This window comes from Mobula hypostoma, chromosome 27 (assembly GCF_963921235.1).
Source record: "Mobula hypostoma chromosome 27, sMobHyp1.1, whole genome shotgun sequence".
In the NCBI taxonomy this organism is placed as follows: domain Eukaryota; kingdom Metazoa; phylum Chordata; class Chondrichthyes; order Myliobatiformes; family Myliobatidae; genus Mobula; species Mobula hypostoma.
The window spans coordinates 22,160,158-22,232,246 of NC_086123.1; the positions used below are offsets into that span (position 1 = coordinate 22,160,158).

General features: G+C 42.7%; 1 protein-coding gene across 1 annotated transcript; it reads right to left on the minus strand.

The window, feature by feature from the left end:
- Window positions 1–9,600: 9,600 nt before the first annotated feature.
- pes (pescadillo) lies at window positions 9,601–52,599 on the minus strand. The gene is made up of 15 exons (XM_063034526.1): window positions 52,524–52,599; window positions 52,023–52,102; window positions 49,196–49,349; window positions 43,882–43,991; window positions 35,739–35,910; window positions 30,025–30,114; window positions 24,895–25,011; window positions 22,884–22,961; window positions 22,713–22,799; window positions 20,379–20,509; window positions 19,405–19,530; window positions 18,324–18,508; window positions 13,637–13,806; window positions 12,507–12,674; window positions 9,601–11,629 (listed from the first exon to the last, which is right to left on the minus strand). Exons 1-15 carry the CDS (start codon window positions 52,545–52,547, stop codon window positions 11,543–11,545), a joined length of 1,779 nt encoding a protein of 592 aa, XP_062890596.1. The 5' UTR covers window positions 52,548–52,599; the 3' UTR covers window positions 9,601–11,542.
- Window positions 52,600–72,089: the final 19,490 nt, after the last annotated feature.

The following is a 72,089-nucleotide window of genomic DNA, read 5'->3' on the forward strand; positions in this document are numbered from 1 at the left end:
TTAAAAAGATGGGCCCATGGAGATATACTTATACTTCGTACTTTATTGTCGCCAAACAATTGATACTAGAACGTACAATCATCACAGTGATATTTGATTCTGTGCTTCCCACTCCGTGAATGTTGAGATTGAGACTGAAGAACTGCTTTGAGCTTGGACTACAACTAAGGACAGGTGTGCCTGCACAGGAGACAATGCAGAGAAATTGCACTATAGTGATTCCTGTAAGGGGCTGAGACATGAAGAAAGGTTGAGCTGAATAGAAGGGATGAAAGACGATCTTGGTGAAACAACCCGATGCCTTTGAGGTGTGGGAGGGAACCGGACCCGGGTGAAAGTAAGTTCACTTCTTCACAGGATCGTGTAATCTTCACACAGGCAGCTGTGGAGCTCAGGACTGCGCAAAGCTGCTGGAGCCATGAGAGAGCGTCTGTTCATGCTGCACCACTGTCTGCCTAGTCGCTCCCCAAAGGGAAAACAATCCCTCCCTGGGAGGTAATCTGATAGTCACAGGTTCATGTCCCAACATGCACAAAATCCTGCCGGCCTAGTCCCTGCGATTGCTAATCACACCTGCCCCAGGTCCAATGGCATCTTGATTTTAAACTCTCTACACCTTGAATGACCCACAGCTCCCTAACACAGTGACCATGTGCAATCCATAACACTGTAGAGCACCATCTTCTAGTCTGTGCATCCCCTAGCTCCTCTGGCTTCATTACAATTGGGCCCCTGATCCTCTGTTCCATTGCTCTCTGAAAATGCCTGACCTAAGAGTGAAACTGGGCCTTAAGAGTTCAAGAAGCCGTTAGATGCAGAGGGAAAAGAAACTTCCTAACATCCACCACAGGCGGGAGTTCCCGGTGGCCAAACGTTTTAATTCTAATTCTCATGTGTTCGTCCATGGCCTCGTCTTGTGCCAAGATGAGGGCACCTTCAGGATGGAGGAGCAACACCTTGTATTCTGTCTGGGCATCCTCCGACTTCATGGCATGAATATTGATTTACCCTTCCGGTGAACAATTTTCCTCCTCCTCCCCCCTTCCTCTATTCTCCACTCTGACCTTTTACTTCTTCTGACCTGCCCATTACTCCCCCGGTCTTCCTTCTCTTTCTCCTATTGTTCCCTCTCCACTCCTACCAGATTCTTTCTTCTCCAGGCCTTGACTTTTCCCAGCCTGCCAGCTTCACCCTATCATCTTCCAGCCAGCCTCATTCAACTCCCCCTCATCTTTTTATTTTGGCATCTTCCCCCTTCCTTCTCAGCCCTGAAGAAGGGTCTTTGCCCGAAGTGTTGACTGTTCATTCATTTCCATAGATGCTGCCTGACCTGCTGAGTTCCTCTGGCATTTTGTGCGTGTTGCTTTGGATTTCCAGCATCTGCAGACTTCCTTATGTTTGGAAAAAAAACTTCTGTTTGTTGATTCTTGTTTTGTTTCTCATGATGCCACTAAACCCGTGCTGCTAGGACAATGAAATCATCTGGATATTTTTGTCCTCACAAATGTTAAAGGATTTGCAGTGAAATCATGTACTTCCTGCCTGACTCTCCTTGCTTCATTGGAGGAATGTATGTGCAGAAAGGGTGAGGCATTGGCTGGGAATAGTGGATGCAAGAGCTTACTTCCCCCTCCTTTTGCACGAGGAGTTTAAGGATCACACAAGCCAAGGTAGTGTAGTGGTTAGTGCGACACTATTACAGCTTGGGGTGTCAGAGTTCAGAGTTCAATTCTGGCATCCTCAGTAAGCAAGTTTGTATGTTCTTTGGAGTGTAGAAGGTTGAGGGGGGACTTGATAGAGGTGTTTAAAATTACGAAGGGGATTGATAGAGTTGACGTGGATAGGCTTTTTCCATTGAGAATGGGGAGATTCAAACAAGAGGACATGAGTGGAGAGTTAAAGGGCAAAAGTTTAGGGGTAACACGAGGGGGAACTTCTTTACTCAGAGAGTGGTGGCTGTGTGGAACGAGCTTCCAGCAGAAGTGGTTGAGGCAGGTTCGATGTTGTCGTTTGAAGTTAAATTGGATAGATATATGGACAGGAAAGGAATGGAGGGTTATGGGCTGAGTGCAGGTCGGTGGGAATAGGATAGGGTAAGAGTTCAGCATGGACTAGAAGGGCCGAGATGGCTGGTTTCTGTGCTGTAATTGTTATATGGTTATATGGTTCCTTCTCGAGAGACAGAGAGAGAGAGAGAGAGTGTGTGTGTGTGTGTGTGTGTGTGTGTGTGTGTGTGTGTGTGTTTGTGTGTGTGTGCGGTGGGGGGGGGGTTGTCCTGGTTTCTCCCACATTCCAAAGATGTACCGGTTAGTAGGTTGATTGGTCATTGTAAATTGTCCTGTGATTAGGCGAGGGTTAGCTCAGTTGGGTGCTGGGTGCCACAGCTCAGTGGGCTGGAAGAGACTGTTCTGTGCTGTATGCCTAAGTAAAATAAAAATTAAGCCCTGTGGAGCGGTCAGCGTGGGTCGGCTGGTTACTGAATATAATCTAACTGGTGGTTTATTGAAGGTTCGCTGAATTTCAACTGAGAATTAATAACAGACGAGTGTGCAAGTGCACTGAATAAGTGAAGGGATCAAGAAACTATGGAAACTTAGAAAAGAGGAGGCCACACAACTTCTTGAGCCTGCTGTACCATTTAATGACGCCATGGTTGATCCAACTGCAACCATAACTTTGCATTCGCCTTTACTCAGGGAAACGTTTCACTACCTCGCTAGCATCTGTTTCTGCCTGACCATATTTGAAGTTTACTTCTGCCGCTCTTTGAGGAAGAGCCCTCCTAAGGGAGAAAAGTTTTGCCCTCTAGAACGGTGAGCCTGTATTTTTTTAAACACTGGCCCTAAGTTTGCAATTCTCCCACAAGAGGAATCATTCTGTGTGCTAGTGTAAAGATCCATAAGGATCTGATACGTTTTGAGCTGGTCTAAATTCTATTGACGTGGTGATGCTGTCTGGAAATGATTTCTCTTCTTCTTATCCCATCACCCCTGCTAGGGAATAGGCCACTGATAATAGCTTGCCAGAGTTCTCTATCTTTTAAATTGTCCCCAGGTGCAGCCCATCTTCAAAAATCCCTCCTCTCCCAGCGATGAGGTCTCTGGAGTTTCTGTTGGCATTTCTATAGGTCTGGGTTTTTAGGGAATGGGGTTGCTAGCCCCATGTTCAACCTTCCTCCTTTTGCAGCCGAGCTTGGGACCGTCCGTGACAGAGTTCTGAAACTATTCGATGACCATGATGTTAGAAGAGACAGTGCATTGTTGAAGAGACATAACCAAAGACCTTGACAGACTAAAGCCATGTTGGTTTAAGGTTAGGATGAAGCCACTGAGATTAAATAAAAGTTGAAACTAACAACAACCTTGTAGACCTAGATAACAGAGTTGCCACTTTGGAAGTAAATTGTGGAATGAACAGATAGGAATGATATACCATAGTCATTAACTGAATGTTATTTGCATTTCCCACATTTACAGTATGTCCTCAAGCAAATACTTACATAAGTTGGCATGACATGGATGAGTCATATTTAACAAACAATCTCATTGAAAACAGATTGTTTTCATTCGCAAGCTTCATGTAATTTTATATAAATACAAAGCTAACAGAACTAGCACTGAGAGATATGTATAAACAGCTTTCTTCCACTTACATTTAATGATACACGAATCTCATTTTTGACAACCTTTTAGAAATAAATGAGTATGCAAACAAAGTGCAGATTGTTAGTACAAACCACTGATCATTTTAACTTCAGTAGCAAAATGTGGGTACTTCTCCTGCCCTTATTTCTTCTGCCGATCAACTTCCCAGCTCTGTACTTCATCCCTCACTCTTTCCCGGTTTCCCCTATCACTGGCACCTCCACCACCTTCTTATTCTGACTTCTTTCCCCTTCCTTTCCAGTCCTGGCGAAGGGTCTTGGCCTGAAACGTTGACTATTTGCTCTTTTCCATAGATGCTGCCTGGTCTGCTGAGTTCCTCCAGCATTTTGCGTGTGTTGCTTTGAAATGTGAGTACATCTAGGATAATGCTTTTTTTTAACCTCTCCTGATTGTCTTCAAGGTCTTGCTGGTGATTCTGTTTTCTGAGCTGCTGCTGCCCCGTGTTTTAAGTTTCATCTGCAGAACTGCAAATTGGTGAGGTCCAACGTTTTGATGCAACACTGTTGACTCAATGATGGTAAATGAGTAAAATGTGCAAGTTGGGGGGAGATTTGAAAGGAGCAATGGTGCTAACCACTTAATATAGAAACACTGAAAGTAGGAACAGTTCACTTGGCCAGTTGGACTTATTCCACGATCAGGCAGAAGGTACAAGAGCCCCAGGACTCACACCACCAGGTTCGGGAACAGTTACTACCCCCTCAACCATCAGGCTGTTGAACGAAAAGGGATAACTACATTCACTTGCCCATCCATTGAGATGATCCCGGAACCAATGATCTCACTTTAAGGACTCTTTATCTCATTATCTTATGTTCTCATTATTTATTGCTATTTATTTATATTTGCATTTGCCCAGTTTGTTGTCTTCTGCACTCTGGTTGATCTTTCATTCATCCTGTTATAATTACTATTCTACAGATTTGTTGAGTATGCCCACAGGAAAATGAATCTCAGGGATGTATATGGTGATATATCTGTACTTTGATAATAAATCTTACTTGGATTTTGAACATGGTCATAGCTTGTGTTAATAAACTTTGACGTACAGTTAGTTGGAACACTTGTGACTTGACTCCGTTTACTGAGGCATGTTATGAATTTGCTTTTCCCAACAGGCGATTGCCTGCAGCAGATGGAAGGTGGAAATTTGAACAAGATATGTAAGCACCTTTCATTTATTAACTCAGAGGTCCCGATCAATAATCCGGAGTTCACAACCCCTATCCTTTGGCAGCTAAAAATGCTTGGGGGTTGGGGTGAGTTAAACTAAACTTAGTAGCAGTGACCACGGTTGCCTTAAAAATCATCTCATGCCCTTCAAGTCAGGCAATATGTTGTCCTAATCGTTCTGGTCTAGAAGGGTCTCCAGATCCGTGTAATGTGGGTGGCATCAAGCTTTTTTTTCAAATGGCATGTAAAGCCAGTTAGGTAGGTTATAATTACTATCTTAAAACTTAAAATTAAAGCTAGAAAGACCATGCAACATTGATGTAGGCACCAAATTTGGCCCCAGCCCAGTGGACATTTCAAAGTCCTTCTGATGAGCATCTGGGAACCCAAGTATACTCAGGAGATCTCTCCCAAGAATGGTCAAGCAACCTACGATACAGCTGCACTTAACCAGTGCAGATAACAATTTAATTTCCAATTCAAGTATGTTACACATCTAATAATTTGTAACATTTTTCTTCAGCTCTACAGTATTCTACCGTAAAATGTTTAAATGAGTTATCAAAATGTTAAAAGATGAGTTTTGAAGCCTATGTTATACAGAACTTGAAGTAAAATATTTTTAAATCAATGGAATCCATCTAGTCATAGTCATAGTCATACTTTATTAATCCCAGGGGAAATTGGTTTTCGTTACAGTTGCTCCATAAATAATAAATAGTAATAGAACCATAAATAGTTAAATAGTAATATGTAAATTATGCCAGTAAATTATGAAGTAAGTCCAGGACCAGCCTATTGGCTCAGGATGTTTGACCCTCCAAGGGAGGAGTTGTAAAGTTTGATGGCCACAGGCAGGAATGACTTCCTATGACGCTCTGTGTTGCATCTCGGTGGAATGAGTCTCTGGCTGAATGTACTCCTGTGCCCACCCAGTACATTATGTAGTGGATGGGAGACATTGTGCAAGATGGCATGCAACTTGGACAGCATCCTCTTTTCCGACACCACCGTGAGAGAGTCCAGTTCCATCCCCACAACATCACTGGCCTTACGAATGAGTTTGTTGATTCTGTTGGTGTCTGTTACCCTCAGCCTGCTGCCCCAGCACACAACAGCAAACATGATAGCACTGGTCACCACAGACTTGTAGAACATCCTCAGCATCGTCTGGCAGATGTTAAAGGACCTCAGTCTCCTCAGGAAATAGAGACGGCTCTGACCCTTCTTGTAGACAGCCTCAGTGTTCTTTGACCAGTCCAGTTTATTGTCAATTCGTATTCCCAGGTATTTGTAATCCTCCACCATGTCCACACTGACCCCCTGAATGGAAACAGGGGTCACCAGTACCTTAGCTCTCCTCAGGTCTACCACCAACTCCTTAGTCTTTTTCACATTAAGCTACAGATAATTCTACTCACACCATGTGACAAAGTTTCCCACCATAGCCCTGTACTCAGCCTCATCTCCCTTGCTGGTGCATCCAACCATGGCAGAGTCATCCGAAAACTTCTGAAGCAGGTAGCTGAGGCAGGTATTACATTACATACAATAAACAATAAAAAATCAGGAGGTTGCTCCTTGTTTTTTGGATGTGAGAATCCATTAATCTGAGTGCCAGGTGCTTAATTATCCCAGCGATTTTTGCACTTTAACTATAATGATGATGGCCTATAAATAGATTCAATCTTTTAGGCAGGGTAAAGATGATTGACCAATCACATGTGCAGGAAATTTATATATCGTTTTCATAATAGCAAAGAAGGGACATTTAAAAAACTAATGACAGGATGGAAGCTAACACTGAGATTTTGTGTCTCAAAGGCAAACGGAGGTAGGATATTTTAGGAATATGAATTTTAGCATAACCAAAAAAAAGTTAGATCGGGCAATATTTTTTGTCTAAAATGTATAAAATTAACAATGACATGGTCAAGGACAGAACTACATTCATAAAGTTTAAGTATATTGCACACAGTTTTGGTTGTCCCACTATAGGAAGGCTGTTGAGGTTTTGGAGAGGGTACAGAAGAGGTTTACCAGGATGCTGCCTGCTTTAGAGGGCATGAGCTATCACGATAGGCTGGGTAACTTGGGCTATCTTCTCTGGAGTGCTGGAGGCTGAAGGGAGATCTGAGAGAGGTTTATAAGATTATGAGAGGTGTAGATAGAGCAGACAGGAAGTATCCTTATCCCAGGGTAGAATTGTCTCACACCAGAGGGCATGCATTGAATTGAAATGGGGAGGGTTCAAAGGGGATGTGAGGAGCAAGTGTTATAGTCAGAGTCATGGATGCCTGGAATGGTGGAGGAGGCAAATACATCATTGGAGGCTTTTAAGAGACATTTGGATAGGCTCATGGATGTAAGGGAGGAGGGATATGGACATTGTGTAGGTAGGAGGGTTTAGTGTCTGGGTGTTGTTGATTTACTACTTAAGCTGTCTGACACAACATTGTAGGCCAAGTGGCCTATTCCTGTGGTGAGCTTTTCTAAGTTCTAAAGCGGGGGTCGGCAACCTTTTTGCCTCTGTGGGTCAGATCGCAAATTAATGAGCGGACGGTGGGCCAGATAAATGCCATAAAAAATTGAAATATGGGAATTATCCATTTGAATACATTTAGTTATGTTTTGCCTCAAATTAATGCTGGAAAATCACTTGTGCTTAACCAAGGATGCCAATTAGTAATCAAAGAACTCAGTTTAGTTGCAATTTATTTCAATCAAGGCATCTTTTGAATCTATTAAAAGGACACAAAGAATCTTTAAACATTAAAAGTATGAACATGATGCATTGAATGGTTGTAAATTAAGTATAATAAGAAAAGAAAATTTTAATGCAAACAGTCGATAAATCAGTGTGAAACTTGATGCTGTTTGTTGCTTGAAAGCTTCTCAATATTGGGCGTCAGACTTGTTGATGCCAAGAGGAAGACATTATCCAGATGGGCGTCAGTCAATCTTGTTCTCAAATGGTTCTTGGCGTGCTTCGTTTTTTGAAAATAATTGCTCACACAGATCAGTGCTGCCAAACAATGATGCTATCTTTTTTGCATGGTCCACTAAGGATACTTCCCACTTGGATGAACATATTTTCTATAGAAGTCAAGCACTGACACATCTTCAGAATGAAATTTCGATCTCAATATGTCGTCACACTGCATCTCAATCAATTCCATTTGAAAAATTTCTGATGCAGTGTCCACTTCCACATCAAATGGAGTAGCAAACAGCCTGAACTCATTTGCATGCAAGCGAAAATCAGCAAAATCTAGGCAAATGAGACAAACTAGTTTCTCAGCTTGCTCGAAGTGTCCAAGTGTCTTGGAAATTTCGGCACTCAGTGTCTACCTTCCTGCCTTTTGCATTCATTGCCATCGGGATTTTTTTCTTCGCTTTTATTTCGAAACGCGAGTTATTCAACAAGTATTGTAGCACATGTAAATATCTGGATATTTAGCGTGGATTTCTTGTTAAAACATAGTGACGCTGTTTCTGTTTACAAATTTGAACGATCCCATGTGAAAACCTGCGCGTGCACGGAGAGATCTAATACATATTACTAAAGTAGTCTGCCTTCCCGTCATTTCTATATACCAGTGTTTGGTTTGGAACAAAACGGAACCTGGGGCCAGTGTAACATGACGCCATGCTTGTCCATCAGTGTGGTCCGTGAAACACTCAGATTAAGGAAAAATCGCTTGCGGGCCGGATAAGCATAGTATCCCAATATTTGCTCGCAGGCAGTCAAAATACCTTCGCGGGCCGTAGGTTGCCTACCCCTATCTAAATCAAGGTACAGTTCTTTGTCTTTTTACAATAATTTCACAATTTAACATTACAACCTTAAAAGTACTGATTAAACCATAAAAGGTTGCAAACTTTTCAACAGATAGCCAGTTACAATTTAAAACAGGCCACCTATTCATGGTCACTTTTACTCTGCTTGTGGCTTTTGCTGTACGTCAATGAGTGCCGAAGGTAATTTTGATTATCTGTCCAAACTTGCATGAATTTATTAGAAATCTTTAGGCCAGTTAATCTATTGCACCAGATAAGACAACTCAACTTTACATCACCAGCAATTTTTTTTGCCATTCATGTTAATCCTCCTCATTACTCATTCATGGATTAGAATTGAGAAAGGTACATTTGCCAATATAAATTAGCTCCCATGGTAATGGATAGAAACTGCAACGGGAGAAAGACATTTATTCATGCAGTTTACTGCAGTGCATTGAAAAAATGTCAACAGAAGATAGCTGGCCAACTGAGTACTGTACATCTTACCCAACCCTCATTATTCTTGTTGCAGACCGAGAAGATTTGTTAGTAGAGGAAGTTGTTAACACACCTTTCCGGTAGTTTTATTACCCGGGACAGGAAATTGAAAGAGCCTTTTACAGCGTGTACAGAAGTTGTGAAAGACATTAGTATAACGAAAGGAAACTTCTTCACGCAGAGGGTCGAGAGTGTGGAACGAGCTGCTAGAACACGTGGTGCATGCGAAAGCGATTTCAACATTGAAGAGAAGTTTGGGTAGGTACATGGATGGTAGGGGTATGGAGGGCTACTGTCCCAGTGCAGGTCGATGCAAGTAGGCAGTTTAAATGGCTCAGCACAGACTAGATGGGCCAAAGGGCCTGTCTCTGTGCTGTATTTTAATATGACTCCAATTAGCAAGACACTTCAATTTGAACCATTTATTATTTATGATGTCGTGTAGTTGAAACTTCAATAAATAATGCAAGGCTTCACGTAATGCCAGGAATCATTGAATAGCTTTATATCTTGCAGCTTAGCACACAAATAGTTTTAACTAGAAATTCAATCGCATATTTATGCAACATCAATTCATCCCTCATTCACACCCACTCCTAAACAAAGTAACATTTGAAAACCTGATATTCAGCTGAGCCCCAGAAGAGACCTGCAACAGAGATGTATCGGACAATGTGTAATGCCCTTTTTGGACCATGTTGCCCTGTGACCATCGTAACCAATCTAGCCAACATTTGACGCAGATACTCAAACCTTCCCCATACCCACTTGTTTTGCTGCTGATCGCTGTGTCACCACTGGTGAGCTCCCGCCCCCCCCCCCCAACTCTCTGGCCACAACTTAGGTCCAATTAAGCCCATGGTCACCATCCCTCAAGGAAATGGAACTGACTGGATTGATACACAGTCTCATGCTTCTCAGCTTGGAGAATTCAGCTAGGGCTTTCTGCTCAACAGTGAATGTGTGTTGCTCCAGCAGTTGTTTAAATGATACTTCAACAACAGTTTAGTGCTGCATTTATTAAATGCATTAGAATTCCAACACCCCCATCTGTATACTTTGTCTGCTGAACACTGATCTTTGTTTTCCCCCCAAAGTAATCAAATTTTACTAAGTCAACAATAGTTTAACCACCTAGATTAACCTGTGCTCCATCCACTGGTAGAAATAACGTGGCCACTCTTTAGTTTGTAAAGTGATGCTCAAATACCACCGAAGCAGCAACACCAAAACTCCTGGAAGTTTATTTCCCGTCAACCTTTAAAGCCATTGAAAGCACCCCTGGCAATTACCACACTTCCAAAAATACCTTAAAACATAATTATTTTTAAAATACGCAGTTTATCAATTGCTTTCTGTCAGTACTGGATGTTTTCCAAAGCTTTGATTTTCACTTTCTGCTCCCAAGAGAAGCAAGTATTTTGAAGCTTTCCCCTGTGTGCTTACGCAACCCAACAAAAACATTTAAAAATCAGGCAAACAAGAGAATGAAAGGAACAGCGGATCTAGGATTCCAATCCTCATCTCTTCTTGCTGTATTAAATGACAATATCTAGATGAAGGTACATTCCTATGCAGCACATGGTATCTGAGGATTCCACTATCCACCTCCCCACCCCAGACTTTACTCAAGCCGATTTACAACACAAACATCAATGCATGAAATTGAAAAGCTTGAATAATAAAAACATTGTCAAGCAATATTGGCACAAAACTGTGTAAACAAAATTACACTCTGACTCGTATCATAAATGCAGTGTTATCTAGATTAAGGTAGGGGAATTTCTTCCTCCGACATACATGATTTGGTAGCCCAGCTCCCAGCAATTCATTGGCAAAGACTGATCATCTTCGATCATAGCTACAAAAGTAATTCACACAAGAAATTGATATGTTCTGTCCTATCCCTGAAGAATTGAGCAAGGTGGATCTGAAGGTGTTTCATGCTGAGACTGGCATGTAAAGGGGGGGGGAGGGGAGAAAAACATTGTTTTCTTTTGCAAATACTAATGGTGCTCATTAAGGCAAAGACAACATTTAGAAAAGAATGGAATGAAAATCCATTTCTGTATGTTTCACCATTTTTCCATGAAAGTACAAGTACATTTTCTTGCGGACTGGCAGTGTTCAGCCTGTGATGGATTTACAATGCCACAGTGGCAGATTCAGCTTAAGATTCCTAAAAATCGTAATACAAAGTCAACATAATTGTACAAGTATTCCACAAGCTGAAGACAGTCTCTGTAAGAAAAACATTTCAATATGGAATTGTATTTCTGTATAGAAGCCTTAAATAACTTTTTACAGAATTATGGCGACACATGAAATCTAACCCATCTCAGAAGAGCAGATAAAGTCTTTACTATACAAATTTACTTCCTTTCTGTCCAATATAAACAGAACTACCTATGATTTTCAGTATTTTATTGGGATTTAATTTTTTTACTCTTCTTCTTCTCAGCTTTCTGCTCGTCATCGTAAGCCTTCCTCTTGGCCGCCAACTTGTTGGTCTGTTGAGATTGAAAACAGATGCATCTTAATATCCAAACAGCACATCACCGAAACCAAACTCTTGCATAGATGGTTAATTGGAAAACTTTCTAAAATCTGCTAACATCTATCTATTTAGGTTAAAAAGGGGTCAACAGAAAGGAGGAAATTGTCAGCATCTTACACCTCAGTCTATCAGCTGAATGATACTGATATTAAATGATACTGATTTAAAAACTGCAGCAACATCCTCAATACAAAAGCTGCTGGATCATATTTTGGAGCGGAGGAAAAGGAAGAAATGGAATGCGAGTTGAACACTGTGAAATTGAAAGGCTGTTTTATTCCCACCAGCTGGGTCCTTTCTTGCTCAAAAATTCGAACAATTTCAATTATTTTCTATGGATATGTGGAGTTATATATTATTTTGTAAGGAATAAATGACCAAAACACCTTCTGTAGCAGGTACAAAGACTTTAAACAAAAGAGCTGCAGTTTAGGTTTATTGTCAGGAGGAACTTTTAAACAAAAATAATTTGTTGCTTTTGACTGGCCTGCTCAACATGACGTTTTTAAGCTTCTTTCCAGATGAAGTACAGAAAGCAGGAATCAAGCCACTGGCTGTGCAACGTAGGAAATTTAATCAGTCAGCTTCAAAATGAGCGGGCATCGTCTGCATTTCATGGTACAATACAGATTTAATTACCCATTCTAATTTTGTTTTTGGTGGCATCATCCCCAGTTGCCCACAATTCAACCTTAAAACTGAACAGGCAACTTCTATTTTTCAGACAATTCTGAAAACTTGTAAAGTTACTATGAAACTCACTTAAAATAATCCATCGTCTATACCTGCAAAAGATTTTACAGGAGAGACAAAGTAAGATGTACACAAACCTCGCGAACTTTTCTCTTCTTTCCAAACATTATTTTCTTATATAAATATTTCTCCCTTTTCTTCATCATCATAATGGCCAGGCGCTTCTCCTCAGCTTTCTCTCGCTCAGATTCCTGTGCTTTGTTCTCCAGCTTCATAATCCCTGAGGTTACTTTCACATTCAGTTTCTACAGAAACAGCATCCGCCAGTTAACCAATTGACAGAAATTGCAAATCACTGTTAAGCTTTTGCATTTGCACAAATCACTTTAAGAGCATTGTGAAGGAAGCAGGTACGACTGCACCAACTTCTGAACTCCATTTGCCGACAGTTTTATATTCAGAAGTGGTGGGAGTGAGCAATTTCAAGTTCCTGAGTGTTAATATCATTATATTTCATCAGGAGTTTGAGGGGATTTGGTTTGTCACCTAAAACACTTGAAAACTTCCATAGACCTACTGAGGGGAGCATTCTGACTGGCTGCATCACCATCTGGTATAGAGGGGCTAGATCAAAGTTACAGAAACTTGTAAAATTAGTCAGCTCCATCATGGGTACTAGCCTCTGTAGTATCCAAGACATCTTCAAGAAACGGTGCCTTAGGAAGGCGGCATCCATCATTAAGGACTCCCATCACTCAGGCCATGTCCCTTCTCAATTTTACTATGGGGTAGGAGACACACACTCAACGATTCAGGAACAGCTTCTTCCCCTCCGCCATCCAAGTTCTAAATGAATACTGAAACCCATGCACACTACCTCAAATCTGTTTTGTATTTCTGTTTTTTTCTACTATTATGTATTGCATTGTACTGCTGCAATAGAAGTTAACGAATTTCATGACATATGCCAGTGATATTAAACCTGATTCTGTTCAAAAACTGCAATCAACACTTTGTAATATTTGACATCCAGTTCAGCCTTAAAAGTACCAAGGATATACGGATCATGAGCTTATATCTTTCTGAGAAAATTCTTTTTCCAGACGACATTGCATAAGATAATGTTAAATTGGTTAAAATTATCAGTAAAATTTGAGAGGTTTAGAACATTCACTTCCTAGATGACAAAGAATTGCTTTCGCTGTGTGAAACTACTTATTGGATGCAAGCTTAATAATTAGGGTACATTTTTTCTCCTGGAACTCACATTGCCTTTCACCTTCTGAGCCTCCATACGTTTCAGTCTTTCCTCATCTTGTTTTTCTGTTTCATCCATATCCCCATCTCCTTCATCGTCCGTTTCTCCTTCATCCTTTTCATCTGATTCTTCCTCATCTTCTTCAGCCTCCTCCCCCTCAGACTCAGTTTCATTTTCATCTGCAGTAAGTGTAACACAAGGAACGCCGACATGACATCAGCATTCATTCGGAATAGCCTGCAATGCTGAGCTGAACATTGTTGCTGTAATTTTATCCCCTCTCCCATGCATGCTCACAAATGGGTCATTGCTTAAGCCTGCTTAACAGGAATGAGACTTGAGGTTTCCAGTGGTATAGGTTTAATTCTGATAATCACTTTGTGTAAAACTAGACATCTTAAAAGAGCTCTCATCCTGTTAATCCCAAATCACAGAAGTTTGAAAAGTATCATGAATGGAATTCTATCTATCACTTCTCCCCTTACCAGGGGTCCCCAACCTTTTTTGCACTGCGGACCGGTTTATTATTGACAATATTCTTGCGGACCAGCCGACCGGGGGCGGGGGGGGGGCGGTTGCCAACAGACAAGAGGAGCAGTCAAATACGTTGTGTTTACCCCAAGAAAGACTACAATGACCATGAAGCCTGGTGCAGCCACCTGTGTGCGCATGCGTGTACGTGCTGATTTTTTCCTACAAATCGTTTTTGGCGCTTCTGTTCGGGGGGGGGGGGAGGAGTGTTAATCACGACCAGAATATAGGTGATAAGTGGCTAATACACTCAATTTCGTTTCTAAAAGGGATTATCTAAAGACTTTAATATTAAACACACAGTGCATTATTTTCCTCGCATGAATATAGTGATAAGTCAATTATCAGGGGAGGACAGGGAAGCTTGAAGTAAGTGTTGAACGAACTTCCAGTAGAAGTGGTAGAGGCAGGTTTGGTATTATACTTTAAAAGAAAAATTGGATAGATATATGGACAGGAAAGGAATGGAGGGTTGTGGGCTGAGTGCAGGTCGGCGGTACTAGGTGAGAGTAGCGTTCGGCACGGTCTAGGAGGGCTGAGATGGCCTGTTTCTGTGCTGTAATTGTTATATGGTTATATAAGTCACTTATAAGTCAACAGCATCATAACATTTTAAGTAACGTTTGGATATTAAACACACAGCACATAGTTTCCCCGTATGAACATATAAAATCGTTGCAACACACCAATATCGCTGAATCAGTGGGAGCCCTGGGCTTGTTTCCCTGCAACAAGACGGTGCCATCGAGGGGTGATGGGAGACAGCGATACTCAAAGGGGGTTCCTTGTGTCCAGTCTATTCCGCAATTTAGTTTTCGTTGCATTCATTGCAGAGATATGTTGGAAATGGAAGCAACGTTTTCAGTGATTTTGTGGCTATCTCAGGATATTCAGCCTGGACTTTGATCCGGAATGCCGGCCAAGATGTTATGTCAAACATACTTTTCAGCCCGCCGTCATTTGCAAGCTCGAGGAGTTGATCTCCTTCTCGTGCTGACATAGATGACGCGTGCGTAATGACCTCACGTGCGTTCAAGCTCAACAGTGGGTGTGACAGGGAATGAGGAAAGGTGCAGCTGACTCATATCGCCAAATTATATCGTTTCCTCGTGGTGGTTGGGGACCGCTGCCCTTAACAACCCGTTTAGTTAGTTAGTTCCTCTCCGCGCCTGGTGGTGCATCAGGTGGCAATTTTATCACTTCTTCAGCATTTGTCTGTTTTTTTAAAAAATGAGGCTCAACCCAGCATAGATGGGAAGCGTGCAAGACGCTGGCCGGATTCGAACCCGGGACCGCTTGCCTCGAAGTCCAGTGCGGATATCACTACACCATTTGCCGGCATTAACAGCCTTTTTGCTTCCCACTAAATTATAATATTTTTAATTAGAGAAAATGGGCAGAAGGAATAGAAAGAAGAAAATAGGAAATGCAAGTGGTTCAGAGGACATTCACAAAGGGTCAGCATGGTAGTGTAGTGGTTAGCACAACACTTCACAGTGCCAGTGACCCAGGTTCAATTCCCGTCGCTGTCTGTTCTCCGTGACTGTGGGGGTTTCCTCCGCGTGCTCCGGTTTCCTCCCGCAGCCCAAAGACGTACTGGTTAGTAGGTTAATTGGTCACTTCAATTTGTCTTGTGATTAAGCTAGGGTTAAATAGGGGGTTGCTGGACAACACAGCTCGAAGGGTCGGAAAAGGCAAATCTGTGCTGTACCTTGATAAATAATCAAAACTAGAATAGTTAGAGTCAGAAATGAAGATATTAAGCAGCCTGATCAACAGGTCAAAATAACAAGTGATAAAGGAAAAGAGGGAGGTAGTGGTTTAAGAAGTATATCATGTACAGTGATGTCAACAGAGATTTAGAGGAGGCAATAAAGGATTTAAGTGCAAGGCTAAGCACTTTAAATCGCAGTCACCTTGATTAGGAATCCCAATAGTTCATTTGGTGTGTAGTTAGATAATTTTATCTGAAGTATGGATTAGCTGAAGCTTGGCTGAGAGGTTGGGAATAAGGAAGCTAATGCAGTGAGCTTTGGAACAATTAACCTGAAGTTGGCTGAGGCACTGATGAGAGTTTCAGCAGATAATATGCTGAGGCAGGAAACAATGTGAAATGGAAGCAAACAAGAGGAATTCTGCAGATGCTGGAAATTCAAGCAACACACATCAAAGTTGCTGGTGAATGCAGCAGGCCAGACAGCATCTCTAGGAAGAGGTACAGTCGATGTTTCAGGCTGAGACCCTTTGTCAGAACTAACTGAAGGAAGTGTTAGTAAGAGATTTGAAAGTGGGAGGGGGAGGGGGAGAGTCAAAATGATAGGAGAAGACAGGAGGGGGAGGGATGGAGCCAAGAGCCAAGAGGTGGTTAGCAAAGGGGATACGAGAGGATCATGGGACAGGAGGCCCAGGGTGAAGGAAGGGGGGGGGGACCCAGAGGATGGACAAGGGGTATAGTCAGAGGGACAGAGGGAGAAAAAGGAGAGTGAGAGAAAGAATGTGTGTATAAAAATAAATAACGGATGGGGTACGAGGGGGAGGTGGGGCATTAGCGGAAGTTAGAGAAGTCAATGTTCATGCCATCAGGTTGGAGGCTACCCAGACGGAATATAAGGTATTGTTCCTCCAACCTGAGTGTGGCTTCATCTTTACAGTAGAGGAGGCCGTGGTTCTCTCTCCTTTTTCTCCCTCTGTCCCTCTCACTATACCCCTTGCCCATCCTCTGGGTTTCCCCCCACCCCCTTTTCCTTCTCCCAGGGCCTCCTGTCCCATGATCCTCTCATATCCCCTTTGCCAATCGCCTGTCCAGCTCTTGGCTCCATCCCTCCCCATCCTGTCTTCTCCTATCATTTTGGATCTCCCCCTCCCCCCTCTCAAATCTCTTACTAACTCTTCCCTCAGTTAGTCCTGACGAAGGGTCTCGGCCTGAAACATCGACTGTACCTCTTCCTAGAGATGCTGCCTGGCCTGCTGTGTTCACCAGCAACTTTGATGTGTGTTGCTTGAAATGGAAGCAAAAAGACTTTGTGATAAGCTGAAGGTGCTGCATGGAAGATGGTGCATGTTCTCATTCGGATGGAGACAATGATGTGAACAAGGGAAGGCTGGAACTGGTGATATGAATACAGCGCTTACGCCAGGGAGCAGAAGACAATTCCTTGGATATTGCAAATATGCCAGAGGACAAGAAGAAAATGGAATGAAAAATAAATGTATGAAAGCATACAAACATTTAATGACTGCAGTGGTGGCAGCTGAGGGAAGGAGGAAGAAAGCATACACAAGGTGGTCAGTGTGTACACTGTATGAAAGTTATTCCCTCATCTATGAGTAAATAAAGAAGGTGTCCATGGCTCCAGGACTAGAGGAGAAGCTATTATCAGAGAAGATTCGCTAAAAGATACAAGAGAGGAAGTTCACTGTCAATAAAGCAACAGAAGCGGGTGGCAGGGCAGACAAGACCATATCAACAGCTTCAGAGCTGCAGAGGAGTGACAGTGAACTACTTTCCAATTTCAGGGTGTTGTCTGAGACTTCAACAAGGATCAGTGAAGTGGGAAGCTCACAGAAGAATGTAAAGAGCCATAGATATATATGCAAGAAGCCACAGAATTTTTAAGGAATGGCTGTGAGAGGAAAGAAAACTTCTGCATGGTAAGATTAAAGACAAAGGACCTGGAGATCACCACTGGTGGTTTTGAAAGACAGTCTGATTGCACGGGGAGAGAAGAGTATTATCTCAATAGGACAGTTCTAATGATATGCTTTCAAAGGCATTGCAAACCTTTCCTATGTGAGTATCCATCAATGTCATAGTGATTGTGAACCATAACACAGAAACAAGTCCTTTGGCCCATACAACCTATGCTGGCCTGGTCTTCTTCCTGGTCCCACCCACCTGTACCTGGACTACGGACCTGCACAATTCTCTCGTTTGTCAGATAAAGTCATGTTGTATGATAAAACTTTTTTTTTCGGTTTGCTGCTCAACAGTTTATGCCAGATTTTTGAACTCTTAAGAAATCCATTACCTAAACTATGATATTTGCATTAAATTGTGGATACTAAAAATCAGTTTTCATCTTAAGCAGGCATATCTGGGCATCTTTGATGGGGTGTTTATATTTGGAAATGAACCAAGCATAAATGAATGAAAGCACTAGCTTACATGTGTTCTCTCCTCTCTGAATGGCCAAGAGTTTGAGCTTCTCTGGTGGAATATAGTCTCCGTCTTTCTCTTCCACAAACGGAGAAAGGTGAGGCGGCAAAGTCACTCCGAGGAAATAATCTTCTACGGGAAGAAGTGTTTTGCTGTTAACACAATCGTACACCCACTGGGGCTGGATATAGTACCTGCAATTTCAACACAGAGGAGAGGTGAGCGATTTGTCAAATGGCCCTGACACTGCAACGTACTGATGGCCTAAATAAGTCTGCTCTGAAAGTAGGGACCAGTGGTGCAGCTCTGTCTTACTGGTGGGAATAACCATTTATGCTAACATGGAACAATAAAGAATGACACAGTGCAGGAACAGGCTTTTCAGCCTTCAATGTTGTAATTTAACTAGTAATCCAAGACCCAACTAATGTAATCCCTTCTACCTATACAATCTCCATATCCTTCCATTTCATGTGCCTAACAGCCTCTTTAACACCTCTATTGTCTCAGACTTCACCACCAACCCTACCAGCATATTTTAGGCACATGCAGAAAAACTTGCCCTGCACACCTCCTTTGAACGTACCGCTTCTCATCTTAAATATGTGTCCTCTGGTAGTAGACATTTCAATCCTGGGAAAAAGATGCTGGCAGTATCCTCTACCTGTGCCTCTTATAAACTTACAATCCTCACACATGTCAGATCTTCCCACAGCCTCTACCGCTCCGCGGAAGACAACCCAGGTTTGTCCACCTTTTTGTTATAGAATACGCCCTTTCATCCAGGCAGCATCTGGGCAAACCTCTTCTGCACCCTTTCCAAAGATTCCACATTCATCCTTTTAAGGGGCAACCAGAACTAAGTGCAATACTCCAGATGTGGCCTAGGCAGAGTTTTATAAAGTTGCAACGCAACCTCCCGACTCTTGAATTCTCTGATGGTAAGCAAGCCAAATGCCTTCTTTACCACCTTGTCAACCTGTGCAGACACCATCAGGGACCCTAACATGCGTCTGCAGATGAACACCACCAAAGGTATTGCTTTAGTGTACAAATAGATAGTATATATTAAATTCAGATCAAAACATACCTGTTGACAAACTGTTTATCAAGGTTTGGCCTGTCCATTATATGGTGGGTAATGGTTTCATCTGTAACAGGATAACTAGCACCTATACAAAGTGACTTCTCCCATGATACCATGCCTCCAAAACACCTAAAAGTAAATTAATAATAAAAACAAATTAGTGGTAAACCTAAGTAGTTAAGTCTCAAGGACCCTGTGGTTTGGTGTTTTATGTTCTGCATGTTTTTTGCTTCTTTTTGTTTTGCCGTTTGCTCGGTTTGTTCTTTTTTGTGCGATAGATGTTGATGCTTTCTTTGAACGGTGTTTCTTTGTCTCGTGGCTGTCTGTGGGAAGAAGAATTTCAGGGTACGGCATACGTACTTTGATAATAAATGTACTATGAATCTTCGAACTTTGAATCTTCAGTATTTCTCCTGCCTCTCCACCCTAGCAGGCAGGTAGAGCAAGAGAACAGGAACAAGTGCATGCACGGCAGTGCATTAGGGATTCACCCATCACATTCACTGCCAGCTGTGGAATGCACTTGGGAATACTGTGCGAGGGCAGGTTAAATTTTCAGTGAATAAATTGAGAAGGTACAGTTAAACTTGTAAATATCATCTTTAAAGGTTGAGTGTTTACTACGTTACTAGGAGAATCCTGCAAACCAGGATTGCTGGCTGGGGCAGAACGATTTAATATAAAATCATCACACTTCATTTGATCTCTACCCAACAATTATGGGGAAGTGTTTCTAAAAAGTAAAACCAAAGTTGAGCTTGAGCCAAAAGTTCATCAGTTTGTCAGAATGAATCCTAGGTGACAGCAATTCATTTGCAAGCTCCAATGTGAATTATCAGCATGACACTTTAAAAAAAACTGTACTACAGTAAGTTGCAAACACTATTAGTACCCACAGAGGGCTGGCAGTGGTGGCAGGATAGAAAAAGGTGCTGGTGAGGGTTTCCTCACTAAACAAGTTAGCATACAGTATGTACCTTATGACAAATGCCAGTGATTCACGTGGGACTTCTCGGTTTAGGAAAAACTTCAATCCCTCAAACAGCTTCTTCTGTTTTTCTAATAATTGTTGCTCCTTTTGCCTCTCTCCAATCAGTTCTGCATTTTCCTGCACGAGTTATTAAAGTTACTTCAGGATATCTTATTTACTTTGCTACTGCTAGTCACTTAATGCACAAAATCTTTAACTGTCTATATATGCTTATACCAGATACACATACACAATTAGAATGTTTAGTAGCCAGTTAGCCTTTGGGAACTGAAAGGCCGTTCAATACCTATGTATCCTTCAGCCAAATAACACATTGCTTTTCACTTAAATTCCTGGTATGCATCATTAACCCTTTTCCCTGCTGAATATGAACACGATCAAAAACCAAACAGAATCTGAAGCACAACAGAAAATACATAAATATCCAGCGAGCCATTCTGCATCCATGGAGAAAGGGACAGTCATGGTTTCATCAGTAAAGTTATTCACCTGAAACATTTTATCCCTTGCTCTCCAAAGTGGCAAGTATCTTACATTTTTAATTCTGAACACATCAATTTATCTCCCTTTGTTAGCACATGAACTAGGCAGCAAAGGGGAACGTCGACTCAGACGATGAGAGGCCTGTGTCGGGCATTTTCATGCTTTACAAGGCGCAGATTGGAAGACTGTGTGGGGTGCCACTCCTCACACAGACCAGAGCAATGTGAGATTAAGTACCTTGCTCAAGAGCACAAACATGCTGCCACAGCTGAGGCTCGAAATAGCAACCTTGAGGTAACTAGACAAACGCCTTAACCACTTGGCCACGTGCCCAACAACATCTTATTTATTTCGCTGTCAGATCATTTGGAAAGTCAAATTAAAGAAATAGTGCATACGTTTAAATTAATTTTCCTTTTGTAAATTAACAACACGATTCAATACAATCTTAAAAGTGTACGCTCTTTGTACTGAAATAAAGATTTCTGTAGTTGTGCAAATAATCCATAATGTTACATAATCACAAATATAAATTGCGCATGGCAGTAACAACAGTCCTATTTTTGGAGGAGGTTCACTCGTTTGTGGGCTGCTCTTCTGTGTTTTTGTCCTTGGGGAAATTAAAACCATTTCTTAAAAAAAATTGTCTTTCACCTCCTCTCTGTTTACTGGTCCCCAGTCAAATGTCACCTGCAGCTCTCAACACCAAACACCGACCGTCATTCAGGGGGCAAGTCCAGCCGTTTCAAACATCGTTTTTTCACACTCCGGATGAAACTGACACAACACAAGGTTTTGTATTTTGCATCCAAGTTCAGTGCTATCTTTAATTCTACACTGAATAGAACCCAGTTTCATTGATCCCTTCATTCACTGCAACTAAATGCACCTTCCTGGCGGGAACTACCCTGCTCTTTCAGTACACAAAGGACATACTCTATTGATGACATATTCTGATAATTTAGTTAGGAATACAAGTAAGTGATAATCTATCTGCTCCAGCCTCAAACAGCAGGATTTCCCGGTGGCCAACCATCTTTACTTAAATACCCCATTCCCATTCCGACATGTCAGTCCACGGCCTCCACAATGAGGCTACTCTCAGGTTGGAGGTAAAACACCTCATATTCTGTCTGACTAGCCTCCAACATGACAACCTCCAATAATTTCCCTCCTTCCCACTTTCCTCTTCTTCAATTCTCCACTCCGGCTCCCCTCTTACCACTTCCCTTCTCCTCACTTGCCCATCGTCTCCCCCGGTTCCCTTTCTCTCATGGTCCACTCTCCTCTACTACGGATTCTGTCTTCTTCAGCCCTTCACCATTTCCACCTATCACCTCCCAGCTTCTTTCTTCATCCCCTCTCCCCCACTGTCTGGCTTCACCTCTCACCTTCTGGCTTGTATCCCTTCCCTTCCCCAACTTCCTTATTCTGTCGTCTACTCCCCTCCTTTTCAGACCGGATGAAGGGTCTCAGCCCAAAACGTCGACTGTTTATTCATTTGATCAAACCTGCTGAGTTTCTCCAGCGTTTTGTGTGTGTTGTTCTAGATTTCAAGCATCAGGAGAATCGTCTGTGCAAGTGATAGTCTATACTTACAAGTGTGAAAATTAGCCTCACTGAAGCAAAGTATTGACTGTTTTTACACAAAGGAGTCCGTGACTATCGAACTGGTGAAATGTTTACCTGGTCATCCACAGAGTAGTTCTCCTCGAAACAAGCTACCTACTTTTGTTCATATGAAAAGGCAGCAAAGTGTCAAAACAAAAGAAAATTGAAGCAACAAAAACTAGAAAAGCACAGACTTATAATAGGGAGCAAGAAAATGAAATCTTACCACTTCCACTGGGAATTCATCTGGCACATCATCCTCTTCGTTTGAAGACACCATGCGAGCTAAACTGGCACCCAATGCAGCCAGTTTCTATAAAGACCATAAATTCAAGTCAGGAGTAAATAAAATCATGAAAATTTTAAAGATCAAGTATCATTTACAGTGTCCTCTGACCTCCATGTAGCTTTCTGAGTCCATTGCATACGCTTCATCATCTTCCTCTAGCTCCTTTTCCTCTGCCTTGTGTTCCAGCTGAAAACAAACTTTCAATTTAATTACTTATGCACATAAAATCATACAAGTATACCAGAAATTTTGACAATAAAATGACCATGTGAAATATCAGTGGAATGAATACTACATGCAAGGACACATACAGAGATCTAATAAATAAATTAAACCCTACTAGCACAACATGAATCAATATTTTACAGACCAATTTATATTAATAGAAATTTCACTTGTAAATATACACTTCTAAGAGGACCACAACCTTGTCGTAGGTTTTGAGGCTGGCGTGCCTCAATGACCCAGAGACCGATGCTGGTTACAGTCAGTGCTTTATGCGTTGGTTCTTGGTAGAGTCACCCATGCCAAACAGGCCAGAAGGTTGAGGCCAGAATAAGAGTGGTCCACGGGTCCTCTAGGTTCGAGGGTTCAGCTCCGGACTAACAACACTGATTGGTCAAAAAGAAAATTTTTTTAAGGAAAACAGCAATGAAGAATCTTCCTATATCTGTGTGCGACCAAGGACCCCAACCTACACCTGGGGCACAATAGAGAAGATGGCCAAGGACAAACAGAGATAAGAGCTGCTCTAAATGCCTGTGGCGTAATGGGCCTACTAGGAAATAGGTACTACAAGGATATTTGGTTACACGGTTTTACATTTCAGCCTCGTAGATATTTTTCAGCTTAGTTAGTGGAACCATTCGTGGAAAGTTTCATTTTAATTCTTTGAATATTTTTTGCACAGTTTTTGATTCAGAAATTGCTTCACAAACCCCATCAGGATTTTCTATATTTTGATTACCCAATTTGGATTTATTCTCCCTTGTTTGTTTCTACACACTTACCTTGATCTGTAATGTGACTGGAGCTTTGAATGAACCGAACATTCTTTGTTGAAACTCTCAAGAGTTTTTAAAACATTAGATTTCAGGTTGCCCATTAACTAGTAATAAATAATCTTGGAAAGGTGGAGTAAGTATTAAAATTAGTATTTTGGATCATATTTTTCCCCACTAGTGTCCAATCTCAATATTTAATTTTCCCAAATCTGCCAATCTTTAAGATAGAAACCTTATTAGTTAAAAGGTTCCGCTCATTAGCATTTATTCAAATCACTATAAATAACTTCAAGAACATGGGCACGTTCAACTCGAAGGTTAACTGTGAAAGTGAAACAATTACCCTGCCTAAGAAAGGGAATATGCATCTATCCAAATACCAAAAAACAAGGGGCTAGAAGCAATGTGTCACATTTTAACAGAACAGCCATCGTCATAATTCAACATGCTTTCAAAATACCATAGACTGTACTCTAATCAGTAGACTGTTCAGAGTCCTGCTTAAAGATTTGACATGTGGCAGATTATAAAATCTTGCTCAGCATTGGGGAACTTTGGCAGAGTAGCAAGCAATTTTCTATTGGGAGAGTCCCTTTCCTTAGAAACGATTTCTCTACCAGCAGCCAATTTAAGAACTGTGGGGGAAAATTATGAAGTTGGAAGATTATGCAAGTTTTCTCTAAACTTGGAACATGTGATGAATATAATATTCAGAAATGTATAATGTTTTTAAAAAAATGCTTTTTGATTCGTTCAAGCCAATCTGTTCTATCTCTAAAATCTGACTGTATATTTAGCTTTCTCAGATGTGAAAATTTTCAAATAGCACTTGGATCTTTGTCAAATGCTATTTCTATTGTCTTATTCATGTCACTAACATCACAGATTCCAAATTATTTAAACAGACTAAAAGTACATTCTTACTGATGTATAATAATGTAACAATTTAAGTTGGAATAGAGCTTTCAATGGTATTGCTGTACCGTTACATCATTCAAGGCCTACAAAAGAAACAGTTCGTTTCCCTTACATATACAATTATGACAAAACTCAAGTTTCAAATCATCTCTGTAACACAAAGAGTTTGGTAACATTTAAGGAAAATCTTAATTTACCTTTGGAGGATAAAGGAGATTGAGGGTCTGGTAGAGTCTGAAGTTGACAAAACCTAGCAGTGTTGTAAAAAACTCAGTGAAGGTGGCCATTACTCTGTAGTCCACATCTGTTGGATGCTGGAAACAAAGTTCAAGAGCTTGAATTAAGAAGCTTAATAAAAGCACAAGAAGCAATCATTTCCAGGGTGAAATAATAGTTTAATATGTATATGGTGTAAAACTGGACAAGGCCAGGCATACTTTTAAAATAAATGCTTGGGACAAAATGACCTCTTTGACTTCACCTGCAAGAGCTCAATTCCATGTGAAAAGGGACTTGCTCTACAAGCCAAGGTGTATGCAATACACACGTACTGTATTTAATAAAACAAGTATTACTAACTTTAAATGGATACAAACTAAATAGTGTATGATTAATGTAAATCAAGCCAGATCACATATTCAGTGACCTAAAGTAGCCGCTTGAGATATCAGTATTAGTCAAAACTTGTCCAACAGCAGGAAGCCCTTTCTGCAAGGGCACAGGCAGTTTTTACAGGAGACTGTAATTAACAGAGAGTTAAGCATTAACCTAAATGGTAACCACATGGCACAATTAAATTTAATTACTTGCTTGAGCGCTCACTGTGATGAGCAACCTCTGGATTATCTATTTAATAATTCAATGGCACAAGATAAAGGAACTAATAAACTCTACTAAACAAAGAACAAAATCAACATAAACATTATTCTTTGTGAAGAAATCAAAGTGATGGCCGATATTAAGGCCAGGAAGTAAAATGTGTACAGCCTTTTTGAAGATATTAATGGAGCGCAAATCCCTTCACCGTCAAGTCTAACTGTACAAATATTTGCAACCGCCTGTGATGTTTTCAGTAAGTCACATTGGCAAAGCAAGCAACAACAACCTATAAATGTCCTTCATTTACTGACATCAGGAACAACTGAAGTGATTTCTTAATGATCAGTATGAAGCAGAGGCAGATCAGGAACTAAACAGAATGCAGATTTGATGGGCCAAGTGGCCTAATTTGGCTCCTATATCTTATAGTCTATGGACTTAAACATAGAGGTTGCTCTAAGAAAAATCCCAGACTGTGATCTTGGGTTGTTTTCTCTGGTGTGGCGGCGGCTGAGGGAAGATCTGATAGATTTTTAAGACTTTGAGAGGCACAGATGAAGTAGACTGGAGGCATCTTTTTGCCAGGGTAGAAATGTTTAATACCAATGTTTAATAGGGCAAGCATTGAGGGTGAGAGGGGGTAGGATCAAAGGGGATGTGAGGGGTAAGTTTCTTACTCAGAGAGTGGTGGATGCCTGGAATATGTTGCCTGGTGTAGCATTACTCCTCTCAGTGCTTTGTGCCACATTGGACTGCAACCTTGTCATTTCTTCAGCATTTCGTCTGACTTTTATTTTAAATAATGAGGCCGAGTTGCTAGCTCACGGACGGATGGAAAGCGTGCAAGGAGCCGGCTGGATATGAACCTGGGACCACTCCCCTCAAAGTCCAGCGCCATCGTCTGGCTACCCAGTATGGAAGCTGAGGCTTTTAAGGGACATTTTAGATAGGTACATGAATATGAGGAAGGTGGAAGGATATGGACAGCAGGTAGGCAAGAGGGATTAGATTTCGGGTTTATAAAAAAAATTTACCTTTTAGCTGGTTCGGCCCCATATTGTAGGCTGGAGGGGCCTGTTCCTGTGCTGTTGTTCAAGGTTCAAGGTACACTTGTTATCAAAGTATATATGTACTGGTCTATGTAATAGATAAGTTAGCCTGGCACAGTTGAATGCTGTAGATTCAGTAGGTAGGATTTGTAACTAAAAACCAGGTGTATAGACACTTCAAAATAATTTTGATTCATTTCCACAGTGTGATAGAGGGGTACTAAAAAACCACCACCACTGATCAGGCTGCCAGAAATAAGAACACACATTTTTGGAACAGCACTGCCACCAAGATTAAGAAATATCACATGATTCACATATGGGACCATTTGAACAATGAACAGAAGGAACTACAAAGATCTTTGTTCATTTACTTCCATGATATAATGGGAGCTTTATTGCTAGAAGCCAGCTGCAGTGTCCCAAACCAAAGTTACAAGGGATGCTTTTCAGCGATAGGAAGGCTTTTAAAATATTAAAAAAACACCCACAACATTGCAGTTGGCTAAACAAATGACAAGTAATGGTTCGAGTCCAGTAGCTATCCAACACTGAAGAATGCAACAAAAGCATTTAATATGCCAATTGCTTGACCAAGGAATGCAGAGAAATTAAAAGCCTGCCATTCTGCTGAAGTTATAGCTTCTGGTTTAACTGCAAAATCCCTCCATCTATACAGGATATAAATAATTGAAATATATACCAATTTCTAACAATTGTTTTGGAAAGAAAAATCCTTCCTTTAATTCCTAAAATTTTTTTTAAAGCACTATATAAAATAGTTCACATTTTGAAGGTCACTTAAAGCAGATTATAACAAAAAAATTATTTCGTACCAATGTAGACTGTAATACTAAAAATTGTAACCTTGAAGAGATTTGAAACACGTTCAGATCTGTAAAGAAATTTCCTGTAAATTTCCACAAGCTCAGAGACAATATGAATGCAAACTTGCAAGAAGGCTACAACTTCTCAATGTTCACGACAAAGCCAAGAGTCAGCATAATTCAAGCACCATGTTACTAGCATGACAGTGCTGTAGTTGTTAACTCATGACTGTATAAATTCAGTTTATGTGTAGGATAAATCTATTGCTTACAACCACTGTGGAAAAAAATGGTTTTGATTAGATGCCAGATTGTTGGTGCTTTCAATAAATGGTGAACCAATTGGAACAGATTTCCTCAAGCTTGTTTCTTTTAAAAAAGTTTACAAATTAATACTTCAAAACTTTTTAACTAATTTTGGGATCACTTACACGAGAGGTCAAACTGTAGAGGTTGTCAATGGTGTCCGTACTCAGAGCAAGGCCATCCCTGATGTACCACAGCTCCATGTTTGACTGATGAAATCACTAAGCTGCTGTTTCTGCACTAACACTTAAAGAACACAGTTTAGCTTGTTTGCAGTAGACTTCTGCCACCTGAAATGTGTTTGAACTGCTTTTAAAAGGTATGGGAAATGGAGCTGAGTGGATAGACTAAATTGCAACTCCAGGGATGAAGGGCTAAGTGCCTTTCTGTAAAATAATGATCAAATTTAAGCTGTTTTTGCAATGTAATTTTAAGTAGGCCTTTCATATTTTAAAAAGATGGACTGGAGGCACGTTACAGTATGATTTTCCATATTTCTTTTCTACATAGGAAGAAGACCTTTCCCTCCATCAGATGTGTGCAAATTTTCAGAATATTCCTATTATTCCCATTACCGGAACTGAAAAGAAATGTCAAAGACTTGGACTACAGGACAATTTGAAAACTGAACAGACACCGCTTTCATGAATAATACATCAATTCCGGGTGAGAAGATAGCTTTGGAGAAAACAAAAGTTTTTCCTCTCTGATATCAGTTATGCAAGATCAATTTTGTATGAAACAACAGCTTCTGTTAATACTTTCTTTGGGTAAAGGAAATGTACTTGGGTGTACTTTGTGTACGGTTACATGTCATTTGATAAGTATTTAGACTTGACATGACATGATGAAATAAGATGTCAGCAAAGCTGTTCTTCAAATTCTTTGCTACGACGGCCAAAGAAAATTTTTCTCCGGCTGCTGGAAAAATTATTGCATCATTACAGAATCAGGAGTTGGGTTACTATACAATATCAAAGTTATTGCTCTACCAATGATTATTATGCTTCAAATATTCATGACATTACCAATTTTCAATCAATGCACCATAGAAAGCATCATATTGGGATGCATCTTGGTTTGGTATGGCAACTGCTCTGCACAGTCATGGGTTCAGCTCAGCACATCAGAGACACTAGCCTCCCCGTTTATGGTCTCTGTCTATTTCTTGCTGACTCAGTAAAACCGCCAAGCAGAATCAAGGACCTCATCCACCCTGAACGTTCTCTCTTCTCCTTCCAGTCACGTGGGGATTGGCTTATTTATCAGTCTGTGTTGATTGTTGATTGGTCTGTTTAAAAATGGCAGCAGCTCTTCTCCATTGCCACAGCTCTGGTGTCAGGTTTCAAACACCCTGGGCATAAAGAATAGCACATGCGGGAGGCTCTCTTTTTTTTAAACCTTCTGTCCCTAGGGCCAGTCTTGCAGAACCATTGGGAAGGTAAGTTCCACATGCACTTTTAGTTAAGTATCTGTTTGTTGAACATTTAGCACTGTAGTTCGTGTAACTTGGGGGGGGGGGATTTCAATGTTCAAATTTTTTTTACTGTTTGTAAATAAGTAATTAATATACTTATTCACAGTCAAGTGTTTTCTGTGTCAGTCACCAAACCCGTGAACCTGCTTCCACGTTACACTCTCCCCCACTGGGCAGAAGACATGGCCTGAAAGCATGTATTACTGGGCTCAAGGACAGCATCTACCCTGCTGTTATAAGGCTGTCAGTACAATTGGATAAATTCTTGACCTCAATCTACTTTGTTATGATTGCACACCTTACTGACTACCTGTGCTGTGCTTTCTCTATAGCTGGTGCATTTTATTCTGCATTCTGTTACTGTTTTACTGTGCATCGTGTAATGATCTGATCTGTATGAACAGTAATGCAAGACAAGCTTTTCAAATAGTACCTCCGTACAAGTGACAGTGATAAACCAACTCCAATTCCAATAACACTGGCCTGAAACAAACCACATTTCTACAAAAATAGAAAAGCAAAAACTTTACAGATGCTAGAAATATGGAATAAAAACAGAAAACACTGGAGACACAGCTGTCAGGAAGCATCTGTGGGCATGAAAAGTCAATGTTTTAAATTGTTGACCTGATTAAATCAGGGAAGCAAGAGAAAACAAGTGTTCCCTTGCTTTTCCAACTCCGAAGAAAAGACATCAACCTGAAATGTGAACTTTGCTTCTCTCCTTCGAGATGCAGCCCGACCTACTGAGTACTTTCCTCATTTTCTGTCTGGTTTCCCCACTTCCATATATCGACTGGCTTTAGCAGCTACCAAATAGCAACGAGGCCATTCTGTCTCAATACTTACATCATGTGCAAATGTGTAGGGTACAATCCAGGTTACTGATTGCCCAAGAATTTCTGCCTGGTAATAAATTCCTTTGATCGACAAGAACACCTAGAAGAAAAATAGTAATGGAGGGTAAATAATTTACAATTAACTTTATTCCTCATTATCAATGTTCAGTCATAACTTGTAACTGCTCTACAATCATATTTACAAAATGCAATATCTCCAGCTGCGTATTACATACCTCTCATGTAAAAAACAGGAAGCATTGTTTATATTAAAGCTTGGCACCAAGTAGGTAGATAGATACTTTATTGATTCCAAAGGAAATTACAGAGTCACAGTAGCATTACAAGTGCACAGATATAGATCCAAGTAGAAAGAGTAAAAAAAAATAAGTTACCACAAACAGTCTAACAGGAGGGGGTTATCACTTCCTCGGCTATAGGTTGATTGACTGTCGAGCCTAATGTCCGAGAGCAAGAATAACCCCTTTGGAGCAGCACAGTTCTCTTAGTCTATTTCAAAAGGTGCTCCTCTGAAAAACCAAGGTGAGTAGTAGATTTGCTAGGAAATCTCTTTTTAACACAGTTGCTAGATCAAAGAAAAACTGGAGATCAGAAGTAAAACAGGAAATGCCAGAAATATAGTCAAGTCCCTTTAGCCGATGAAGGATCAAAAGTTTGAGGGCAACATCCATTTCTCTCTCCACAGAAATTGTCCAACTTGTCATAAGTGTTTTGGCCTTTCGTTTATGCTTATTCTCTGCTAGTGCCTGAATTTGTTATTTTGCTTCTCCTGGATTTAAGACCGAGTTATGCAAGTACAGGATGTACTTTACTAAAGGAGTTTAACATCGGCAGTTTCCTTCAGAGCCATCCTGATTTGCTGGCTGTGGCCATTAGTAAACAGTTCACTGCCAACCAATGGAGGTTGTGTGGATCAGGCAACTAACTGGAAATGAAGTTATGTTAGCTCAGTAACCAGCCACTTTCAAGAGAATACAAACTTCACCATTCACCCAGTTAAAACAGCATGTTTCTCAAGGGAAGTGCAAGTAAATGGTTGTTCCAAATGAGCCATCAGGTTGAAGTTTATCATCATTTAGCTGTATTCAGGTATACCGCCTAATGAAACAACACTCCTCCGGACCGAAAGGCACAACAAGTTCATAAAACTCACACACGACACAACGTAATATTACCATAAATAAATTAAAAATTAATAAGGTGCCTTTTTGAAACAAGTCAAACAGTAGAACACCACTGGTCCTTCATACACGATGAGACCTGGGTGCTGCAAGGAGGTCAGCAGCCCACAGCCTGGGTGAAGAAAATGTTCCCACCCTAGCAGTCCTTATCCTAATGGTGTGGTACCTCCTGCCTGATGGGCGGGGTAGGGGGGGGGTCAAAGAGATTGCTGGACAGATGGGAGGGATCATTGACAATGCTGAGGGTCCTGTGTATGCAGCGCTCCTGATAAATATCTCTGTGTGGAAGAGAGACCCTGGTGATCTTCTCAGCATCCTCGCAATCCTTCGTAGAGACTTGTGGTCAGATACCTTGCAATTCCCATACCGGACAATGACGTAGCTGGTCAGGACACTCTCAATGGAGCTCCTGTAACAATTAGTTAGAATGGAGGGTGCAGCCGTGGGTCATGCACATAAAATTAAACTCACTTAAAATTAAAAGAGGAATTACATAAGCATTTCCAAACTGGTTGACTTCTTTATTGCTATCATAGGGAGCCAAAATGTTTATAAAACTGTGTCCCGTGCACCTGTTGAGATGTTCATTGTTGAATTTTACTGCACAATTTTCTTAAAAGATGTCAGGGCGACCTTCAGCTCCCACTGCATTCCTAATCTCCAAATTCCAGACCTGTCTGCTCCTGCGTCAGAACTACGCAACGTGGAAACTGGCTCTTTGGTGCGTCCAATCCAACCATCAAGTACCAACCGAGACCCATTCCATTTCAGAGTATGCATGCCATACACAACCTTGCAATTCATCTTTTTGCAGGCAGCCAGAAAACAGAGACAGTCAGGCGCGCAGTGTCCAAAAAAAAGTACAAATTGTGCAAACAACAACAAAAAAACAATACTTAGAACGTGAACCGCAGGAGTGAGTCCACAGCCACGAAGTCAGTTCAGTAGTGAGTGAGTGCAGCTGGGCCAGCAGCCCGATGGCTATAGCACAACAACTGCTCTCGAACCTGGCGGCAGGGACCCAAGCATCTGCCCCAATGGTAGCAGTGAGAGATGGGTTAAACGCTGGCAGGCGGGCACGGGCTTAGGTGGGGATACCCAGCTGACACTGGTTCCTCCTCCGGCCTTGGTCTCGACACCTTAATCTTTTTAATTTGGCTTGGCGCTTAAATTGGCTAAACGTTGATTCATTTTCTGCTCTTGGGCCTGGGTGCCACAGCCTCAATCGAGCCCGAAGTCTGCTACAGCAATGGCCACCGTGGCTGTACCTGCATTCTCCAGAGACCGATTTGCCAAATCCTTCAGGAAACCACAAAAACGCTAAGTCATTCAGTTGGTTTGAAAATACAACTCCCAAAGGGAAATTACAGGCAATACCTGCATTTGATATACAACCTGTTTGCAATTCAAGAGCTCCTTTAGATATTTCTTAAATACTGAGGAACCCAACCCTGTTGTAAGGTTTGGAGGCTCGTGTGGCTCAATGACCTGGAGAGCTATGTTGGCTGGAGTCAGAAGCCTTGTGCTTTGCCCCTTGCCCCTTGGTAGGGTCACCCATGCCGAACAGGTCAAAGGGTAGAGGCAAGCAAGGTCCAGCTCAGGGCTAACAACCCTGACTGGTCAAATAACAATTGTTACAGAAACAGCAATATGCTCCAAACAGACAGAGATGGAGGACCTTCACTGCTGTCCTCAAGGCCAGTGGCATAACGGGCGGTAAGTAAATAGTGAGAATGTGCAGGCCTCCATCACCCACTTAGGCAGTGTACCAGATTATTACCTTCAGGGTGAAAATGTTCTTCCTCAGATGCATCCTAAACCTAATTTAAACAAATGCCCATGTAGCTTCAGATAACACTGCTATACGGTTAGGTTTAAATCACCGACATCTTGCATTAACTTTTGAAGTCACTGGGCGCGGTTATCACAGCAGTCCAATACAGGATCATCTAAGCCCCTAAATTCCACTCATACGGTGTTTAACTAGATTATACTTGAGTGTACACTGACAAATGGTACTACTGACAACATTTTTATGGAATATTTTGTTAAAATCATTTAAAGGATACATTTATTGAGGATGACAAAACACCTTCTTCAAACCACCGCACTCAACTGATGAACGCACTCGCAATGTGCTACTGAGAAGGCAGTTTCAGAATTTGGACACAGTGATTATGAAGAAACCATGATATCAAGATAGTGCATGAATTCAAGGGGACGTTCACGATATCCTTGCCCCTCATACCTGCTGGATGCTGATACTTCTCCATCAAATCTTTTCACATGGTCAAGTTCATTTCAGTTGCAAGTAGACTTAAGTGGCTGTGTATATCGATAATACAGATGGAGATGGATGGATATTTCACAAGCCCAACAAATTTGGTTACTGAATTTTGCTTTTATGCAAGAAACAATCCTTCGGTTTTCCTAGTAAAATTACACGGCTTTATCGATAAATATTGTAGATTTCCGTAAGTTTGTTTCCTGTACTACCTAAAAATAGTATTTTCTAAGAAACACACACAAAATGCTGGTGGAACTCAGCAGGCCAGGCAGCATCTATGGAAAAGAGTACAGTCAAAGTTTCAGGCCGACTCTTTGGCAGGACTGGAGAAAAAAAAGATTTAGAAGGTGGGGGAAGGGGAGACAGAAACACAGGGTGACAGGTGAAACTGGGAGTGGGCGGGATTAGGTAAAGAGCTGGGAAGTTGATTGGTGGAAGAGATACAGGGCTGAAGAAGGGGGAGTCTGATAGGAGCAAAGTGGCAGGGGAGGGGCATTACAGGAAGTTAGAGAAATCGATGTTCATGCCATCAAATTGGAGACTACCCAAATGTTGTTCCTCCAAACTGGGTGTGGCCTCATTGTGACAGAATGGGAATGGAAAATGGAATTAAAATGGGTGGCCACTGGGAGATACCGCGTAGGTGCTCGCCAAAACAGTCGGGTCTCACCAATATACAGGAGGCCACACTGGGAGCACCAGATACAGTAGATGAACCCAAAAGACTCACAGGTGAAGTGTTGTCTCATCTGGAAGGACTGTTTGGGGCCCTGAATGGTAGCGAGGGAGGAGGTGAATGGGCAGGTGTGGCACTTGTTCCGCTTGCAAGGAAAGTGCCAGGAGGGAGATCAGTGGGGAGGGTCAAATGGACAAGGGAGTTGCATAGGGAGTGATCCCTGCCGAAAGCAGAAAGTGGGGGGCAAGGGAAGATGTGCTTAGTGGTGGGATCCTATCAGAGATGACGAAGGTTCTGGAGAATTACGTGCTTGGCGCGGAGGTTGGTGGGGTGGTAGGTGAGGATAAGAGGAACCCTATCCCTGGTAGCGTGGTGGGAGGATGGGGTAAGAGCAGATGTGCGTGAAGTGGAAGAGATGCGGTTGAGAGCAGCGTTGATGGTGGAGGAAGGGAAGCCCCTTTCTTTGAAAAAGGAGGGCATCTCCTTCATTCTAGAATGAAAAGCCTCATCCTGAGAGCAGATGCGGGGGACACACGGGAACTGAGAGAAGGGGATGGCGTTTTTACAAGTAACAGGGTTACTACACCACTAGCCTCTGTGTCCACCACATAATTCTCAAGCATTTTCTGGGTGTTGCTTGGATCTCCTGCATCTGCAGATTTTCTTTTGTTTGTTTTCTAAGTAAATTGTCTTTTTTTTTTGTATATAATGAACTATTTGCTGCAAAGTTAAGACAGATGCCCCTTCCTGCTTCTAACTCAATGGTTAGCATTGTAGTTAGTCTTTTCACTCTGGAAAACAAAATCTTTCACATCTCACCGTGCAATCATCTAATGCAGGGGTTCCCAACCCTTTTTTTAATGCCAGGGACTAATACCATTAAGCAAGGGGTCAGTAGACCTCAGGTTGCAAACCCCTGTACTGAGTGGTATGTACATCCAAATACACCGGCTCTTCCAGAGGTCATAAACTACTGTATAACAGAAACTTTAACTACACTCTAAAAAATGTCACCGTGTACAGCAAGATCTTATTTAATATACATTTAAACTCCTTTATGAATCTACTTTCCTTCCCCATGTTCTTTCAAAACCAACGACAGTTCAGGTTAATGGGTTTGCAGGGGAGTGAGGATGCGATTCATAACATATTAAGAACAAAGTGACAACCAACAAATGGAATTCTTAGATGATATAACAACGGCCTTATATCAAAGTATCTTTAATATAAGGCCATAGAAAATATAAAGTCCATTCAGCCAGTAGTTTTAGCTTACATTTAGAAGAAAGCAGTTTCCATTTCTTGTTTGGGAACTGAGAAAGTTGAAATATTACTGCATACAAAAGCTTATTTGTGAGTATTGAAACGCTTTCTTTTTGCAATGCAAGCACCAGCCCAAGTAATTAGTTTGCAAGTCTTCATGACACACAACCTACAGTAGATGACAAAAATGGAAAAGATGCTTGTATTCCCTGTTCTAGAAAGCTATGAATTATTCTCTAAACACAAACATTGTTTTATAAAGAACTTGAACAATACTTATTCAAGTTGATACCCACCTTACAAAGTGACCTCGAGGAAATAACAAAATTCATGAACTCTACGGTCAGGCGCCGACATAACTGAATTGTCTGTACGTGGCATTTCCCAGTCCGAGGGAATGTTGCAAACAAGAAGCACATAGACAATGCATCGTCCAGGTCTCGGAGTGCATCAATAAAGGTTGGATACCTTAAAGGGAACAGTAAAAAAAAGGTTAAATCTAATGTTTTATATAACACGTTACATTCAGAATATGCAGTGAATGACACATAAGATTGTATCTCACTAAACTGATTATCAGTAAGTTTTGTAAGTGACCTTATGACAATCTGAATTAGAACATATTAACATGCCTGACACTTCTCCCAACAACAAAAGGCGTTATCAAATTCCTTGAGGAACAACCGCATCAGTTTTTAAAAAAATCCATAGTTTGGGAAAGGAGGGGAAAACAAGGATGTTAAGGGAAATATCTTCGCACTGAGGAGTCCAAGTGTACAAATGTTTGCAATCCTAAGTCTGTGTCCTACTGAAATGGTAACTTCAGGTTTATGTAGTCTGCTACCTTTTGTTCTCAGAATCATTCCACTGGCATGTACAGTCTATGTACTCACTAAAGAGGATGAGAAATCACAGAAAGGATTCACTGTACGATCCGCTAAATGAAAGTATTGTAAGCTAATTCAGAACTTTATTCAACTTGCATGTAAAACATCAAGACATTTCAGAGGCATAATCAAAATAAATCGATCAATGTTAAGACAAAGATCATTCTTGTGAACCTCCTCGGGACCCTCTCCAATGCCAGCACATCCTTTCTTAGATAAAGGGCTCAGAACTGTTCACCATATTCCAAGTGTGGTCTGACCAATGCGTTATAAAGCCTCAGCATTGCATCTTTGCTTTTATATTCCAGTAACACAAGTTCAGTTCACACCATCCAGACAGTCTGCTTGAGTATGCATTGATCCGGTTGGGAAAGAGGAAAATTTTAGATAGGGCTTTAAAAGGGCAAGAGCTGTGCAGTCACTGCATCGTGAACGAGGCCTGGACAAGGTTGTTCCTTACTCCCCCGTGAACCCATTAACATGAGCTATAACTGGTAAGAACAGAAACAAGCCAGAGGACGATAAGTGGCTCACCTCCTAGTACGCTAAAGCCTTCCTGAACGTGGTCGAACATCTATTTTCCTAGGTGGTGCCAATTCTCTACAATACTTCTGCAGCCTACAACAAGCAAGGGCAAAGTAATCCCTCTATGGGAAGCCCATTCACAACCACAAACTTTCATTTAGTCCTTCAGTCCACCACCAGTTGGCAATGCAAGATGCGCTACAGCAAAAAGTCTTTGGCAACACCTCAAACTCCAGGAGGACAAAGGGTACAAGTAGTTGTCTTTTGGGGGGAGGGGGGACTTGTATTCAAATTCCCATCCAGTTTGTCTAAGCTTATGTTCCCATTTGTTCCCTCTGCTGGACCATAATCCTGAAATTTCCACATCTAACTTTACAGATACAGTTGCTCAAAAGGCAGCTCTCCACCACCTTTTCATTAAGATAACTGCAGAAAGACAATGAGTGAAATCATGTCTGTGACATGCTTTCCCAGAAAGATTAATAAATACAGGAGAGGTTTAGAACATGACAATACCAACTGGATTAGTGCATACTCGAGCAGACTGTCCGGATGGTGTGAACTGGACTTGTGTTAATGGAATATAAAAGCAAGGATGTAATGCTGAGGCTTTATAAGGCATTGGTCAGACCACACTTGGAATATGGTGGGCAGTTTTGAGCTTCTATCTAAGAAAGAATGTGCTAGCATTGGAGAGGGTCCCGAGGAGGTGCATGAGAATAAAGGGTTAACATATGATGGCTCTGGGCCTGTACTTGCTGGAGTTTAGAAGAATGGGGGAGGGGGAGATCTCATTTTAACATATCAAATATTGAGAGGCCTAGATGGAACAGACATGGAGAAGAAGTTTCTTATTGTTGGGGAGTCTAGGACCAGCAGGCACAGCCTCAGAATACAAGGGCATAGAACAGTCATCAGTACAGATAAAGGGCCTTGGCCAGAAACATCGACTGTTTCTTTCTGTCCTGATCTGCTAACTTCCTCTAGCATTTTTTGTATGTTACTGTGGATCTCCAGCATCTGCAGAATCTCTTGTGTTAGAGACTGAGGGGAGATTTGCCGGGGGGGGGGGGGGAGAGAACCTTTCTTACCCAGTGGTGAATGGTGAATACCATGCACTAACGTAGAGAAGTGAAACAAGGGTCAATAAAGCACTCCAGAGGTGCCAAGACGAGCACTGGAACTGCCTGGCATTGAAGGATACAGGCCATATGTCAGAACATGTGACGAACATGGAAAAGTGCCCACTGGCTGACATGGGCACAGAGGGCAAAAAGGCCTTTGTTCATGCCCTATGACTCTTCCCTACTCAAGAAAGGGGCAACTGCAGACCTAGACTGATTAGTTATCGGTAGAAACAGAGGCAAAACAAGGTACAAAAGAGGTTTATAATCAGATCAAATGGAACACAAAAGTCCTCAAATGTTTTTGGTAAGAGAAGGGGATGTGGTAAGATTTATAATTTCAAAGCCACTAAAATGTGTGGTGACTGTATATTAACACTGGATCAACATGGTTTAACATTAGGAGAAAACACCACAACACCACAGAGTTCAAGAGGGAGTATACTGAAGGGAAAGGAGTTAAAATTTTTGTCAAATGGTTTTGGAAGGGTATTTAAGAAGGACTGAAGAAGCTAGCCACACCAGAAGAAAAGACAAGGCAAAAAAAAGTGCTAGATTCAGTAACAGAAGACATTTCCAGAAAAGGGCGGGGTAAAGTCAGGGCTGAAATTATAGAGAAAGAATTTTAATGCACCATGCAACTTCAGGTGGCTGTTTCGGTCAAATCTGAAGCAGCTTTACAAATCCTTTCATTCAAAATCCAAACAGCAACCAAGATAATTGTGCAAATACATGCTAACAACAGATGCCTGGTCAATCATTAACAGTTTCTAAAGCACCAGTCTCCCTTACTACCATTCAGGGCCCCAAACAGTCTTTCCGGGTGAGGCAACACTTCACCTGAGAGTCTGTTGGGGTCAGCTACTGTATCTGGTGTCCCCAGTGTGGCCTCCAGTATATTGGTGAGACTGACGTAGATTGTGAGACGGTTTCACCGAGCGCCTACGCACCTCATATTCCGCCTGGGTAGCCTCCAACCTGATGGTGTGACCATCGATTTTTCGAACGTCTGGTAACTGTTCCACCCACCCCTCCCACCGCTTCACCATTCCCCAGTCCTGTTTCTCTCTCTCCCACCTTCCCTTCTTACCTGCCCATCATCTCCCTCTGGTGCTCCCCCCCCTTCCCTTTCTCCATGGTCTTCTGTCCTCTCCTATCAGATTCCCCCTTCTCCAGCTCTTTATCTCTTCACCAATCAAGTTCCCAGCTCTTTACTTCACCCCCTCTCCTGGTTTCACCTATCATCTGCTACTTTGCACTTCTTCATGCCTTCAGTCGACATTGTCACCATCATTGTACTTCTTCCTACCCTCCCCCGCCTCCTTAGTCTGACCCCTTCACCCTTCCTTTCCATTCCCGATGAAAGGTTTCGGCCTGAAATGTAGACTGTTTATTCTTCTCCACAGATGCTGCCTGACCTGCTGAGTTCCTCCAGCATTTTTGTGTGTCGCTCTGAGCTGAAATAGCTCCCCCATTAAAACAAAGATAATTGTAAATATGAGGAATTCTGCAGATGCTGGAAATTCAAGCAACACACATCAAAGTTGCTGGTGGACGCAGCAGGCCAGGCAGCATCTCTAGGAAGAGGACTAGGTCCTGACGAAGGGTCTCGGTCTGAAACGTCGACTGTACCTCTTCCTAGAGATGCTGCCTGGCCTGCTGCATTCACCAGCAACTTTGATGTGTGGTAATTGTAAATGTGGTGTTAATTAACTGTCAAGAGCTGTTTCTCACAAAATGTCCATTCTACATCAGCTAACATCATTAAAGCTTAAAAAACATGTTTTTCTAGCATCAAAAAACATTTTCAGAAAAACAAAAACACAAACACCTTCTGCGTCAATAGCAACTCACACAAAATGCTGGAGGAACTCAACAGGTCAGGCAGCATCTATAGAAATCAGTAAGCAGTTGACATTTCGGGCCGAGACCCATCATCAGGACTGGAAAGGGAGGGGGAGGGCGCCAGAATAAAAAGGTAGGGGGAGTGGAAGGAGGCTAGCTGGAAGGTGATGGGTTAATCCAGGTGAGTGGGAAAGGTAAAGGGCTGGAGAAGAAGGAATCTGATAGGAGAGGAGTGTAGGTCATGAAGGGAAGGAAAGAAGGAGGGGCAGCAGGGGGAGGTGATAGACAGGTGAAAAGAGGTAAGAGGCCAGAGAGGGAAATAGAAAAACAGGGAAGGGGGAAGGGATTTTTTTTAAAATCGGATGGAGAAACTGATTTTCATGCCATCAGATTGGAGGCTACCCAGACGGAAGATGAGATGTTATTCCTCCACCCTGAGGGTGGCCTCATCATGGCACAAGAGGAGACCATGGACTGACACGTCAGAACTGGAATGGGAATAAGAATTAAAATGGTTGGCCACCGGGAAATTCCACTTTTGGTGGGTAGAGCGGAAGTGTGCAACAAGGCAGTCCCCCAATTTACGACGGATCTCGCCAATGTGGAGAAGGCTGCATCAGGAGCACCGGCATGCAATCAACAACCCCAACAGATTCACACCTGGAAAGACTGTTTGTGGTCCCGAATGGGGGTGAATGGGCAGATGTAGCACTTTGGCCGCTTGCAGGGCTAAGCGCCGGGAGGGAGATCAGTGTGGAGGGACAAATGGACAAGGGAAATCGGAGGGAAAAGTGGGAGGGTGCAGAGGTAAAGTTTTGTTTGGTGGTAGGATCCTTCTGGAGATGGGAGAAGTTGCAGAGAGCCTCACGGAGTGGTGGGATGGTAGGTTAAGAGAAGAGCATCTCTATCCTTGTTAAGGCAGTGGGAAGATGGGTTGACTGCAGATGTTCTGGAAATGGAGGAGTTGCGAGTGAGGGTGGCATCAATAATGGAGAAAGAGAAACCGTGTCCTTTAAAGCAGGAGGACATTTCTGATGTCCTGGAAAGGAAAACCTCATCCTGGGAACAGATGTGGTCACGTCAAAGGAAATGAGAAAGGGGAATAGCATTTTTACTGGAGTCAGGGTGGGAATCAGTAGGTTTATAAAAGATGTCAGTAAACAGTTTGTCTCCAGAGATGGGGACAGAGATCGAGAAAGGGATGGAGGTGTCAGAAATGGACCAAATGAATTTAAGGGCAGACTGTAAGTTGGAGGCAAAGTTGATGAAATTGATGAGCACAGCATGGGTGTATGAAGCACCAATATAGTTGTCAATGTAGTGAAGGAAATCTTGGGGGCCCTACCAAGGAAGGCTTGAAACACGGACTGCTTTAGGTAGTCAACAAAAAGGCAGGCATAGCTGGGGCACATGCAGATGCCCACACCTGCCCCTTGAGTCTGAAGAAACGAGGAGGAGCCAAAGGAGAAATTGCTGAGTGTGAGGACCAGTTCTGCCAGACGGAGGATGGTGGTGGGGGGAGGGGAACTAGTTGATTCTGTTATTGAGAAAGAAGCTGAGAGCTTTAAGGACTTCTTGATGGGGGATAGAAGTGTGTATACACTCAACATCCATGGTGAAAATGAGGCAGCAAGGGCCAGGGAATTGTAGGTTGTTGAGGAGATCAAGAGCATGCGAAGTGTCACGATGTAGGTGGGAAGGGACTGAACCGAGGGGGACAGAATGGAGTCGAGGTATGAGGACACAAGTTCAGTGGGGCAGGAGCAGTGGAGATGTTTGCAGATCTTGGGTTGGAACTATGAGTTTGTGGCGACAGATGGGAGTTCTCCAAAGTTGATGAGATCAGTGATAGTGTGAGAGACAATTTTCTGGTGGTCCCTAGCGCGGTCCTCTTCAAGGGGTAGATAAGAGGAGGTGCCTGAGAGTTGCTGCTGAACATTAAGAACATAAACCACTGCAGCTCTACCCCATCAAAGAGCTGCTCGTTGGCGAAGAAACTGAAGTGGGTGTACGTGACGTGGATCGTGCTGCTGCCTGCATCAGAGGCGTTGGTGCATGAAGGAGGTGTGCAGCCTAACGACGAGCCTAACGTCTTAGTCGCTTTTCTTGTGCCTGTAAAACTCTGTTAGACATTGTTAATGTGGAACGCTGCGAGTCGGATTCACTGATTCATTGGTGGATGGCAGGGGAGCTGTGTGGCTGGTCATATCGTGACTAGGTTTCTAGTCGCAGTGCTGCCTGTTTACAGCCACCCAGGAGAGAGACATCAGAGTCAGTACGGCATGGCGTCCAAGCTGGAGTCTGTGCTGCCCCCTAGTGTTCGCTCAGCAGAAGACAAAGCCGTCCTGTGTTCCGGTGCAGATTTCTGCAACATTCATGGACTCAGGGCCTTGGGACTATAGTTTTTTTTGAGTGACTGCATTTTTCTGATATCTTATACGTGCTTTGTGCTGTGTGTGACTGTTGGTACTGTGAGTTGCACCTTAGCCCCAGAGTACCACTGTTTTGTTTGGTTGTATTCATGGGTGTTCACGTATGGCTGAATGACAATTAAACATGAATTATGAACTATGACAAAAGCAAGGCCTGTGCTGAGGACAGAACATTCCGCCTCACAGAGGGGAAGATCGGAATGAATGGTGAAGACACAGCAGGGATTAGAGAGGGGAGTACAGCATCATAGGAGGGAGGTTTGGGGGAGGAAGGGAGGAAGGTGGAAGCTCCGAGGACCTGAGGTGATGGTGAAGCCTGAGAGATCTGGGGTTGGAGAGTGGTGGTGGGGGAAGGGGAGATCTCCTTTCAAGATTGAGGAATATGTGACAAAAACCAGGTAAATTGTCACACATTGGTCAAAATCTAACTGAATGGCAAATCTTGGTCAAGGGGATCCAAATTTGCTAAAAGGAGGATACGACAGTATGTCAGATGATAAACAGATTCAAGTCTTTCACACCACCATCATCCTCATTTGCTTCTCTCCCTGATTCCCCATCACTTCTGACTGATTAACATGCTGCTCCCAAGTTGCTCTTGTAGCAGAGTATCTGGAGGATTGCTTTTCCATCTGCAAGTCTTTGTGTCTCTGAGTCGCGTCATCACACATGAAGTAAACTGCAGCCAGGAAGCTGTGCCACGTCAGGAGAGGCATGTTGAAACAGCCCTGTCGAAGGCCCCTGTGCCTTTTTTGTGTGGGCACCAGCTGCAGTGATACCTGGCTTCATGTCATTCGTAAAACTCCAGTTCTGAGCTAGCAAATGCACTGACTCCCCACCCCCTTACCATATAATCATAGCAAAAAAGCCCCCAGAGAGACCTTGATCTACAGTCCATCAAAAACAACAGTCCACAAGTCAGTACTTTGTTACCTCAGACAGGCCCTCCCTCTCTCCAAGGGAGAGAGAGGTCTCTCTCTGGCAACAACGCGAGTGGAGGCCAGCAACTCATGGTTTCTCTTTCAGCCCAACTCTGCTCAGATACATTTGCCAATTTCCACCATTTTAAATAGAAACTTTTGGGCAGTGAAGGATGTTACTTTAAGCAGCTGAAACCAAACAACCGGTAGACACTGGAAGTCGGAAATAAAACAGAAGATGTTGGGGGAAAAGCCCAGGCATTTGTGGAAAGAGACACATAGATAATATTCAGGCTGAAACTTTGTAGACCTTAGGAAAATACAACTAGAAGTATGGTCTTTATATTCTAGTACCAGTAATAGTGACAAGAAAGAGTTAGCAAGTAAAATACCCAAAAATTAATAAAAGCCTGTTACAATTAATTTGTTCAACATAATTAAACTTAAAAAATATCAAATGTATCTTAATACCAGTGAAACACTTCCTTTTATTTACATTGCTTAAAAAATATTTGCATAGTGCTGTAGTGCTCGATAACCATGTCTGCTCTCAGGACTTTTTTGTTACACATTCTAACATTCTTTTATTGTCTTTAATATGTCCATAGTAAAGGCTGACCTCATACTTTTGAGGCATAGCAAGAACAATGTAATGCATAGAAGCAGGTAGGATTTAATAAATATCAATAGATTCCTCACAGATTACCTTTCTTTAACAATATGATCCAGCTTATACACAGGTTTATTGTCCTTGAGCCTGTCAACCGTACTCCATTCTGCTTTTCCAAAGGCCTTACGGAGTTTACGAACAAATACCTGAAAAAGCATAGCCAAGTAGCACAGACTTTACTCAACAATTCATCCCAAGTGTTAAGTTTCCTTTAAAATGGATACAGGATACACTAATACCTACCCTTAAAAGAAGTAACAAACCTTTTAAATAAATTTCTATTGAAGTAGAAGTTGAAGAAAATGGAAATACTGCAAACATATTCTCGGGACAGAGACTCATAACCATTGAGCTATGTAGGTTATTATAACTCTATTTACAGAGGTCCTTCAAAAAAAAAACAGAAACTGCTAGAGACACATCTTTTCCTGTTAAATTTCAGAATAAACAACCTATTATACCAACTAATTGGATTACAACAGGCATCCAGAACCTCAGCGGTGAAGCTGGCAGAAGATGATGACACATCACAATGGCAGTGACGGTGCAGGAAGGCTGCAGCAGTGAAGTTGGCTACTTGACCTTGACCCCGATCTGTCACGGACCGTGTGCTGGCTGTCCAATCATCAGACTTTGCACGTTAAGCAAAGTCACACACAGATGTTCTCCATTAAGGGAATCCACCATCGCCTTAGGACAGGGGTTCCCAACCTGGGGTTCACGGACCCCTTGGTTAATGGCAGGGGTCCACTGCTTGGTGGGTGGGGGAGAGCAGATGCTTTCTGCTAGAATAAGTGCAGGGAGAGTTGATGCTGCTGCTACCACTTGTGCATGGGAGGGGGCAGGGGACTTCAGGGCTTTTACGGTTTTTCTGTCATAGATACTTAGTGATTTTTCTTCTGTTTTGAGGATGTCTGCGGAGAGTAAGAATTTCAGGAGGTATGTTATACGTATTCTCTGACATACATGGAACCATTGAACCATCGAATTCACCCTGCAGTCTGAGGAGGAGAAGATAAAGTCAGATGTATCAGTATTACAGTGGAATAAAATGAGGCATGAGAGAGGAGTTGGCCGAAGTTGATTGGAAAGGGACACGGGAGGGATGATCGCTGAACAGCAATGGCTGGAGTTTCTGTGAGCAATTCAGCAGGCACAGGGTCGATGCATCCCAGAGATGAAGCAGTATTCTAAAGGGAGGATCAGCAACTGTGGCTGACTGGGGAAGTCAGAGACACCATGAAAACAGAGAGCATATAACATAGCAAAAATGAGTGGAAAGTTAGAAGATTGGAAAGCTTTTAAAAATCGACCGAAGGCAACTAAAAAAGCCATAAGGAGAGAAGACAAAATATGAAGGTAAGCTAGCCATTAATATAAAAGAAGATACCAAAAGTTTTTCAAGAGTTATAATGAGTAAAAGAGAGGCAAGAGTGGATATTGGACCACTGGAAAATGATGATGGAGAGGTAGTAATGGGGGACAAAGAAATGGCAGATGAACTTAATGAGTATTTTGCTTCAGTCTTCACTGTGGAAAACACCAGCAGTACGCCAGAAATTCAAGAAGATCAGGGAGCAGAAGTGAGTGTAGTTGCTATTATTAAGGAGAAGCTGAAAAGTCTAAAGGTAAGTAAGTCACCTAGACCAGTTGGACTAAACCCCAGGGTTCTGAAAGAGGCAGCTGAAGAGATTGTGCTGGCATTAGTAATGATCTTCCGAGAATCACTAGATTCTGGAATAGTTCTGGAAGACTGGAATATTCTAAATATTAATTGGAATTGTTTGACTAAATAACCGGCAGGATAGACAAAGGAGAGTCAGCGGATGTTACTTGCTTGGACTTGCAGAAGGCCTTTGACTATGTGCTGTACATGAGACTGCTTAGGAAGACAAAAGCCCATGGTATTACAGGAAAGATACTAGCATGGATAGAAGATTGGCTGACTAGTAGGACGCAAAGCGTGGGGATAAAAGGGCCTTCTCTGGTTGGCTGCAACTGCCTGGTAGTGTTCCACAGGGGTCAGTATTGGGACCACTTCTTTTCAGGTTGTATGTCAATAATTTGTCTGATCAAATTGATAGCTTTGTAGACAAGTTTGCGGACAATACAAAGATAGGAGGAGGGGCAGGTAGTGTTGACGAAGCAGGGAGCCTGCAGAAGGACTTAGACACATTGGTAGAATGGGAAAAGAAGCGGCAGATGGAATGTAGTGTAGGGCAGTGTGCGTGCACTTTGGTAGAAGGAATAAAGGTGTAGACTATTTTCTAAATGGGGAAAGAATTCAAACATCAGAGGTGCAAAGGGTCTAGGGAGTCCTTGTGCAGGATTCCCTAAAGGTTAACTTGCATGTTGAATCCGTGGTAAGGAAGGCATTCATTTCCAGAGGATTAGAATATAAGAGCATGAACGTAATGCTGAAGTTTTATAAAGCATTGATCAGACCACACTTTATTGTGAGCAGTTTTGGGCCCCTTATCAAAGAAAAGATGTGCAGGCATTGGAGAGGGTCAGAGGAGGTTCACCAGAATGATTCCGGGAATGGAAGGGTTAACATACGAGAAGCATTTGATGGCTGTGGGCCTGTACTTACCAGAGTTTAGAAGAATGGGAGGGGATCTCAGTGAAACGTATCAAATATTGAAAGGCCTAGATAGAGCAGACATGGAGAGGATGTTTCCTATAGTGGGTGAGTCTAAGAGTAGAGGGCACAGCTTTAGAACAGAGGGGCATCTATTTAGAACCGAGATGAGGAGGAGTTTCTTTAGCCAGAGGGTAGTGAACTTGTGGAATTACTTGCCACACACGGCTGTGGAAACAAGTCATTGGGTACATTTAAAGCGGAGGTTGATAGGTTCTTGATTAGTCAGAGTCTCAAAGGTAATGGGGAGAAGGCAGGAGAATCAGGTTGAGAAGGATAATAAATCAGCCATGATGGAATGGCAGAGCAGACTTCATGGGCCGAATAGCCTAATGCTGTTCCTAAAGTATGTCTTATGGAAACAGTGAGGTCTAAAACACAGTACAGTCACGTACAGCAAGCCCGAGTGACATGGCCTGACAATTGGTGCATGGGATGCTGCCCTGCAGCCACATGTCCGCAAGAACAAGTACGCAGCAGTGCCTCCTCTCGTGCTATCAGTCGCAGACAAAGCCAATCCATCCTGTCTGCCAGGGAGCAAGCCCAGAGACCAACACCGACGCGACAGCCGGCCTGCAGGGGCCAGCTCCCAATGCACCACAGAATTCAGCCGCCTGTTTTGTTATTTGGAGATACAATGCAGAAGAGGCCCTTCGGGCCTAATGAGCCGAGCCACCAGCAACCACCTATTTAACACCGGCCTAATCACGGGACAATTTACAACGACCAATTAACCTACCAGTCTTTGGGCTGTGGAAGGAAACCCATGAGGTCTCGGGGAGAATGTACAAACTCTTTACAGGCGGCGCCAGAACTGACCTCTGAATACGGAAGCCCCGAGCTGGAACAGTGTCACGCTAACTGCTACTGAGAGTCCTGCCACACCTTCCTTTTCTCCCACACAGCCTCCAGCACCTTCTCCGCTGGGTGGCCGTAACAGCCGACACTGTGGCCTCAGGGCCTGGTCCACACGGCAACTGAGGCTGCGCACCTCCCCTGCCATCGATCTCACCAACGAGGCAATGAGCCAGACTTGGGAGTATTGTACTTTGTATTATCAATGTCCAGCTGCGTCTTACAATCAGAAGAAAAATGTTTTAAGGTGCACATTTGCACAAATTGTTTGGATCCAGAAAGACTGCTGCAGCCAAGTGTGTGCGAAAGAGATGACGGTTGACTTCGGGAACAATAAGGCAGAGGAGCCTCAGCTCCCACATCTCCAGCTTCAGGAACCATCAACCTCCTGAACCAGTGTGGCTAACTTCACTCACCTCAACAATGAATTATTTCCCCAACCTACGGACTCACTTTCAAGGACTCTAAAAACCTACGTTCTCAATATTATTTATTTATGTGAATGCCTGCAACAGAATGAACTTTGAGGGGGAAGGAGGGTGACATATGCCAGTCTATACTGGTGTACCAGCACTGGAGAGGGCCAGTTTAAGTATGTTAAACCTGGGCATTAACATACTGAATAACCTGCTCTGGGCCCAGTTTATAGATCAACCCCAAGGAAGGCATGCAGAGTCTTTAAACATGAGATGCTGGAAATCCAGAGCAACCCACACAAAATGCTGGAGGAACTCAGCTGGTCAGGCAGCATCAATAGAAATGAATAAACAGTCGGCGTTTTTGGTCAAGACCCTTCATCAGGACTGAAAATGAAGGTGGAAGACGCCAGAATAAAAAGGGGAAGGGGGATAGCTAGAAGGTGATAGTGAAGCCAGGTGGGTGGGAAAGGTTAACGGCTGGAGAGGAAGGAATCTTTGTTTTCTTACAATGTTAAGGTTTGTAATGTCACAGAACACTCTAACAAACCTCCATAGTGGCACTGTTGAAAGTATCTGGATTGGCTGCATCATGTCCTGGAATGGAAAACTGAACGCACAGGAAGGTGAGAAGCTGCAGAGTAATGGACTCAGCCCAACACATCAACACATCCCTCCTCACCACCTGTACAATCCACGAGGTGTTCCATCAAGGAGACAAAATGCCCACAATCTGAGCAGCCCAATCTTCTTGGGAGCGTCTCGGACAAGGGGGCACAGCCTCAGGGTAGAGGGGTGTCCATTTAAAACAAATGCGGAAAATTTCTTTAGCCAGAGGTTGGTGATTTGTGGAATTTATTACCACAGGCAGCTGTGGAGGCCAGGTTGTTAGGTGCACTTTAAGGCAGACCTTGATAGGTTCATGATTGGACACAGCGTCAAAGGTTACGGGGAGAAGCCGGGGAGTGGGGTTGAGGAGAGGAAAGGAAAGAATCTCAGCCATGATTGAACAGCAGAGCAGACCCGATGGGCCAAATGGCCTAATCCTACTCCTATTCTATTACCATCAGGCAAGAGACAAAGATGCCTTAAGTCCCAACACACCAGGTTCAAGAACAGCTACTTCCCTTCAACCACTCGGTTCTTGAACCAACCTGGACAAACCTAATTACTCTACCAGTATAGAATCTCTAACCATTTTTGCACGACAAAGGGACTTTGTTAATTGCCCTAAATGTGATCCTTCTTGTAAAAATTCATGTTTAATTTATGGTTTTGTTGTGAACTTTACGTATCTGATAGCATATGCCTACAATGCTGCTGTAGGTACGTTTTTCACTGCACCCCTGCACATGCGCAAGACAATAAAACTGGACTTTGGCTTTCTATAACGTGCATACATCATTTTGTTCATTTAAGAAAATTAAACAGAACCTACCTTATACTCACGAAACTTGCTCACAATGGGTTCATGCAGCAAAAACTTTATATCTTTGACAAGATAAAAAGTGCGTGGAGCTGTGGAACCTTTGTTCACCTTCTTCTTGTGCTTGGGTTCATGAGGGTAGATCCCCTTCAGAATGCAGAGTCGCCTGTTTAAAAGGAAAAGCATCATGGATGTTGCAACTATTTTTTTTTAGGAACAGAAGTTATTAACTTGGCCCATTAAACCTTTGTATGAGTATGCTGTAGATTTTTCTCTATTGACTAATGCTTGTTAGTGCCATTCTCATTCTCAAGAAGTTTGAACTCAACATTCAAAGTATGTATGTGGGCACCATACACAACTCCGAGATTCATTCTCGTGAGCATACTCAATAAATCTATAGAATAATAATCGTAACAAATTTAATGAAAGACCTGGACATCTTCAAACTTCCACTACTTATAAGTACCTATAGGCTAATTTGCACTACATCCTATTTAAGCATAGTGATTTTGACTGACACCTTAAAACTTTCATCTACTTTTTCAAAATGCCCCCCATTCTCCTATTTCCAATTTCTATATCTCACCCAGTGAGACTTGAAATGACTATTCTCTGACTCAGTTCAACGTACCTCTGCTTTGCTTTTAGTTAGTTGCACGGTGGGTTTTTTTTGGGGGTTTTTTTTCTCTTTTTTTCTATTGATATATATAAAATTTAGTATACTATTATGTTATCTTGGTTTCTTATGTTTAAATTACATTGTTTGTAGTATTTTTTTTTGGTATTGATACCTTCTGGAATTTTATTATATTTTAACATTGTATTAATGTTTATATGGCTTACCTTTTTGTATACTTATTCAATAAAAAGATTTAAAAAGAAAGTTCAATGTACCTCAAGAAAGGAGTGATCTCCTCCATCCGGGCCATGCCATATCTACTACCATCCGGCAGGAGGTACGGGAACCGGGAGCCTCAATTCTCACACCACCAGGTTCAAGAACAGCTACTTCTCTTGAAGCATTCAGTTCTTGAACCTGCTGGCAAAGCCCTAATCATGACTGATTCACAACATCAAACACAAGAGATTCTGCAGACGTTGGAAATCCGAAGCAGCAAACACAAAACGCCCAGCAAGTCAGGCAGCATCTCTGGAAAAGAGGAAACGGTCGACATTTCTCACTGAGAGCCTTCTTCAGGACACAACATGCTCTTTTCTCACTGCTGCCATCAGGTAGAAGGTACAAGAGCCTCAAGACTTGCACCTCCAGATTCAAGAGCAGATACTGGCCCACAACCATTAGGCTCTTGTACAAAGAGAATAACAACACTCACCTCCCATCTGTTGAGAGGTTCCCACAGCCAATGATCTCACTTTAAGATCTCCTTATCTTGTTACCTCATGTTCTCATTATTTATATTTGTATTTCCAGTTTGTTGTCTTCTGCACTCTGGTTGATTTTTCATTGATCCTGTTATAGTTACTATTCTATAGATTTGCTGAATATGCCCACAGGAAAATGAATCTCATTGTATATGGTGACACATATGTATTTTGATAATAAAGTTTACTTTGAACTTTTCAAAATAAATTATCCACACTACAGCCACTTTGCACTAAAGTGGACTTTGTTTTTCTTTTCTAATTGTTTTCTTTCTTGTAAAAACTGTGCACAATGTTCGTATTAATCTTGTGGCCGTGTCCCCGTGACGGAATTTCATTGAACACACATGTATTTGTGCATATCACACAACAAACTTAACCTTGAACCACAGGTTAACAGATCAAATTAAGAGATGCAATTGTGTCAGGAATTCACCTTCAAACATTCTAGGATATTGCCAGAGCTGTTAACTGAAGAGCAAAATGCAAGTAGCCAGTGTATCTATACTGGATTAACAACCCACACTCAAGGAAAATATCTCTCGAGGAATAAAATAATAAAGTTCTGATTGTGGTTTATATGACATCAACTAATTCCACATTACACTGGACAATAAAGACTTTGCTTCATGAATACCAATGGATGTATCTTATGGATTTTGGGCTTCTGATCATGAGAATCACCATGAATTTCCCTAGCACACACTATATTTTTTGAAATTTTATTTCAATTCATACTTCAAGTCAAAATAACCAATGTCAAGACTAAGGAAGGGTTTCTTTTGGTTCACGAATCAAACAGATCATCAGTGACAGGCAATTTGAAGAACTTCCAGTGAGACCGGAGAAAATCGCACAAAAGGCATTCAAGGATGTTGTTGACAATGCTCTTGATAACTACGTACAGCTGGTTGACAGTGCCTCAAGCATACAAGACTATTAAGTCCAACATGTCACTAGATTCATTTTCTGCATTCCCATTTAAACCTCTTCCCCGCAAATCTTGGCGCTGTCAGTGCCGACCATGGTGAAAGCTTTCACCAGGACATTGCAGTCATGGAAAAACAGTATCAGAGCTACTGGAACCTATCACTGCTGCCTGATTATTGTTAGACACTGCGACACTAGGAGTACAAACAAAAACCATCAACAAAACGTCTTTAGCCAAGTTGAACTACTGCAAAGAGTCAGCACCGTTATGCAATTAAGCACGTTATATTCAATAAGAATTAATTTCTTACTTCTCCAAATTCCTACGTGATACAAGTAGTCTGAAATTACCTTAACTTCAAGCAGTCTTACATAAACAAAAAAGTTCTGAAGAAGCAACACTTACAGAAAAAAAATTGTTGTCCAGTGTTAACAAAGCAAAAAAAAAGTGACACAACTGTGAAACCAAGGCAATACTCTCAATTTTGAAAAGCATAAGCACTTCTAACAGGTAATATCTCACCTGAAATCTGCAAGACTGAGCTGCAACTTCTTCCTGGCTTTATTTCTGGTAATGTAGTTTGTAGCTGCTCCCCTTTCATACTGGTGGGAAAAGAAACGGCTACTTTACTTGTTGTAGCATACAAGTCATAATTTATTTTGCTGGAGGTGGGGCCTTGGAGTGGTAGCGCAGTCTCTGACAGCAATAGGGGTGAATGGTGAAGGCAGGTCGCCTGGATTCAGCAAAGGGGGAGCTGACAAGTTACACCCCAACTTCTGGTGGAGGGGGTCCATCAGAAACAGCAACAGGGCAGGGGACGGCTGGAGTTGGGGGTGTACTGGTTACAACCTGGATAAAGCGAGTCCAGGCTGATGTTGGTGGCCGGCTGGGAGGGCTTGTTGCTGGCGTGAGGAAGGGATGGTGGGAAGAGGGGCGGGAAAGGGGTGGTGAGGGTTCGCAGGCGACAGACGAAGAGGATGAACAGTCCGACCAGACCCGCCGGGGCCCCCAAATCGAACGAACCTTCTTCTTCTCCAAACCTCCCATGTTGTCGCCGCCACCGGGCTCCGCACATGGGCAACAAGGAAGGACCCCGGGCCTTCCACGGCCAGTCGCGTCCGCAGCCCCCGCCGCACCGGAATATCGGCGAACCGCACAGTTTTTTAAAATTCATCCATAAAGTTCACACTTTTATTTAAAACATTCTAACGGATTACTCAGAAGTAAAACGCGCGGTTCTGAATTAATGACAGGCAGCCTGTGGGTTGCACGCTGGCCCTCATAGATGACCTTTGACTGCGGGTGGGGTTAGGGAGCTGTTGCTATGGTTCCATGTGGGGGGCTTGCTGCTCTTAAGTGAAAAAGTTAACATTAGTGACATGAGCAGATATCCCACCCCGCAAAAACTCTTTTCAGGGAGGTAGCACCCCCGCCCCCGCAACCCCATATCCCGCCCCCCCCCCCCGTCGACCTCCAAGGGTACTTTGTTTAGTGATTTTGTCTAATCTGTAAACCAAGCTGGGTATATGCAGCAAATGTGACATTAAAATATGTACTTATTATATTATCATGTTTATCCTATTACAACTTTAAGCAAGTTTACAGGGAGTTTGGCCTCATCACGTATGACATCAATAGCGTAGCTCCTTGACAGCTAGCCAGCCAGTTTAAATCAGGGGTCCCCAACCTTTTTTGCACTGCGGACCGGTTTAATATTGACAATATTATTGCGGACCAGCCGACGGGGGGCGGGGGGGTAATCACTACCGGAATATAGGTGATAAGTCAACTATAAGTCACTTGTAAGTGGCTAATACACTCAATTTCGTTTCTAAAGGGGTTTATCTAACGGATTTAATATTAAACACACAGCGCATATTTTCCTCGCATGAATGTAGTGATAAGTCAATTATAACAGTGGTCCCAAACTTCCGGGCCACGAAGACTGTGGCGATACAGCGGTAGCCAGAACGCACCCAGCCCATCTTTAAGAAAAAAGCCGAAATAAGCAAGCTAATTGATTAGGTGCTGTCTGGCACATAAATGTCGGCCCAGATTAGAGGCGATGCAGTCGGCAATCGCCTCTGATCTAGGCTGACATTTACGTGCCAGGCGGCACCTAATCAATTAGCGTGTTTATTTCGGCTTTTTTCTTAAAAGTGTGCTGGGTGCGTCCCGGCCACAGCTGTATTCTTCGAGGCCTGGAGGTTGGGGACCACTGAATTATAAGTCACTCATAAGTCAATAGCATCATAACATTTTAAGTAATGTTTGGATATTAAACACACAGCACATATTTTCCTTGTATGAACATATAAAATCATTGCAACACACCAATATTGCTGAATCAGTGGGAGCCCTGGGCTTGTTTTCCTGCAACAAGACGGTCCCACCGAGGGGTGATGGGAGACAGCGATACTCGAAGGGGATCCCTATGTCCAGCCTATTCCGCAATTTAGTTTTCGTTGCATTCATTGTAGAAAACTCCGCTTCGCAGCGATATGATGTTGGAAATGGAAGCAACGTTTTCAGTGCTTTCGTGGCTATCTCAGGATATTCAGCCTTGACTTTGATCCGGAATGCCAGCAGAGATATTATGTCAAACGTACTTTTCAGCCCACCGTCATTTGCAAGCTCGAGGAGTTGATCTTTTTCCCATGCTGACATGGATGATTCACCGGGGACATTCACAAATGGATCACGGACCCATTCCTTTGCACGTCTTGGGTCACTGATGACCTCGCGTGCGTTAAAGTTTAACAGTGCGTGACAGGGAATGAGGAAAGGTGCAGCTGACTCATATCGTTTCATATTGTCAAATCATATTGTTTCCTCATGGCCCAGTGGTTGGGGACCACTCTTAGCACGAAGAGAGACCAATCAGGATGCTCGCTCTCCCTCTCAAAAAAAATGTTTTGCACCGTGTTGGTATATATACACAATTATGAAAAAGATTTATGTTTACCAAAGAGAAGCGGCAGAACAAAGTTTCTGGAAGTTGTTTCTTGGGGTTTGCGAAGTTTCCATCTAGGATCCAGACGCAAGGCTGCCTTTCTCTTTACCGCTTCGCCCTCCAAAACCTAAAATTAAAAGAAAAGTTTGGATGCTGGAAAACAAAAAATGCCGGGAACATTTAGTAGGTCAGTTAGAATTGGTATTGGTTGATTGTTTCTACACGTAACAAGATTTAAAAAGAGAATCTCGGGGTTGTATGTGGTGACATATGTACCCTGACAATAAAATTTACTTTGAACATTACAGTGAAAGCTTTTGCAGACCATCTAGGTTGCGTAGAATTGAATTTATAGAGAGAGTATAGTACAAGTAGGTAAATAAAGTATAAGGGTCATATGACATAGATTGGAAACATAGAAAATAGGTGTAGGAGTAGGCCATTCGGCCCTTCGAGCCTGCACCACCATTCAGTATGATCATGGCTGATCATCCAACTCAGAACCCTGTACCAGCCTTCTCTCCACACCCCCTGATCGCTTTAGCCACAAGGGCCATATCTAACTCCCCCTTAAATATAGCCAATGAACTGGCCTCAACTGTTTCCTGTGGCAGAGAATTCCACAGATTCACCACTCTCTGTGTGAAGAAGTTTTTTCTAATCTCGGTCCTAAAAGGCTTCCCCTTTATCCTCAGACTGTGACCCCTCGTTCTGGACTTCCCCATCATCGGGAACAATTTTCCTGCATCTAGCCTGTCCAATCCCTTTAGGATCTTATACGTTTCAATCAGATCCCCCCTCAATCTTCTAAATTCCAACGAGTACAAGCCCAATTCATCCAGTCTTTCTTCATATGAAAGTCCCGCCATCCCAGGAATCAATCTGGTGAACCTTCTTTGTACTCCCTCTAAGGCAAGGATGCCTTTCCTCAGATTAGGGGACCAAAACTGTGCACAATACTCCAGGTGTGGTCTCACCAAGGCCTTGTACAACTGCAGTAGTACCTCCCTGCTCCTGTACTCGAATCCTCTCGCTATGAATGCCAGCATACCATTCGCCTTTTTCACTGCCCGCTGTACCTGCATGCCCACTTTCAATGACTGGTGTTTAATGTCACCCAGGTCTCGTTGCACCTCCTCTTTTCCTAATCGGCCACCATTCAGATAATAATCTGTTTTCCTGTTTTTGCCACCAAAGTGGATAACTTCACATTTATCCACATTAAATTGCATCTGCCATGAATTTGCCCACTCACCTAACCTATCCAAGTCACCCTGCATCCTCTTAGCATCCTCCTCACAGCTAACACTGCCGCCCAGCTTCGTGTCATCCGCAAACTTGGAGATGCTGCATTTAATTCCCTCGTCTAAGTCATTAATATATATTGTAAACAACTGGGGTCCCAGCACTGAGCCTTGTGGTACCCCACTAGTCACTGCCTGCCATTCTGAAAAGGTCCCGTTTATTCCCACTCTTTGCTTCCTGTCTGCCAACCAATTCTCTATCCACATCAATACCTTACCCCCAATACCGTGTGCTTTAAGTTTGCACACTAATCTGCTGTGTGGGACCTTGTCGAACATCTTTTGAAAATCCAAATATACCACATCCACTGGTTCTCCCCTATCCACTCTACTAGTTACATCCTCAAAAAATTCTATGAGATTCGTCAGACATGATCTTCCTTTCACAAACCCATGCTGACTTTGTCCGATGATTTCACCGCTTTCCAAATGTGCTGTTATCACATTGAAGATTGAATTCATTAAGGTAGATCAGCTGGTTGAGTTTATTGTGGCAACAACCTTGCACTCAATGTCAGTAAGACCCAAGAATTGATTGTGGTCTTTGGAAAGGGTAAGACAAGGGAGCATACCCCAGTCTTCATAGAGGGATGAGATGTGGAATGGGTGTGAAATTTCAAGTTGCTGGGTGTCAGTATCTCTGATGATTTAACCTGGACCCAATACATCGATGCAGCTACAAAGAGGCACAACAGTGGCTATATTTCATTAGGAGTTTGAGAAGATTTGTTATGTCACCAAAGACACCCGCAAATTCAACAATTTAGAAATAACTTCTTCCCTTCCCCCTCCCCCTCCTGGTTTCACCTATCATCTTGTGTTTCTCTCTCCCCTCCCCCACTTTTTAAATTTACTCCTCGTCTTTTTTTCTCCAGTCCCGCTGAAGGGTTTCGGCATGAAATGTTAACTGTACTTTTTTTTCCATAGATGCTGCCTGGCCTGCCGAGTTCCTCCAGCATTTTGTGTGTGTGTTGCTGGGTTTTCCAGCATCTGCTGATTCTCTCTTATTTGTAATACCCTGCCATCAGATTTCTGAATGGACATTGAACCCATGAACACTATCTCACTACTTCTTTTTCTCTCTTTTTGCATTACTTGATATATTCAAATATGTATATATGTTTACTGTAACCGTGTTATTGTGGAAAGGCCAATTCACAGAGGGTACAAGGAACAGCTTTCCAGTTAAATATGTTGAAGAACCTTCTTGAGAAGAGGCTATTTTGGAACTAGTATTCCGATAGAATGATAGAATTTTAGATAACACTTGAAGTTTGATCTGAAACCAGCAGTTTCAATCTAAATAAAACAGGATACAATGCATGAGGGTGGTGTTGGCTATAGTAGATGGGGAAACTACTTCAAAAGGTTTTATAGCAAACAAACAATGATGAACATTTAATGAATTGATATGTAATTTGTAAGTTTTATCTATTTAATATGAAGGGACTTGGGAGTCCTTGTGCAGGATTCCCTAAAGGTTAACTTGCAGGTTGAATCAGTGGTAAGGAAGACAATGTCAGCATTCATTTCGAGAGGGCTAGAATTACAACAGCAAGGTTGTAATGCTGAGGCTTTATAAGGCACTGGTGAGACCACACACGGAGCATTGTGAGTGTTGTAACAGTGAACAAAGTTACAAGAGAGACATTGAAGTGGATAAAGAAGTGTTTTATTCAGCAAAAACGAACAAGAGGCATCATATTGAGACACTCTTGGAGGAAGAGTCCTCCTGACCCAATACTACATAACATTGTTACATGCTAAAGATCAGAGCTAACAGCAGGACAATTCTACAGTTACAACGTATATACAATGCTTCCTTTGAATTACATATAGCTTTCCCACACCTTCGTTGCACCCACACTCCAGACACCCAAAATGAATGCTAATCTCCACTGACCAGTGTACAGCTCCAGGAACACTATTGTTCAGGGCTGCATTTTAAACTCAATCTACAACCCACGGTCAGGTCTGAAGATTGGTTGCTAGTGTAATTAATATTTGCTATTTACCCTAACTCCAGAATATACCCTAATGTTGAGAAGGTTTGGACCCCTTGACCGGAAGAGATGTACTGGAATCGGAGAGCATCCGGAGGGGGTTCATGAGAATGATTCTGGAATGAAAAGGTTAATGTATGAGGAGAGTTTGACAGCTGTGGGTCTACACTCGCTGGAGTTTAGATGAATGGGGGGGGGTCCCCATTGAAATCTATTGAATATTGAAAGACTTGGATAAAGTGGATGTGGAGAGGATGTTTCTGATGGTGGGGGAGTCTAGGACCAGAGGGCACAACCTCAGAATAAGGGGACATCCATTTAGAACAGAGGTGAGAAGGAATTTCTTTAGTCGCCACAGAGGCCATGTCATTTAGTATATTTAAAGTGGATGTTAATGGTTCTTGATTAGTCAGGGTGGCAAAGGTTACATGGAGAAGACAGGAAAACTGTCGAGGGGATGATAACTCAGCCACAACGGAACGTCAGAGCAGACTTGATGAGTCACATGGCCTAATTCTACTTCTATGTCTTATGATCTTATTAAGGCAAATTATGGCCGCCAGGAAAAGTGTCTAGCCAAACCTATTAAGAGAAGTTACAAATATTAATAGATCAAAGGAAGCTGCTCCCCGCCCCCATGAAAAATAATTAAAAAACAGACTTAAAGCTCTTATTGATATGTACAGGGAAATATATTAACTTAAGTTAGTTTGTATCTCTCACATTCTGAGACAGGGAATTCAAATCAATTTTAATTATTATTCAGATCATACATGGATACAATCGAATGAGATCGTGTTCCTCTGGGGCCAGGTGCATAACATACTTTCAAAATGGTGAGAGAGAGAAAAAAACACACACATTGTTACACAAGAAAACACTTGTATAGTCCAAGTTCCTCAGTGACATGCAAATTGATGGTACGGTTCCCGGTAATCCGGCCTGTCCTTCCACTGGTCGAACACTGGAGGACAGCACTGATGGGAGAGGCTAGCCCCCACTGAGCACAGACTCCATGCTACACCGCCTTCAGCGTCGTCTCGCCTGGGCTGCAGCAGCAGGCAAGCCCGCAGCTTGAGACTCGTCCTCACCACAACCAAGGCCACACTGCTGCCTCGACACCTGTCTCTCCACCGAACAAGGGAAACAGGCCTACTGCATCTCACATTATCAATGTTCAGCAAGGTCTGGAAATGTCCAAGACAGTCACTCGTGGTTACACTGCATGCTGCTTTTGTGCACAACTCTGATGTCTTCGAGTAGCAGGCAACAGCACGGACTGCACCCAGGTCAGCTTCTCCCAACCTCTCCTGGCCGCCTGCCAGCCTCTCCTTCTCCTGGCTGCCCGCCAGCTTCTTCACCTGGTCACTGCCGTCTTCTCTTTCTCCAAACTGAGTGCCAGCTTCTCCTTCTTTGAACCGAGCACCAGCTTCACCTTCTCCAACCCGAGTGCTGGCTTCTCTGGCCCCAGCTGAACACCGACTTCTCTGACTCGTCCACCAGCTCCTTCGACACCCCGGCCGGCGGCTCTGAACAATGAATAGGCCACTGGTGTGTTAAACCTGCTGTGCCCATTGATCTTGGAGTACAGTATAGTCTTACAATCATAAAAAAACACATTTTAAAAAGAAAAGCGCACCTTTGGCTGGCCCCTGAGAGACTGCTGCGTTCGAACGCGACGCCATCTTACTGGAAGTCGTCTTACACAGGGGATAAAGGAAATAGGAGAAATTAAACAATTATCTTGTGTCTGGAAGAAGATGCATAAAACACTGGAAAGGTGGAGGCTACAGACCTGGAGTGAACGAGGATTCGTCTATCATGAATATTCCGTCACAATCTTCTCACTTGTTTTGTAGATGTTACATGGAGGCCATTTTTTGCTCAGGATTCAACACCTTTGTGGTGAGTTTTGGACACGCCCGGTCTGCTTGTCTTGCTGGTAGGTAATAGTGCCATTGCTAGTAATGCACCTGAAAATAGTGCTTTTGAAGGCGAGAGGAAGTGGTACGACTCTTTCTTATTGAACAACTGTGGAGAATTTGCCGGAATAATGGACTTCATCTGTTGAGATAATTAAGTATTCACAGTTCAATCTACAGAGGAAAAATAAACTTAATGTTTTCTCAGGATTCCAGAACGTAATCAAATCATATCATAGTGGGTCAAAGTTATATTGCACGGAGACAAATCTTTGGCCCAAGCACATTTGTTTGCCTATGTGGGCTGGTCTGGTTTGCCTGTTTTTTTGAGCCGTATTCCTTTATGTTTCCTATCTGTATACTTGTTAAATATTACAGTGGTTTCTTTAATATATTGCCCTCCATTGGTCACAATTTTGCTCTCACTATTCCATCCCCTCCTAGAATCACGCTGGATTCTCACCTTCAGTTTTCCCCAATGCCACACCATCATGGAACACATCTTCTCCTTCCCCTCTGTCCATGGTTCAAGGAGGATTTTCTCTCTGGGGAACTCCACTTTATCCCTCCATTGCCACTGACGCAGCTTCCCACGGAACTACAGGAGAAGCGATGTTTGCTCCTTACTCCCCTTCCTGACGTTGAGGACCCAAGCACGTGTCCCACATCTAACGCTGCTTCCCCTTGCACTCCTAAACGCTGTATTTGCTGTTCTGCATCAGAGGGACCAGATCAAGATTCGGTGACCACTTTGTAGAACTTCCCTGTTCAGTCTGCAGGAAGGAGTTTCAGCCACCTGTAGCTTTAATGTTCTGCTCCTCTCCCATTTTGATTGTTGCGTCCGCTGCCACCGATATGGAGGGGGAGAGCGTCGTGGTTTTAGTGGTTCACACTGTTCTTTATAGTGCCAGTGATCAGGGTTCAATTCCTGCTGCTGTCTGTAAGGAGTTGGTCTGTTTTTCCTGCCACTGTGGGGTTTTCCTCTGGGTGCTCTGGTTTCCTCCCATCCTCCAAGGATATGTAGGTTAGGAATAGTAAGTCGTGGTTATGCTACTTCGATGCTGGAAGCATGGCGACATTTTGTGGGCTGCCACCAGCACATCCCCGGACTGTGTTGGGTCATTGACGCAAAGCAACGCATTTCACTGTATGCTCAAGGTTCAAGGTTCACAGGTTCATTTATTGTGGGAGTATGTAAGCAGTATACAATTCTGAGATTTGTCTTCTCCAGATAGCCATGAAACAAAGAAAACCAGGGAAGCTGTTCATAGGAAAATATCTAACCCCCCCATGCATACAAAAATTGTGCAAATAGCAACAAGAACATCGAAACCTCCCCCCCCCCGCAAACGGCATCAAGAAAGAATGGGCAAAAACAGGGAATATAAAAACAAAACTGAAAGTGTCCTCGAGAGCTGCAGTCCAATCCATAAATCGCAGATCCAGACCTACGGTACCAACCTCCGGCAGCATCGAGGGAGAGGGAGACCATTTGAATGCAGGATCCTTCCCTCAGGAGCAGCGAGTGACAGACTGGTAGATGGCACTGGACACTCGCTCAGCTTCTGCACTCGCCTCGATGCTTTAATCATCCTTGACGCTTTAATCGGCATGTTCAGAGGGAAACAGGTTTGATCATGGGCTCACGCCCTGTCTCTTAAGCTTCTAGGCCTGGAGGCCACTCGCCTTCTAGAATCTTCTCGGAGACAGCGAAGCGCCAGATCGCCTAATCGATCTTCAGACTGTGGGTCACAGCCTCTAACAATACCAGAAAAAAAGCATTTAACATTAAAAGAAGATGTAAAAGAAGTTAAAGAAATAGTTTCATGGACTATCTGGAAGATGTCACCCGAGGTAACATTGTTCACTGCCACCATCTTTTAAAAAAAAATTATTTATTATTTCAAAGTACATGTGACAAATAAAGTTTGATCAACAACTTCAGTAATGATTCTGCACCCCTCATTAACATCCCGATTATTTTAGTCATTCATTTGTTTCCTTCTTCCTCTGGCAACCTCTTTGCCTTGAACTCTGGCCACTTAGTCCCTTATACTCAACTGTAACTTTGACCTTTGTACCTTTCTCCTTCCGTTCACTCTTTATTTGCATTCCTGGCTTGACTGGAAATGTTTATTCAGAGCTGAGCTGCAGAACATTTCCAATGTACAGAGGTATTTTGGTTTTGAATTCGCTTTGTAAATCGTTCTAAGTCAGGGGTCCCCAGCCTGGGGTCTACGGACCCCTTGGTAGGGGTCCAAGGCATAAAGAAGGGTGTGAATCCCTAAAAAGCAAACAGGTACCAAAAGGCACGTTGGAGTAAGGAAAAAGTTAAGTGTGATTGTCCCTTGGTATATGCTAAAATAAAACGGAAGTCTTTAAGATAAAATGGTGTTAGCTTGGAGTGGGATTGTTTCGAGAACCAGCCCACGGCAAGGTTCTGAGAAAGTTAAGGGAGTACAAGTGGAAAATGGTGAAAAACATGTTTTTCACGGGAAGGTGAGGTCATTGTGCTGGCAGAGGTACCAAGTGCATCGAAATGGACCAGTGTCAGGGGTTTTGAAGGGTATAAAAAAGGGGGCACCTTCTTGGTGCAAGGGCAAGAGAGTTTTGTCTCGGGTTAGATTACAGCTGGTGCTGAGATAGTGAACAGCGCATCAGGGGAGTTGGTACATCGAGTCAGACCTTGACACAGAGAGAGAGGGAGAAGGAGAAGAAAAAAAATTTAAAACACTGCCTGTGAGGTTCTTAGATCTGTGGGCCCCTCCAGATCAGCTCATTTAGAGAATGAAAAGTATAATTTTGATTTCTGTACTGCTATTACTGTAGAGATTTGGTTTTTTTTGTATTGCATTTGTGCTAGTACTGATTAAATGTTTTCTTCTAGCCCTGAACAAGTGTGCCGTCTCCTTTGTTTGCGAATACCCTGAGCTGAACTAGGAAAGAATACATCACGAACTTTAAAATAATTTTCATTTACAGTTGGATAACACCTTCAGGACACAGAAGATGTGGGAGCAGAATCAGGCCATTTGGCCCATTGAGTCTGTTCCACCATTTCATCATGGCTGATCTATTTCTCTCTCAGCCCCAATCTCCTGCCTTTTCGCTGTATCCCTTCATGCCCTGACCAATCAAGAAGTTATCAACCTCTGCCTTAAATATACCCAATGACTTGGCCTTCACAGCCGTCTGGGTCAACGGATTCCACAGATTTACCGCCCTCTAGCAAAAGAAATCCCTCCTCATCTCCATTCTAGAGAAACATCCCTCGACTCTGAGGCTGTGTCCTCTGGTCTTAGACTCCCCCACCACAGGAAACATCCTCTCCACATCAACTCTATTGAGGTCTTTCAATATTGGGTAGGTTTCAATGAGGTCACGCCTCATTCTTCTGAATTCCAGTGAGTTGAGGCCCAGAGCCATCAAATGCTCCTCCTATGACAAGCCTTTCAATCCCAAGCCTTTCATATAAGTATTAATAGACAAGAACGATTAAAAGGGACAAAGGGATTTAAATGTTGAGACAAGGGTATGGTTAAAAGCAATAATAGATTTTCGACATCAGGGTCAGATTGCATTATTAGGCCATCTAAACTTTGCTCTTTCAATTTTCCATCTTTTCTGAAGCCTTTGATGTCTTCCTAGCTAAGAAGTTCTTTTGAAACAAGTATTTAAACAGTAATGCCAACTTTTAATTTACTCTGTAGCTCATATTGCTAACGGAACAAAACTGGGTTGAAAGCAAGATTATTATCACTGGAGTTTTTAAAACCATTGATAAGACCCAGTTGGTCTCATTGTTCGTCGCTTGTGCACCAGCTTGTCTCTGTTCGTTTGCTGGATGGTTCTTAACTTATTTTGGGAATCAACTTTGCAAGCATGTCTAGGACTAAGAAAGAGCTCGCCATTTACAGATTACCTGAGGAGTGTTTGCCCTGAAACAATATAAAACCACAATATAAATGAAAAAGGATCTAGAACTTCCCTGGCGTATATGACTAATAAACTCTTCTCGGGTTTCCACCTGGGTACAGGTATCGATTATAACCAACAGTTCAATACAAACTCTGCCATCTTCTTCAAGAATGATGCCTGGATACATTCTAGACCGGTGGTATTTATACCCTCCTGATTGGTTAGTCCTCATCCAATCAGGTTTCCGCTCTCCCACCTTGTTTACGATCGACTTCCAGTTCTTACTTAGAGCGAGACCTTCGTCTTCGTTTAAATTCTTTTCTTCTAGTTTTATTTCAATGGCTTCCTTTACCCACTTTTTTATTCTGGCATCTTCCCCCTTCCTTTCCAGTCCTGAAGAAAGGTCTCGGCCCAAAACGTCGATCGTTTGTTCATTTCCATAGATAATGCCTGACCTCCAGCATTTTGTGTGTGTTGCTTTGGATTTCCAGCATCTGCAGAATTTCTCCTTGTTTCTAATTTCCTCACTACTTTGTTTCCACATAGAGGGCCCAGTTCCATAACTAATTCTGTCCAAGCATGTTGTTTAATGACACAAGTAAGAGTGGAGGTACAGGAGCCTGAAGGCAAACACTTAATGATTCGGGAATAGCTTCTTCCCCTTTTGCAAATAGATTTCTGAACTATCTCACTACTTCCTTTCCTCTTTTTGCACTAATTTAGACTATATTAAATTAGATTAGATTATGAGGACACTCAGTCCTCATTTATTGTTATTTAGAAATGCATGCATTAAAAAATGATACAATGCTCCTCCAGAAAGATATCACAGAAACACAGGACAAACCAAGACTAAAACTGACAAAAAACACATAATTATAACATATAGTTACAACAGTGCAAAGCAATACCATAATTTGATAAAGAGCAGACCATGGGCACAGTAAAAAAAAAAGTCTCAAGTCCCGATAGCCCCATCATCTCACACAGACAGGAGAAGGGAGGAACTCTCCCTGCCATGAACCTCCAAGTGCCGCTAACTTGCCAATGCAGCACCATTGGAAGCACCCGACTGCAGCCGACTCTGAGTCCGTCCGAAAACTTCGAGCCTTCGACCAGCCCTCCAACACCGAGCACCATCCTCTGCCGAGCGCTTCGACCCCACCCCGGCCGCCGAACAACAAGCAGAGCCGAGGACTCGGGGCCTTCTCCTCCGGAGATTCTGGACCACACAGTAGCAGCAGCTGCGAAGCAGGCATTTCAGAAGTTTCACCAGATGTTCCTCCGTGCTCTCACATCCATCTCCATCAAATCAGGATTGTGCACGGCATCCTACTTGACAAATAACAGACATCACCACTGGAGTGGCCGCTGTGAGCTGCGTCGCGTCGCCATCTTTTCCTCCCTTATTTTTAATTTAACTTTAAAAAATAATATATATATACTTTCTGCAAATTGATGGTTTTTAATATTATGTATTGCAAGATACTGCTGCCGATATTAAACCTGATTCTGATTCCGAGAGAACTCCAGAGATCCTTTTGACACTGGAACATTAACTGTTAACACAGACTGTTTGTATTTGCAAGAATGTGATGCTCTACCGCCATCTTGTGGCGCTATGTATTTAACAACTGACGCACTTTGCCAATTATCGAGGCAGTCGCAAGCATTATGCACAAAGCTACTCTTGGCATCTTTTTTCTCCCTTCCAACTTGTTCACATTCTGAATTTGACTTATCATTTTTGTAACTATCTCGAGGAAAACAACACGAAGTGCTGTTCATGAACACTGGAAATTCTGCAGATGCCGGAAATCCAAAGGAACACCCACACAAAATGCTGGAGGAACTCAGCAGGTCAGGCAGCATCTGTGGAGAGGAATAAACAGTCGTAGTTTTGTCTCGAAGTCCTTTGTCAGGACTTGAAATGAAGGGGGAAAGATGCCAGAATAAAAAGGTGGGGGGGAGGGGAAGGAAGATAGCTAGAAGGTGCTGGGTGAAGCCGGGTGGGTGGGAAAGATAAAGGGCAGGAGAAGAAGAAGGAATCTGATAGGAGAGGAGAGTGGAACATAGGAGAAAGGGAAGGAGGGGACCCAGGGGGAGGTGAAAGGCAGGTGAGATGAGGTGAGAGGCCAGAGTGGGGAATAGCAGAGGAAGGGAAGGAGGCTACCCAGAAAGAGTATAAGGTGAAGTTAGTTTTGTATTTGTCAATTTACTTGGAGTTTTTTTCCATCCGCACAAAGAGCCTGTGCTTTCCTGGATGGTGAAGAAAATAAAACTGGATGTAAGCTGTTTGTGTCAGGTCTGAAAATGCTATAATCCATCTGTACAGTTTCCCCCATGTGTAGGTGAAACCAACTAAACCAATTTCAGTAAGGCAAAAAAAAACAGACATTACAACTTCCTCTTCCAGGGAAAGTATTTAACAAGGCCCTGGAAAAGAAAGGTGGAAGAGCAGCCTAATTGTAATGAAAATATATGTTGATTTCTTACATTTGGGCTGCAGTCTCTGTCGCACTTTTGAAGTCAGGCACTGATCTTCTCCAGCATCTTCAGGTGCAATGAAAAGCCAGTTGGATAGGAGGAACAGAAATGAAGCTGGGATAAGGTAAATGGACAGACCATAGTCTTTTGGTAATCTGGAGCATATTTCCAGAACTTTACAGTGCAGAATAGGCCCACTGGGCCCTTAGAGTCACAGCGCCCAGTGATCCTCTGATTTAAACCTAGCCTAATCACGGGACGATTTACAATGACCCACTAACTTACCAACTGATACGTTTTGGATTGTGAGAGGAAACCAGAGCACCCGGAGGAAACCCATGCGGTTACAGGGGAATGTGCAAAATGCACTCAGGCAGTGGCGGGAATTGATCTCGGTCACTGGTACTGTAGAGCATTGTGCTAACCACTACACTACCGTAAAACTTCCACCCTCTGGAACTCCTTGATTCATACCCCCCTCCCCCACTGAGTTCGATATTTAAAAAATATTTTGTTAATTTCTAAATTTCTACAAGCAAAGACAAGGAGACCCAATGTTGCTGGAAGTTAGTATAAGTTCCACGTATTTGATGAAGAGTCTCAGCTCGAAATTTCGACTGTTTATTCCTCTCCATCTCCATAGACGCTGCCTGACCTGCTGAGATCCTCCAGTGTTTTATGTGAGTTGCTCTCCATTTTATTTGAAAACATCTCTGCGCTTTTCCTGCAAGGCCAGAACTTAATTCCTCAAAGCAGTGAAATATTGAAACAAATTTCAACAAAACTTTTGTAATAAAATAAGAAAAATTTGCATGACCTAACATTATACTATAGTTTAAAAAACCAAGCTGCTCACAGGATTGTAATCAAAATATGATTGCGGGCCCTCATTAGGAGCTATTGACGTAGCTGGCCAAAAGCATGATCAAAACGAATGTGGTGGAAAAGGTTTTGAGAGAGATTTCCAGAGCACAGGACCTTATCATCAGTGTTAATCAGTTTTTTAAATTTAATTAGTTTTTATTTAGTTATTCTCACTCAGTATGAGAGTTTCAGAAGTGGGGTACAGCAGTCTTAGTGATGGTAAAATCATGTGCAGTCAGAGATGGTCCAATGGTCAGAGATGACATCGAGGTTATACGTAGCTAAGTGAGTTTCCAAGGAGAGAATAAGATGGTAACCTTTCCTATGCCATGGAGCCTTACCGTTAACAGAGGGGTTGGTGGATCCCAGTTCGAGAACCCCTGTCATAACATAAGCAAGCAGTTATTTGGGTATAAGGCTTCAGCCTGAAGAAGAATTTAAACTGCTAACTTGCTCAGGCCAACATGACTACACATGATATTGGTACAAGAGAGTCCTGCCTTTTGTTACTCTCAAAACGTACATCATATCATAGTGAGCCAGCAGGTGATATTAATTGAAGAAAAATGAATGTGTTTGCATATTTTAAAGGTCATGGTTCAAGAGAATTGAGAGATTGAATTTATGATTATGAAGATACGCAGTCCTCTTTTATTGTCATTTAGTAATGCATGCATTATGAAATGATACATTATTTCCTTCGGTGTGATATCACAGAACACAGGACAAACCAAGACTGAAAAAACTGACAAAACCACATAATTATAACATATAGTTACAAACAGTGTAACAAAACCATAATTTGATGAAGAAGTCCATGAGCACAGTAAAGTTCAAAGTTTCTCAAATGTCCCACAAAATTCTCAATTTTGTGTTGAAGACTGGATAGTGAGAACATTAAAGAAAAGTAACATGCATTTTTGAATGCAAACAACAGGAATTCTGCAGATGCTGGAAATTCAAGCAACATACATCAAAGTTGCTGGTGAACGCAGTAGGCCAAGCAGCATCTATAGGAAGAGGTGCAGTCGACGTTTCAGGCCGAGACCCTTCGTCAGGACTAACTGAAGGAAGAATGAGTAAGGGATTTGAAAGCTGGAGGGGGAGGGGGAGATGCAAAATGATAGGAGAAGACAGGAGGGGGAGGGATGGAGCCAAGAGCTGGACAGGTGATTGGCAAAAGGGGATACGAGAGGATCATGGGACAGGAGGTCCGGGAAGAAAGACAAGGGGGGGGGTGACCCAGAGGATGGGCAAGAGGTATATTCAGAGGGACAGAGGGAGAAAAAGGAGAGTGCTCCATCCCTCCCCCTCCTGTCTTCTCCTATCATTTTGCATCTCCCCCTCCCCCTCCAGCTTTCAAATCCCTTACTCACTCTTCCTTCAGTTAGTCCTGATGAAGGGTCTCGGCCTGAAACGTCGACTGCACCTCTTCCTATAGATGCTGCTTGGCCTGCTGCGTTCACCAGCAACTTTGATGTATGTTACTGGTATACAGAAACGACGGGAAGGCAGACTACTTTAGTAATATGTATTAGATCTCTCCGTGCACGCGCAGGTTTTCACATGGGATCGTTCAAATTTGTAAACAGAAACAGCGTCACTATGTTTTAACAAGAAATCCACGCTAAATATCCAGATATTTACATGTGCTACAATACTTGTTGAATAACTCGCGTTTCGAAATAAAAGCGAAGAAAAAAATCCCAATGGCAATGAATGCAAAAGGCAGGAAGGTAGACACTGAGTGCCGAAATTTCCAAGACACTTGGACACTTCGAGCAAGCTGAGAAACTAGTTTGTCTCATTTGCCTAGATTTTGCTGATTTTCGCTTGCATGCAAATGAGTTCAGGCTGTTTGCTACTCCATTTGATGTGGAAGTGGACACTGCATCAGAAATTTTTCAAATGGAATTGATTGAGATGTAGTGTGACGACATATTGAGATCGAAATTTCATTCTGAAGATGTGTCAGTGCTTGACTTCTATAGAAAATATGTTCATCCAAGTGGGAAGTATCCTTAGTGGACCATGCAAAAAAGATAGCATCATTGTTTGGCAGCACTTATCTGTGTGAGCAATTATTTTCAAAAAACGAAGCACGCCAAGAACCATTTGAGAACAAGATTGACTGACGCCCATCTGGATAATGTCTTCCTCTTGGCATCAACAAGTCTGACACCCAATATTGAGAAGCTTTCAAGCAACAAACAGCATCAAGTTTCACACTGATTTATCGACTGTTTGCATTAAAATTTTCTTTTCTTATTATACTTAATTTACAACCATTCAATGCATCATGTTCATACTTTTAATGTTTAAAGATTCTTTGTGTCCTTTTAATAGATTCAAAAGATGCCTTGATTGAAATAAATTGCAACTAAACTGAGTTCTTTGATTACTAATTGGCATCCTTGGTTAAGCACAAGTGATTTTCCAGCATTAATTTGAGGCAGAACATAACTAAATGTATTCAAATGGATAATTCCCATATTTCAATTTTTTATGGCATTTATCTGGCCCACCGTCCGCTCATTAATTTGCGATCTGACCCACAGAGGCAAAAAGGTTGCCGACCCCTGGTTTAGAACTTAGAAAAGCTCACCACAGGAATAGGCATTAAGAGCATTAAGAAAGGGGCTTCCCTTCCTCCACTATCAACTCTGCTCTTAAACGCATCTCCCCCATTTCACGTACATCTGCTCTCACTCCATCCTCCCGCTATCCCACTAGGAATAGGGTTCCCCTGGTCCTCACCTACCACCCCACCAGCCTCCGGGTCCAACATATTATTCTCCGTAACTTCCGCCACCTCCAACGGGATCCCACCACTAAGCACATCTTTCCCTCCCCCCTCCCTGCATTCCGCAGGGATCGCTCCCTACACAACTCCCTTGTCCATTCATCCCCCCCCATCCCTCCTTACTGATCTCCCTCCTGGCACTTATCCGTGTAAGCGGAACAAGTGCTACACATGCCCTTACACTTCCTCCCTTACCACCATTCAGGGCCCCAAACAGTCCTTCCAGGTGAGGCATCACTTCACCTGTGAGTCGACTGGGGTGATATACTGCGTCCGGTGCTCCCGATGTGGCCTTTTATATATTGGTGAGACCCGACGCAGACTGGGAGACCGCTTTGCTGAACATCTACGCTCTGTCTGCCAGAGAAAGCAGGATCTCCCAGTGGCCATACATTTTAATTCCACATCCCATTCCCATTCTGACATGTCTATCCACGGCCTCCTCTACCGTAAAGATGAAGCCACACTCAGGTTGGAGGAACAACACCTTATATTCCGTCTGGGTAACCTCCAATCTGATGGCATGAACATCGACCTCTCTAACTTCCGCTAAGGCCCCACCTCCCCCTCGTACCCCATCTGTTACTCATTTTTATGCACACATTCTTTCTCTCACTCTCCTTTTTCTCCCTCTGTCCCTCTGAATATACCTCTTGCCCATCCTCTGGGTCACCTCCCCCCCTTGTCTTTCTTCCCGGACCTCCTGTCCCATGATCCTCTCATATCCCTTTTGCCAATCACCTGTCCAGCTCTCGGCTCCATCCCTCCCCCTCCTGTCTTCTCCTATCATTTTGCATCTCCCCCTCCCCCTCCAGTTTTCAAATCCCTTACTCACTCTTCCTTCAGTTAGTCCTGACGAAGGGTCTCGGCCTGAAACGTCGACTGCACCTCTTCCTATAGATGCTGCTTGGCCTGCTGCGTTCACCAGCAACTTTGATGTATGTTGCATGTATTTTTGAATGATATTTTAAAATTTTAAATCCAGATATTTTAGCACACTGAAATTTGGATCTTAGAGAATCAGGTCTGTTCACGTTATATGTCTAAAGTGGCATTTCACAGTGACTAGGGTTAGTACACTCTGGTACTGCCATTCAGATTGCACACGGTCCCCACTATATTCCAGCAGCTAGGAATGAGTTTTGAGCAGTAAGGAATCAGAATCGGGTTTATTATCACTGACATAAGTGGTGAAATTTGTTGTTTAATGGTTGTTGTGATGTGGTAATGTAGTGGGCAGTGCTCGTCACTCTCACTTTCAGCTTCCACCGCTGGCTGGCAGTCTCACAAAAAGGGGAGCTGAATGTGTAAGTCTCTCCCTGCCAGTACCCAGTCTCTCCAACAGCAAGACTCGTGTAGTGCCTCCTCGCTGGTGACACACGGAAACTGAGCTCCTTTCAGACTCAGGCTGAACTACAGAGGACGGGGAGGAGGTCTGGCCCCTGCACACGTAGCACGCAGGTCCACCGCTGTGTGGACACGCCCTGGTGCTCGCGAACCAGATCCCCAGCTATGGGTAAATAGCCCCACTGCCTTGTGGGCAGCCTCGGGAGAGACAAAGCTCATGGGAGTAAACCCAGACAGCAAATCCGGAGTGGAGCCCCTAAGGTGGCCGGACGTCATTGAACATCCTTCCGGCAGCTCCTGCAGCCAAGCTGATGCCAAATGTATTGCTTCATAAGCTCTCCTTTGGACTACGTTGGTGAGGCTGAGAGGGGGATCTTGACAACTGGGCATCTCAGGATCTCCATACCTTCTGCCCAGGCTTGTGATGTTGATGATAGTCACCCATTGTCCTTCGAGACAGACAAATGCCAACCACCACCACCATCACGGTGCAATACATAAAAAATACTCTAAATTACAATTAAAAATACATAAAGCTAAATAATTAGTGCAAATAGAGCAAAATTGTGAGGTAGTGTCCATACCTTTGTGATGGCATCTGTCACAACGGGTCTGGTGAACTGCTGGAGCTGGGGGTCGTGACTCACAACACAGGGCTCAATTGTGGCTGGAGAAGGCGTACTTTGTTCATATATTCCTCGCTCCCTTTAAACTCACTGGATTCGTTGAAAATGGACTTTGTCAGAAGTGCAACATATTTCAAAAAAAAGAGAAATAGAAATATTTGATATATAAAATTCAATAGTTTGGAAAACCACCTAGTCTGCTGCCAAAAAACAATCTTAAAGTGCCAGTTACCAGTTTCCTGCTCTGAAAAGAGATTGATTTCTGTTCACGATCGGTGTTACTTTTATTATTTACCATGGGTCCTGGCTGATAGAACCAGGTTGGCCTCAGTTATCTGAATAATTGTTCCTAACTATCTCAG

Coding starts and splice junctions, on each gene's coding strand:
- pes (XM_063034526.1), bottom strand. CDS start 52,547: ATGGGAGGTTTGGAGAAGAAGAAG. Junction 22,962..24,894: donor ATCTCCTTTATCCTCCAAAG/GTAAATTAAGAT, acceptor GTTTGTTTTCAG/CTGGAACACAAGGCAGAGGA. Junction 20,510..22,712: donor ATGAATTCCCAGTGGAAGTG/GTAAGATTTCAT, acceptor TAACTCGTGCAG/GAAAATGCAGAACTGATTGG.